This window comes from Diplotaxodon limnothrissa, linkage group LG7, assembly GCF_057381915.1.
Source record: "Diplotaxodon limnothrissa isolate DT_005_m linkage group LG7, D_limnothrissa_male_GT1.1, whole genome shotgun sequence".
Taxonomy (NCBI): Eukaryota; Metazoa; Chordata; class Actinopteri; order Cichliformes; family Cichlidae; genus Diplotaxodon; species Diplotaxodon limnothrissa.
In genome coordinates, this window is record NC_140602.1 from 1,589,069 (window position 1) to 1,658,595 (window position 69,527).

At 44.2% G+C, this 69,527-nt stretch overlaps 5 protein-coding genes across 7 annotated transcripts in view; 3 read left to right on the forward strand and 2 right to left on the reverse strand.

Annotated features, from left to right (window-relative positions):
• The first annotated feature begins 351 nt into the window (after nt 1-351).
• Nucleotides 352-21,846, forward strand: LOC146627524 (uncharacterized). The gene is made up of 37 exons (XM_085358925.1): nt 352-415; nt 1,744-1,822; nt 1,933-1,951; nt 2,045-2,096; nt 2,184-2,289; nt 2,856-2,875; nt 2,952-3,060; nt 3,436-3,460; nt 3,582-3,669; nt 3,862-3,968; nt 4,067-4,130; nt 4,276-4,351; nt 4,435-4,459; nt 5,900-6,239; nt 6,487-6,636; nt 6,744-6,797; nt 9,709-9,764; nt 10,218-10,414; nt 10,595-10,625; nt 12,327-12,510; nt 13,358-13,372; nt 14,529-14,627; nt 14,717-14,871; nt 15,723-15,929; nt 16,379-16,587; nt 16,666-16,716; nt 16,809-16,895; nt 17,058-17,122; nt 17,313-17,435; nt 17,522-17,663; nt 19,133-19,292; nt 19,381-19,478; nt 19,606-19,689; nt 19,807-19,925; nt 20,163-20,309; nt 21,330-21,528; nt 21,613-21,846. Exons 2-37 carry the CDS (start codon nt 1,745-1,747, stop codon nt 21,844-21,846), a joined length of 3,975 nt encoding a protein of 1,324 aa, XP_085215051.1. The 5' UTR covers nt 352-415; nt 1,744.
• Nucleotides 21,847-23,727: 1,881 nt separating this feature from the next.
• fbxl9 (F-box and leucine rich repeat protein 9) lies at nt 23,728-29,141 on the forward strand. The gene is made up of 11 exons (XM_085358981.1): nt 23,728-23,972; nt 24,145-24,246; nt 24,327-24,461; nt 24,975-25,154; nt 25,267-25,572; nt 25,649-25,865; nt 27,528-27,685; nt 27,760-27,975; nt 28,046-28,258; nt 28,335-28,552; nt 28,639-29,141. The coding sequence occupies exons 1-11, from the start codon at nt 23,907-23,909 to the stop codon at nt 28,805-28,807; spliced, it is 1,980 nt and encodes a 659-aa protein (XP_085215107.1). The 5' UTR covers nt 23,728-23,906; the 3' UTR covers nt 28,808-29,141.
• elmo3 (engulfment and cell motility 3) lies at nt 29,095-49,604 on the reverse strand. 3 transcript variants are annotated; one of them, XM_085358980.1, is made up of 21 exons: nt 49,366-49,604; nt 45,234-45,342; nt 42,701-42,741; nt 42,520-42,592; nt 41,314-41,364; nt 40,966-41,135; nt 40,677-40,776; nt 40,451-40,602; nt 40,054-40,132; nt 39,150-39,200; nt 38,932-39,054; nt 38,484-38,606; nt 38,294-38,398; nt 38,018-38,126; nt 37,806-37,942; nt 33,289-33,452; nt 31,847-31,959; nt 31,664-31,768; nt 31,083-31,162; nt 30,654-30,734; nt 29,095-30,561 (listed from the first exon to the last, which is right to left on the reverse strand). In XM_085358980.1, exons 2-21 carry the CDS (start codon nt 45,309-45,311, stop codon nt 30,349-30,351), a joined length of 2,148 nt encoding a protein of 715 aa, XP_085215106.1. In that variant the 5' UTR covers nt 45,312-45,342; nt 49,366-49,604; the 3' UTR covers nt 29,095-30,348. The 3 variants fall into 3 exon arrangements, with proteins under 3 accessions (XP_085215106.1, XP_085215105.1, XP_085215104.1); XM_085358979.1 differs by having other exon boundaries at nt 45,234-45,345; XM_085358978.1 differs by lacking the exon at nt 49,366-49,604 and having other exon boundaries at nt 45,234-47,750.
• A 1,649-nt stretch (nt 49,605-51,253) lies between these two features.
• e2f4 (E2F transcription factor 4) lies at nt 51,254-60,562 on the reverse strand. The gene is made up of 11 exons (XM_085358990.1): nt 60,196-60,562; nt 58,401-58,510; nt 57,522-57,683; nt 53,995-54,038; nt 53,846-53,910; nt 53,576-53,764; nt 53,408-53,477; nt 53,088-53,234; nt 52,948-52,983; nt 52,691-52,735; nt 51,254-52,336 (listed from the first exon to the last, which is right to left on the reverse strand). Exons 1-11 carry the CDS (start codon nt 60,358-60,360, stop codon nt 52,221-52,223), a joined length of 1,149 nt encoding a protein of 382 aa, XP_085215116.1. The 5' UTR covers nt 60,361-60,562; the 3' UTR covers nt 51,254-52,220.
• Nucleotides 60,563-62,320: 1,758 nt separating this feature from the next.
• ferry3 (FERRY endosomal RAB5 effector complex subunit 3) overlaps nt 62,321-69,527 on the forward strand; it is a 13,325-nt gene continuing 6,118 nt past the window's right edge. Inside the window, exons 1-6 of the mRNA XM_085358987.1 lie at nt 62,321-62,373; nt 62,742-62,930; nt 63,140-63,285; nt 67,951-68,132; nt 68,478-68,577; nt 68,740-68,864. Coding sequence (XP_085215113.1) covers nt 62,750-62,930; nt 63,140-63,285; nt 67,951-68,132; nt 68,478-68,577; nt 68,740-68,864 — 734 coding nt within the window. The 5' untranslated portion in view covers nt 62,321-62,373; nt 62,742-62,749. The remainder of the gene's footprint in view (nt 62,374-62,741; nt 62,931-63,139; nt 63,286-67,950; nt 68,133-68,477; nt 68,578-68,739; nt 68,865-69,527) is intronic.

The following is a 69,527-nucleotide window of genomic DNA, read 5'->3' on the forward strand; positions in this document are numbered from 1 at the left end:
ACATTCCTGTGAAAAGCAAAGATGAAAGAAATTTAGTTACTTTAATAATCAAATTGAATTGAATTCATCACTCGTTTATGATTCAGGTGAAGTCTCTGCTGCATGTGCTCACATGTTTAAACGACTGTGATCTGACAGAAAAGGGACCTTTCCCCTTTCTGTTACAAACAATCCACCACCTGCTGGTTGCTCCGTGTTTTCCCGTGACAGCAGTTTATAGGTTATGGAGAAGTTTCCTCGCCGTTAATCTGCGATTGCTCACGGTCTGGGATTGGGCCTTGACCTTCAGGTGCTGCGGGTTAATCCCGTTAGCCCCGCGGGCATCCGCTGTGAAGATCTCAGCAGACCTGCGCCGGCTGTGCCACACTCTAGATCCGTGTACCACCGGCATGCAGAACCACCTGTAGGCACGCAGGTAAGCAACGCAGCTCTGTTATCACGTACACAGTGAAATGTGGAACTTTGTGGGTTACGTAGGTGGTGCTTTAAAACCTGATGGAGCAGACAACCGGTGAAGTTAATGTGGTTTCATTTCCTGTGCTGAGTGAGCGTGTGACCCTCCTTAAAGATTGTTTGAAGCCGGGACTTTAATTTGAACTTTAAAAAATAAAAATCTAAATACAATCAAAGTTAAATTATAATCTTGAACTATTTTCTTTCTTTTTTCTTTCCTTTTTTTTATAAGTGAAGGGACCATTTATAATAAGGATATGAGTTGATCCTAGGCACTGAGGATGACAGTTAGTAGATTACTTGGGGCCAGAGTTGCACTATTTAATGCCACAAATTTGAGAAGAGGCGCCTCTGATCTCTGCTGATGGGGACGACAGCAGCTCACACAGTTTTTCAAAGAAGTCTTCTCCGTGGATCATCCACGAGAGGATTCTTCCTTGAAACGATTCCCACTGCTGAAAACACGACAGCTCCGAGCGCTGTGAAGCCTTTACCAGACCTTTGTTGTGCTGTATTATGTGTCTAGAGCCAACCTGTAGATGCAGCTGAATGAATGAATCTTTAAGACCGGCCCTCGTTAGCTCACCATCACTGATAGCTGCCCCCTCAGCCAGGCTCGAGTGATGCTGACAAAGGAAAATTAAAACGCATGTTTTAAAAGAACAATCTTGTGATTGACATTTAGAAATAATCCCAGCGTTTGTCTCGTGTCCTGGATGGTGAGATCACGGTGCAGGACATCCTCCGGTTTTACTGACGTCTCCCCCCTGCTGATGAGGATTATCTCAGTGGGCTGATGAACTGTCACCGAGGACAATATGGATAACTCGTGCATATATGAGTGAGATCAGTCAGCACAGTGGCTCTCCTGGAGGCTCTGAGACACTCCATCTTCAGTCGTGCGCACAGGCCGCTTCAAATGTTCTCGTTCCCACATTTCTTCCTTTCTGAGCGATCGACCCCCCGCGGAGCCTCTCGCTAAAGCAGCTTATGGTTTGCTGCTGCTGGAACAAAGTCCTGCCTCCTAACGTCCTCTAACTCTTGACTTCTGTGTGGGCTTTGCATGGCATGCATGATCCTGATTTCTGGGTGTCTCTCCTGTGAGCTGACAGTGTGTGAGCAACAATGAAGCAGCTGAACGTCTCTTTCAGGCAGCTGAAGAAGCTGCTTTAATGAAGCCACCAGTAAAGAGTTACTGATTTATTATCATTATCATCAGGACCATCAGCCGTGTTTGATGAGCGGCTCTTTAAGAGGCTGACTGTGTGTTTCTGTGTTTTACTTCAACAGGATGTTTAACTGGGTGGTGAAAGTGGTTCCCCAGCCTCCTGATGCTGGGACAGACGATGCTGCCAAGACCCCTGATGCTGTACGACAGCACACACACACACACACACACACACACACACACACACACACACACACACACACACACACTCATACAGAGTAATTAACAGTCTATGTTTTCTTTCCTTGCAGCCAACCAAAAATAAAGCGGGTGAGGATTATCTGTAACCTTTTATTCTATTTCCACCTTTATCTTTATACGTGCACATGGATCTACAGCAAATGTCTTTAACTTCTCCTGCAGCTGCAGTGAAGACAGCTGCACTGAAAGATGCAGACGAGGTTTCAGAGGAAGGGTAAATGTTTTTGTCCATCAGCATCTTTGTGTCTCGCGGCGTGCACAGTTGCTGACTTCTACCTGTCTGCGTGCGCATCCTTTACAGCCAAGCGCAGACTGGAGTATTGGGCTGGTTTTCTAATGGGTTCGTCAGCGCGCTCCCACAGCCTGCGGGCAGCCCCCGACTCAGCAGAGCCAACTCTGAAGCCAAGGTAAGTCTGCAGATGACTGGAGTGAGTTTCTGTGAAGTCGTAGTCGTAGGAGATGATCTATAAAACACAGAATCTAAGCTGCTCGTCTCCCTTACGATGTGGAAATGTCCTGAGCACAGTTTAATAATATTTTATAAGGTACATCATCATTCAAGGCGTTTCTAACAGAGCACCTTTTTTCCAACACCAAATGTTCACACAGTTTGCCGGGGGCTCGTGTCCTAAGGAGCTGCTGTAAATGAGGCTAATGAACAGCTTTATTCCAGCGACACTAGCATGCATAAACTCACCACTGTGGCTCCTTCTCATGAAGAAATCCTCACGTGAAGCTATTTTATCAGCTGAGTTTGTGCAGCTTGTACAGTTATTAGTTCAAATTACTATAAGAAAGCAGAAGGACCTCCTCATGATCACCTCGCCAACCATGTGACTGATGAACCAACACACACGAGTGTGTCACAATCATTGCATTTGTTTTGTTGGTGTAAAGATGCACTTTTTCTGAGCTGTTTTATTTAAGGTTCATTTTATTTTCTATTCTTCTCTCTTTGTTTCTATATATTCAGTCCGGAGAAGATGGAGACAGGTACAGTATGACTGAACATGTGCTGAGTTTATAATGAACTCGCATGAAATCAAATGAAATCGTGCCTCCCTGTCAGGTCTGGAGTGATCACCTGGGTCACTCAGGGTCTGACCAAAGTGCTGCCTCAGCCTGACGACAAGTACAGAGAGACTGAGAAGGACTCGAAGGACGAGGAGCACACGGAGGTTAGAAAACAAAGCCAGAGAATATTTAACATTTAAAAAGTGTCAGTTTGTCCTATGAGCACATCGTCTCTGTGCAGCATGTTTGTCTTTAGGAAACGACAACACCAACACTAAACTTACTGAGTGTTTAATGGAGTTCAATGAACAGTTAAATCAGCCACACTGTGAAGCAGCGTGATGCTGTCCCACAGGCTTAAAAGACTAATCGCATATAAGGATCAAGGGTATAAAGGAAGTTGGGGGGTATCCTGTTAAACACCTTCACTGCTATCTAAACCAGGGCACCAACACTGATAAACAAAACACCGACATCCTGCACCTGCCATCGTCTCTGTGTTACGGCTTCTTTTAATCTCTTTCTGTCTGCTGTTCCAGGTGTACGACGTAGCCACGATGCCAGGTACGTTCCACAATCATGCAAACACACTGCATGCATGTTTCTAAAATCACCCTTGATGATTATGCAGTGAGTTAATAACAAAATGCATGAATGAAATGTTTGTGGGGGGGTTTAAACTCAGATTTCGATCCACTTCCCCACATCCCTGTGGTGGAGATGGTGTCAGACGACGAGGACACAGAGAGTTTGGCCCCTCACTTTCCTCCCAAGTGAGTGTAAACCACCTCCTGCTCCACGTGCACACATGGCAGCCGTAGCGAGGAATAATCTGCACCGCGTTGTCTGAATTGCTCCCCAAACACTTACAGGCGTCCTAATATTAAATACACACTAATGACACAAATCACCGAGTTAAATATTCTGCAGACGTTCAGGAGGCCCCCTTGCACGCTCTGTTTCAGTGTGGTGACCTGGATAAAGCAGATAGTTCCTCAGCCGGTCATACTGCCCCCTGGTGCTGTGCCCGTGGAACCGTCAACCAAGTCCTCCTGCACCTCTCTGGATAAAAGTAAAGAAAGCCTGAAAATCCCAGTTTAACAGCCAGAAACTGTGACTTTGTTTGAGGATATATTTTTTGTAAAGTGCTTCATGTTGTCTGCTCCACAGTTCTGTCTCCGCCGCCTGAATCGCTCAGTGGAATCTCACTGGATACTGAAAGCAAGGCCTCTGGGTAAGTCTTGAATAACATCCACGTGGATGAAGCGGGACTTGAGAGTGCCTCCTTTTTAGCAAAGCAGCATTTTGGGGGTTGCTCGTGGTAGATGTGTTTGCACAGTGTGCGGCACACTCCTGACACTTGGGTTTCTGCTCCACAGTGTGGTGAACTGGTTTGTGTCAGGGCTGGGTCTGAAGATGCCGCAGCCTATTTCTCCATCCAAGGATGAAGCTACTGTAAGTTGTGGGGAACAAACAACAAAACCCTGACACCTGATTTTTCTTCTGCCATCTACTGATTTATGTGTCCCCTGTTTCAGACGGTACCTGAACTCATTCAGAAAGGTGAGTTTTTCCTGTCAGTACTTTTGGATCCTGAGCGCCACAGTTCACAGTTCAATCAGCTGGATTACTATTCTGTGTTTTCTAATTCTAGAGAAGAGCGTAGAGTTTGTAGAAAAGAACAGAACAGAGTGAACCCGTCTCATCACCAGTAAAAACTCTATTTTGATTTTGAACAGCTCCTCTGCATCAGTGTGACATTTGCAGACTCTTGCATGCATACTTTCTGTTGAAGCAGCTTCTTGTTTTTTCCTTATAGTTAATGAAGAGGTGTTTTGGTCGGACGGTCGGAGCCTAACTCAGTCCCTCTTCTCCTTCTGTTTCAGGGGGGAAGGTGCTGCGAGCCCCTTAAACAGCAGGAGGAGACGACTGGGGGATGCTCTGACCCGCACAGATAGACCAATAGGCTCATTGAACTGTCAGCAGACAATAGGGACTATAGGCAGCTGTGAATGAACACACATGAACATAGTAATATCTTAAACTCACCTTACTGTACTCTGTGCAGTTTAATATGAATGTAAACTAAATATAACACAGAAAATGTGTTTTATCCTGTAATACTCACATTTCCTGTTTCATACCGGAGCTTTTAGAAGTCGCCGTTTGCTTGAAATTACTGTAGGCTGTGCACCCAAAATCATTTCAATGCTTTTTTCTCTTAAATGACTGTAACAGTGATGTCCAGTCATGGTTTGGTGATTACATTTGCAGCTCCAAAAACGGGCTGTGACATTACTGTAACGTTCCCTGCGTCAGGGTGCGTCGTATGTTCGTGTTGCCATTTCACTATAAAAAACAGCAGCAAGAGACACTGTAACAATCCTGACGTACCTACCATAGAGTTACACACCTTTTTATCCTTGATATGATGATTAAATGGCAGCTATGTTCAGTTATTATTGTGTCTCTAAAGGACCTGCGTATTTAATTTTAGTCCTGTTTCTTCAGAATATTTTGTGTTTTTTTGCTTAAAGAAAGTTGAGCTCAGTTTGGTTCTTGGTCATGTTGCTGTATATTTAAAACTTAACATCAAGCAGAGCCTGCACGACTCAGTGTAAGACGAGCTGCAGCGTGAGGCTGGTTTGATCTGCGTATGTATCTGCTGTGTAGCCTTGAACTGTGAAATGTGGCCTGGGGGTGTGTTGTGATTTAAGAGAAGCACGCTTGTCATGCAAATGAATGTAGTAAACACTGTAATGGAAGCATGAAGTGAGAATAATAAAGGATCAGTGTGTGAACTGATTTTGTGGCGCTTTCATCAATAACACCGATAACTGAGAGGTCTTCGAATCCTAACAACAACAACATTTCCTACCACCAATGAAATCGCAGCTGACGATCCTCGCAGCCCAATAGAATTATAACAGGATTATACTAGTTAAGGTTAAATCCCCCAGTTTTACCAACCAAACAGTTCTCATGCTTATCGCCCTCTCACAGCATCAGCCAAACTCAAACCAGACATGGTGCTGGAAGACGTGGAGTCGGACAACGAGGGCCAGCACAAATGTGCAGATGCTCCCAAAGCTCAAGCTCCGTCCGCATCCCTGGTTCCACCATCACCTGCACCCCAGCAGCAACAGGAAGTGACACAACCCTCACAGTCGCTTTCAGTGGAGTCACAGAAATGCAGCGCCGCCCCTCCGGAGCCACAACCGTCAGAGAGTGCCACAAAAGTATCTCTGGAAGATGCAGAGACCCAGACAGGCCGCTGGACGCCGTTTATTGAAAACATCAAGAAGGAGGCCGAAGGGGTGGCGTTGGCTACCATGGAGGAGCGGTAAGGATGGCGGACAAATGAAGAGAAACAGCTGCGTCCCTTATCAGATACTGAATGTTTACATCCATCATTGTAGCACCTGGATGCTTTTTTAAAGATATTCTCTGCTGTCATATTTAACACCTTAAGACAATGAAAACAGCCAACAAAGAGAAATGAACCTGATTTAATGTAAGGCACGAGATTTTCTTTATCATCAAATGATATTTAGCTCACAGCACAAGCATTTTGTCCTGTTTTCCTTCAGTCTGCTTCAGGAGAGGGTGGAGATGACCCGGATGGCTGAAGAGGTTGCCAGGCAGACAGCTGAGATGGCCGTTAGACAGATGGCCAGTGAGGGACAGTCCATCAAGCTCTCGCTGGGGAGTCAAGAGCTCCTGGAGGAGCCTGAAGCCGAGTAAGACGGTGTACCCAGAGCAAAAGTTTGAACATATGCTCAGGTTAGCTTTGGCAGCGAGAGCCTGTTTGTGATTTGACGTGAGGCTCCATGTCCACTCTGACCAGGCTGCCGGTGCCGCTAGAAGAGGAGAGCGAGGTGGAGATCAGCAAAGCCCCAGAGTAAGAATTCAAATAAGAGCTTCCTGGTTGTTAACGTCGTTGTAGGACTTTGTCTGTGTCACCGTGCATATCATAGTAGTCTTGTGCTGTGCATAGCAGATGTGCATAAATGCTGATGTTGTTGCTGCTGTTCCCCCGATTGATCCAGCAGCTTGTTGAAAAATAAGTAGCAATGCAACAATATAATATACAGGTTACTTTAAGCTGCAGTCAGGACTTTATTAGGTTATTTGATAGGAAATAAAGGATGTTCTACTAATAAATACACATAGAATAGTGTGTAACTGCATCTTCCAGCAACGTCATGCATTTTCATAAACTTTATTACTTTCTATACCTTTGGGCAGTTTAATGTGTGGACGTCTGCAGGCCTGTGCTACCATCAGTTTCTAGCAAAGTGAATTTTATGTCCTTTTATTTATCCGCGTAAAAAGTGATCTTGACATTAAAAATGTGGTTTTTAAGGGAGTTTCAGTTTCAGCTTTCTTTGTCATATGCAAGTTAGCACAGGGTCAACATTGCAATGAAATGTGTCAAGCTCAACAACAAATCTCTCAGCAGTATAAAACAGTATAACAGACTATTATACATATAAATGTACACATGTTTAAATAAAGACATTCTGAGCACTAAACTAAACTTTACAGAGAGAAATAGAAAGTGACGGGTATTGAGGTGTGTGTGTGTGTGTGTGTGTGTGTGTGTGTGTGTGTGTGTGTGTCGGGGGGGCACGTAATTGCATGTAAGTGGCAGGAGTGAGCAGCAGTACAAGATGGGCAATAGAAGTAGTAACAAATCTACCATAACAGTTTATTATAACGCAGAACAGAGCGCAGACACGGTGACATGTAGCTCAACTCCTTTGTAAATCTTGTTGACTAAAGTCTGTTTATCAATACAAGCATCGATATTGGACATAAAGAAATAAATAATCACTCTCTGTTACGACACTAGCACGGTCATTTTGTTATCAGCAGGTCCAAATCCCGCGGGTTCTCGTTATGTGATCTTTGCATCACATCACTGTGTCGTAGCAACCACAGCTTCCCTTGGCAACAGCGGACCCTCTTACCTCCGCGCGCCCGCCTCGTTTCCTCCTCTCAGCTGTTGCCCCGGTAACCCCGCGCACCTGCTGCAGCTGCTCCGCGTCCCTGGATTAAAGATGGACGGACATATCGGAACAGAACCTTTTCCTCGTTGTTTTTCTCATATTCCTAAAACCACCTGATGCAGTTTATGCGTCTCAGCAGCCGAATTAACGCGTGTCGATGCTGGTGGACATTTTTCTGTCGGGACTAATAAAGGTAAACACAGCCTATTTAAAAAAACGTGACGGTAAAGCTTACAGAGTTTCTATTTATCATAACTAACGTTTTTCATGTGTAAACAGTAACTCGTGTACAGAGTGAGCTTTTCTGCTACAGGTGGTCACAAAGTCGGTAAATTTGTGCTCAAAGAGAGAAAACAGAAGCTGAAGTTTCTTCATCCACAACAAATATTTCTGATATCCAGTAAAAAGCGTGACGGCTTAAATGACTGTAACCTGGTTTATGTGTGTCACGTTGGAACCTGCTGAAATATAAAAATAAATAGCAGGAACCAACTCTGTCATAATTGAAGTCTATGAAATGTGATTTTGCTGTAATCTCATAACGTTAAAACAGAGGAGAACCTCTCCTAAACTTTACGATTAAATTGACTTTCACAATAAGCAGTTCACACACTCAGTTTACAGCCTATTAGGGTCCAAATCCTCATTTGCAGTATGTGTCCAGCTAACAATAACAGCACTGTAAGAATCTGCCAACACAACCAGCTGTGACCAGTGTTGGTCAAGTTACTTGAAAAAAGTAATCAGTAACTGATTACTGATTACTTCCCCAAAAAAGTAATCCCGTTACTTTACTGAATACTTATTTTCAAAAGTAATTAATTACTTAGTTACTTAGTTACTTTTTAAAAACACGACTTACAACCTGAAGAGGTGATAAAGTGATAGATCTTTCAGCCCAATTCTACTTTTTCTACATAATCCATCATACAAAATGTAATCAGATGGAAAAGTCTCTTTTTAAAACTTGTTTTATTAGTTTTAATCTTTTAACTTTATGCATCAAGCAAACATTAAATTATATGCAACATTCTCTGACTGGAAGAAATTAGTTTAACATTTAAACCTATTTTCTGCACATTCCAGCACATAAAATAAAATATTTTTTGTGTTTACACTCAGTCTTTCAAATAGATGCAAGTAAAACACAGCAGAAAATAAATAAAGTCAAAGACTCAGCGGTCCTGTTGCTCTATTTTCACCTGTAAAGCAGGAGTGGGGTAGGCGGAGGTTTACCCTGGTGCAGGTGTGCCGCGGTCAGTGGAAGAATCCGCGAGTTTCTCTGTGAGTTTCCCATTACGTCGTAGCTACTCGGTGCTTGTTGGAAGTTTAGGGGTTTTTTTCGCTGTAAAAAGAAGTTTTCTTCCCACGCACAGCGGACACTAATGTTTTTGTCACTTTTTATGGAATCAAACTCAAAGTAAGGTCAGTACTTCCACGCTTTAAATGCTGCACGCTCATACTCTCTCTGCACTTGATATATGATCCATTGTTGATCTGCACACAGCTGTTGTCATGAACGTCACACTCGCTTATGTCACTGTCCTGAGACATTCTCGCAAAAAATCAGTTTAGTAACGCAGCGTTCCTACAGGAAAGTAACGGTAATCTACCGTTTTTGCAATAGTAATCCCTTACTTTACTGGTTACTTGAAAAAAGTAATCGGATTACAGTAACGAGTTACAAGTAACGCGTTACTGCCCATCTCTGGCTGTGACTTGGGTCACCATAAGAGGACAGCTGTGTTCCCTGTCGCTCCTGGGCCGCCCAACAACCCGTTCTCTTGTGTTGTTCTGCAGGAAGAACCAGGAGGAGCAGAAAGCTGAGACTGAGGAGCCCACCGTCAACGAGCCAGGTAGATGCAATTCAAATATATGTTAAAAATGTTTTTATCATTAAGAGGAGTTTCTCTCATTCAGCGTGACATCTTTAAGTAACGTCAACACTCTTCTGAACAGTATTTACAAATGCAGGACATTGTGCTGTGTGTATGATCATAGGTGTCAAACTCTGGCCCACGGGCCAAATTTGGCCCGCAGCCTAATTACATTTGCGAAGCCATACCAAATGACTATCAGAGCTGGCCTACTGGTATTATACAGCTAATGTATATATTGTTTAGTATTAAGCTTTGCTTGTTCCATATTCAGTTTTCCAGCAAAACCTGTTTGAGTCCATAAGAAAAGATTCATTCTTATATCTGGAGGAAGTTTTTTTTCATATTAACGTTAGCCCGCGACTTTGTTCCAGTTTTGAATTTTGGCCCACTGTGTATTTGAGTGTGACACCCCTGCTTATTGGATCTTAGAGCCGCAGGAAGAAGCCTCGACCTCACCGCCTCCGAGCAGTGAACCAGTGGAGATTTCTGAGCCTAAGCCAGAACAAGCACTAGAAGCAGAAACCAAGAGCCCAGAAGCTCCTCCAGAAGCTGAGCCCATCACTGAGCAGCCGCAGAAAAACGAAGACGTCGGTCAAACTGCTAACGCTGACAAGGCTCCTGAAAAAGTAACGTTTGACATCCCGGGCCGTATCACTGCGTTACTCTTGACTCTGTCATGCTAAACTGCCCGACTGACTCAGTACAGCTAAAAAGATTTTTTTTTAGTTACTATCAAGAAATCGAATAATAATGTTCATCGGATAACTGGTTACTAGTTCCCAACTGTTGTGCGTGTGTTTTTGTAGGAGGAGGAAGCTACTGGGGATGACTGCGGTGGTATGTACCGTCTTCTTATTGTCTTTCAGGAAAGTCTCAGATTGCTTATCTGACTGTAACGCCAGTTCATCTCTTTGGACTTTAAATAGTCGATTCATTCACTGCTTGAGTGTGACTGCAGAGTTCATCTGGAGACCAGAAGTCTGATATTGTCATTCTTGACTGTCTGATTGCCAGCAGTGCCCTTCTCCTACTGTATCTGCCTGTCGCCCTCTCTCTGTAGCTCCAGTCAGCTGCGATGCATTTAAGAGCTGCCTGATGCGCATTCCCTTCACCTCTGAGTGCCTCGACAACATCAACGCATTCTTCAAAGAGAACGGCATCACTCCTCCCCAAATACCTTCGGTGCCTAAACTACCCACCCGGCTCTCTGACTTTACCAAGTACTTACCCACCCTACCCCCAGAGATACGCCAAGAGCTCTCCCAGATCAGACTCACACAAGTTCCCCGAAATATTGCCCAGACTTTCACCGAGCTTTTGCCCCAAAGCTCGGAAGTCTCAGTGGGCCCTAGTCTGTCCGGTATTTCCCAAAGCCTCCCGAACGTCCCGCAGAAGCTCTCCCGGTTTCCGAGCTTGGCGCAGCAGTATTTCACGAACATTCGGAACCACCTCAACAGCCTTATGCCTCAAGATGCCTAAGAAACAACAACAACAGCAAAAACAGAAACAAGACAACAGTCAGCACGATGTAGAACTGAGCCGGCTCGTGCGACACTCCCCTCTCCCTCCTCCTCATCATCCACAGCTGCGATCCCGATCCCCTTCTCCCTCCTCCCCTAACGGCAGCATCCTCGAGTTGCCCAACGTGCCATCCTATCCACGCCTGCCGCCCATCGTCAGCTCCCCTTCCAAGCAACCCAGACCCCTATCACATCAGCTGTCTGGTCTATCTAACCCAGCATTCTTCATCGAAGATGACTCAGACATCTCAGCAATAAGACCTGCAGGTGAATCCACATCAGTGTAGCGTTCACTGTCCTCTCACTCCCTGTACATCCTGAACTCAGTCATACTGCATGCGAGTAAACGGCCGTCTCGTCATATGTGACAGACTCTAAAATCAACCTGGCAGGTATCTGACACTAAATCAAATACGAACCATCAGTAAAGGATGCTTGAGTTCAGATGTTTAGCTCGAGAGTCTGTGCAGGGTAAAAAAGTAGCTCTTTGTGTTGTTGAAGTACATTTTTGTGTCTTTTTGTGTTGCTTTGTCGTTCCTCGAATAAGCTCACCTCTGACCCCGAGTTTGCTCAGATCATAGACGGGTAAGGTAAAGAGCCGCACGGAGCTAAGGTGTTCCAAAGGACTGAAATATACTGATGCCATCTATTTTCTTCATCACTTTGATGAAGTCTGTCAAATGACTGTTGACAGAAGTGTGCCAGTGAATCATGAGCCAGATTAACCAGATTGTTTGGCTTGCAAGATTAGTAAACTAGTCCTTCACTACCAGGGCGTCTATACATGGCCTAGTTCACGCGTGAATCCTCTTCATTAGCCCGCTGTAGGTCGCGACCTTTCTCCCAGCCTGCCCTGCTCCTGCTTATACTCGTGACCTGCTTTGTCTTTTGCTTTACTTGTTTTGTGTTTTGCAGTACTTTCAGTAGTTCGTGACGCTCACGTTGCAGCATCAGTTTTGCCTGTTTGCAGTGATGCGGTTGGCCTTGACTAAATGAAAATAAATGTCTGTTTCTCCAGAGAGCTCCAACATCAGCCTTCGCCCAGCTGTTAATGTAGAGGATGTTGACTCTGATCATGAGAGGGCAGGAGGAGCAAAAGGAGGAGGAGGAGGAGGGGAAGAACAAATCCCCCAAATCCTCACCCCACAGGACCCAAAGCTTACAACCCTCACTGTTCCTGTGACCCCTTCAGGTCGTCAAAGGTGAGCTAACAGGGGATTTATACTTTAAATCTATCCCATAGGTGCAAAGCCTACGGATGTAACTGCACGTCGCGTTGACGCAGTGAGCAGCTGGAGGGAGGTGTTTCCTTACAGCTATTACAATTGTTTCGGCAAAGCCGAAAAGCTTGAGGGACAATTTAATTTACCTAAAAAACTCTGAAACATTTCACGGCCACAACAACGAGTGACGAGCTGGGAAACTAAAGGGGCAACATTTTCCATTTTTCCATTATGGATGGCTCCGCATGTGAAACGCTGACCTCATAAACACCACCATCCACTGACATGGTTTACACGATTAACACTGCTCTACAAATTCACAGCAGAAGACTGAATCAGCAGTAAAACTGCATAAACATCCATATTTTTAATATGATCACTAACTAAAATAATTATGCTCTTAACTGACTGGCTTCTATAAAACTCGCTGTAAGATTTAATTAAACACTAAATATTTAACGATACGTTGTTAGATGTTATTTTTGTAAGATACACTAAACGATGAAGATAAGAAGCTGTCCTGCTGTCTTTCCCGTGTTGGGAAATCGTGGATGCCGCGTCCTCCTAAAGAGGAGAGCAGCTGTGCAGCTTGTAATCAGATGGTACGGGGGCAGATTAGTGCCCATAGCACGTCTGTGAGGGCACCGTTCATGCTGAACAATATCAATATTGTTGTTTTCTCTGTCTGTAAATGCAGCTTTGGTTGTATGTTATCAACAGACTAGTGTGTGTTACGTTTAACATTTTGCACTCACGTTTTGATCTCAGTTCATCTCAACTAAATATTTTTAACCCTTTTCTCTCTCCTTACGCTTTGCATCTACAGTAAAGGAGATAAAGAGTAAGGATCCTGTTTGAATTGTCTCCTGGGGCTTTTGTGCACGCTCTTCCAACAGTGACCACTTCCACCATGACACTATAGATGTATTTGTGTAGCATATATGCAATCCTGCCATTATATCTCATAACACAGAAATAAGAAGTAGACTCACTGGGATACATGATCTGGGTGCGAGCTTCTCTTTGTCATGTGAAGCATTTTCATCCAAATATTTGTAGCAGCAAAAACAGAAATGCAGTTGTTTCATCATAAAAGGCGTTTGCTGTCAGAATTGTCACATATGTCTTTCATTGTTACATTTTCCATTTTGGAGTGAAATGCTTCACACTTCCTACAGTCTGTTATGCTTTCTGTGATTCATCCTACTGCCCCCTACTGTCCATCTTATTGCTCTGCAGTCTTTCCAGAGTCACTGCTGCTGCTTTTGTCTGTATTTTAGTGTCCTGCAGAACAATGTGTGTGCACTCAGAAACATATCCTATCCTTTCTGCACGTAAAAACTCTGAAAGCTGCCAAAAAGATTACGCACACAAGGAAACGGGCACGTACAGTTTATGCAGAACACAGAAAACAGTTTGTTTTATGAGTGGTTTGGAAAGAGCGCTTCCTGTTTTGTGTTGCTGTGTCTTGTGATGTTCTGTTGTAAACTGTGATGGCACTGTTTCTACTTTTGCACGGCTTTGTGCTTTTGGTTGTTTTCATAACGTAGCAAAAGTCAATAAACAAATGCATCACAATCCTGCTTCATCACTGTGTCACCTGCTGGTCACATTACTGTGAGTGATTTAGACTTCCTTATCTGTGTCCTGGATTAACTCCGTGTTTTTCCCTGCTTGAAACGCCGTTCTTCTGTTTGACAGTAGTGGAAGGAATCGCAGGAGCGTCTGGACAAAGATGTAAGATATCCGATCCTTACTGGTGTCCTGCTGCTTTTTCATCCACTTTCTAATATTTTATCCGTGCACTTTCCCATCTGAGTCCTTGCTCACTTATTTATTCAGTCATCATTTCTATTTTCACAGTCATTGACATGGATAGCTGCATGTAGCTTTTCCATAATCTGCAGTGATGTTAGGCTTTCCTGTGTGAAATAAAGAGAATAATGTGACTAAGGCAGCACAGTCTCAAAGTTGCCCCGTCTGCCTGACTTTGACAGCAGGAGGCTTCATTCTGAAAGCGAGGATGACGATGAAGAGGCAAGCATCCCCGTCAGAGCCTGGCCCAGCCAGTCCAGCCTGCACAGCACAGATGACGTGTGAGCGTGCACACACCAAGATAAATAAGTGACATTTACAATAAGAAAAATCGGCATCATCTAAATAAATTGATGTCTCCATGTCCAAGTCTGAAAGAACGTCCAGCATCTTCTGCCAGTCAGACCAGCACGGTGGTCAACGAGAGGCTTCAGGAGCTCGTCAGGATGTTTAAGGAGAGAACGGAGAAGGCCAAGGAGAAACTCATCGACCCAGACAGCTCGGATGAAGACAGCATTATCACCTGTGAGTCTCGCACACAAACTGAACTGACACACGTTCGAGAAACAAAAGAAGTCAAAAAGATTTGCCGGTACATTTCAGTGTATGTGGATAGTAGCATGTGTGTGTGGATGTCACGGTGCACTTCACTTCCAGGTACGAAGATCTCGAGCCTTGCACAGCCATGAAAGCTGCCACTCAAACACAAGACTGATAAAATTACATAAAACTGCCCAGTGACTGTCACACACAGGTGAGCAGCTTCTGCCACCCACTCCTCAGCCACCCACAGAGTTTTACCCACAGTGTCCCTCATTCATCCCACTATGTAGTTAAGCCCTTCCCAAAGTAGCTTCCTGTAGGTCACAGTCTTAAAGACAAACAGATAAATCAGTGCTTTGTTTTTAGCGAGGGGGTTTGTTTTACAGAGAAATGTCAGTGTATAAAGATTTGTGACCCCAGGAAGCTGCTAAAATGTTGCAGCCAATGGGATCCTAATAAAACCAAACTAAGGTCTGTGTGCACACGTGTGCCACAAACACCTCTGACAACAGGCTGATCGCATTTTTCTCTTTTGTTGTCACGACAGCTTCTAGTTACATTTAGCATCTGTTATTGTAGCACCCAGTGAGAAGCTGGTCAGAGCTAACCCTTTGTGTCACTTTTACCTGTGCTAAAGTCCAACATGTCATCTGTGGCACCCTGTAAACAGCTGTAGAGTCCTGTGGTCTGCTTACAGGTGGATAAACCTTTAACACTTTATTTGTTCCAGTATTTATATAAATGTCTACCAAATGCTAAGAAGGTAATAAAGCTTTGCTGAATCCTGTCTTGAAGGCACTGTTTTCTTTCTTTTTGGCTCTTCCTTCCTCCAGCTCCTCCTCAGCCTCCAGCTCCTCAGCCTGCTCCTGGAGCTCAGCCGCCAGATGAGAACGAGACGCAAGCAGGTCCGTCAGGAGGAGGAGGAGTAGAGAGCGGAACGGAGGAGGAGCAGCCTGGCCGTTGCTGCAAGGTGAAAACACCTCGGTGGATACGAGCCTGTGTGCGATTCCGCTTCCCCGCCAGCATCGACCCTTTCACCAGTGAGAACCCAGCGAATGCGTCACCCTCTACCGCCTTCAGTGTTGTGCTGGACAGTTACTGGAATCATACCTCACACACACCCACAGGCTAAGCCACACAAATCGGACCAGATATTTCTGAGAAACAACCCCACACGCATTTATCAAGTGCTTTGATTCTTATCTTTAAAGGAAAAGAACACGAGAAACATGACATCATGTGAGGTTTGGGAAAAGGTCAAACGACTGCATTGTCCTGTTTTTACAGAAACCCGTGTTCCAATCATTTACTTTTCTTTGTGAGACTTTATCTTTTCTTATTCTTTTGCATGTTTTCTTTAATAGCACTTGGATCTTGCATGGTGGTAGCTGATGCTTTCTTAGTTACCGATCCAGTCTCTCCTGGTCTACACTCTGCACCTCTGTGAACTGTCCACTCACTTAATTCCCTGATTTCTTCCTCTTGTCAGACCTGATGTACGTGCTCTGGATGTTTTTGGTGTCTCTGGCCTGGAACTGGAACGTGTGGTTCATCCCGGTGCGCTGGGCCTTCCCCTACCAAACCCCGGACAACATTCACTACTGGCTGTTAACCGACTACCTGTGTGACCTCATTTACATCCTGGACATCGCTGTTTTTCAGCCGCGCCTGCAGTTTGTGCGTGGAGGGGACATAGTGGTGAGTGGGTCAAAGGAGTAATGTGGACACTTGTTGTAGTTTAAGAGTATAATTGTGCACATTTTGCTTTTGTTACAGTGTGACCAAAAGGAGATGAGAAAGAATTACATGAAAACCAAACGTTTTAAGGTAAAACATTAAGAAAGTGAGGTACATGTCAAAGGTTGTGTTTTCTGGGTAGAATCAGTCATTAAAGTGAGATCCTGTCGTCTCACTTTCAGTTTGATGTGGCCAGCCTTGTTCCCCTTGAGCTCTTCTATTTTAAAACTGGCATCAACCCTCTGCTCCGCTTACCACGGCTGCTGAAGGTGAAACCCTGACACCACACACCGAACGTCTCCTCCAACAATCTCACTGCTCGCTCATTTCCTGGGCTCCACATCACCTTTAGTTTTAGGAATCAGTCATTTACAGTTTCGTCACAGTTTCAAATACTAAGCTCTACAAATATGTTCCTTCCATATCTGCAGATCAAGTCCTTCTTTGAGTTCAATGATCGTCTAGAGGCCATCTTGACCAAAGCCTATATCTACAGGTCAGCGTCACACTGCATTGGTCGTGTCCTGATATGTTAGCACTCGAGTGGCAGGAAAAATTGTGACTGCATTGTCCTCATTTCCTTTTTGAAATAAAGTTTTAAGAGACATACAAAGCTACCGAGTCACAGAACCAATCTGCTGTTAGATATGCATTTCATGTATTTTCCTGTGTTTTCCGTCTCTTAGGGTGATTCGTACCACCACCTATCTTCTTTACTGTCTGCACTTTAATGCCTGTCTCTACTACTGGATCTCTGACTTCATAGGACTGGGACTGACTGAGTGGGTGTACAATGGCGAGGGTAACAGGTTGGTGGGCTGTTTTTAGTAGCGGCCATGTGTCTTTTAACCAAATGACTGCTTTGAAGATAAGAACAGAGTGTTTCTCTTCTCAGTTACATTCGCTGTTACTACTTCGCAGTGAAGACCCTGATTACCATTGGGGGTCTGCCAGATCCCACCACCCTGTCTGAGATCATCTTCCAACTCATCAACTACTTTATCGGAGTCTTTGCTTTCTCAATCATGATTGGACAGGTAGGCGCACACGTGCGCCTCATGTACAGTGCCATGAAAAAGTCTTTGCCCACCTTCCTGATTTCTTTTTCAAATATTTTTCTCACACTTAAATGTTTCAGGTCATCAAACAGATTTTAATTTTACACAACGATAACCTGAGTAAGTATAAAATAGTTTTTAAATGATGAAAACAAAGCCAACATCTACCTGCACCTGTGTGAAAAAGTATTTGACCCTTGGTTAAATGATGAATTAACTGCGACTGACAGTTGAGTTCAGTTTCACTAACCGCACCCAGGCCGACACTGGAACGTGTCTGACAAAGCGAAGTCCGCTAACAGAAAGCAGCTCATCACTGCACGATGTAAACAAACATGAAGAAAGTCATCGGCACCTGTCAGTCTGGAAAGAGTTACAGTGCATTTCTAAGGCTTTGGGACTCCAGCGTTAAAGAGCCTGGAACTATGGTGTGTTATGGCCCTGGCCATATTTTGGATCACGTTGGCTGGATTTTGTTCTGTGTGTCCTGTGCCTTTAAGAGTCTCTGCAGGTCCTTCCTGATTGGAGAGCTGGCAGCTGCTGATTGGTTCCATCATCAAGTGGCTGTTTTAAAAACTCTCTCCAGCAGTTGTTCCCCCTGACAGCAGCAGAGCTGTCCTCCGCCTCCAAACCTTTATCTGTGATAAACTTCTGTGTGTGACTTCAGAGAATTGCTAAGTTTTGTATACAGTGTGTAGATGCTTTCACTTATAAAGAGGCTCTGAAGCAGAAGGCGTGGACTGCCTTCCTTCTCTTGTTTATTCAGTTAGGGAGTTAGCAGTAGCGCTTGCCTTGTGTTTGCTAGCACCTCCGTTTTTGGAATAGCTTGTTCTGTTTGTTATTTTGGCCTTTGTTCACCCCGGAGTTAAAGCTTTTGGTTTTTGGTAGCAATAAAACCACCTTAACTTGTAAATTGGCTTCTGGATATGGCTTTGGTATGGAAGCCCGTTTCCGCCACTAAATAAAAACAAAAAAGCTAGTATCCATAACTCGAAATTTCGAGAAAGTAACTCAAAATTAAGAGAAAATAACTCGAAATTTTGAGTTATGGATCCTTTTTTTTTTTTTTTTTAGTGGCGGAAACGGGCTTCCATACTTTGGGGACCGGGCCGGGGTCACTCTCCTTTTAACCCTTATGTTGCGCTCCTGTACTCCTAGACCAGGACGTAACGGGTGAAGCTTCCAAAGGAGTGAAAAAAAGTCTGGATGATTGTCAAGACTTTGGGGAAATATTGTGTGGACGGGTGTAAGACTAACACAGAGCATCATACAAACGGTCCACAGTGGTGGTGGTAGCGTGATGGTCTGGGCTGCTCTCATGATCTGAAACATTTAAATGTGACAAATATCGAAATAGAAATCAGAAAGGGGGCAAACGTGTGTAACATTAAAAGCTTGTGATTGTTTCGGGACACTAATAATCCTCATTTTGCTCATTTGTCTGTCAGATGCGCGATGTTGTCGGTGCAGCTACAGCAAGTCAAACCTACTACCGCAGCTGCATGGACAGCACTATTAAATACATGTCCTCCTACCGCATCCCGAGAGACGTCCAGAACCGGGTCAAAACCTGGTATAACTATACCTGGCAATCACAAGGCATGCTGGGTGAGGAGGACGTGATATATTTGCATTCATCTTACGCATGCAATGTTTCAGTCACACCTGACCCTTTGCTTCTTCCTTTACCGTCCAGACGAGCAGGAGCTGCTGAATCAGCTGCCAGATAAAATGCGTCTGGACATAGCGATAGATGTCAGCTACTCCATTGTGAGCAAAGTCCCTCTTTTTCAGGTAGGAATTAGAAATACAAAATGTAGAACATACTGGTAGGCTTCACTTAATCTCCCTTTTTAAAATACTTTTATGCATCTGGAGAAGTGACGCCAGGTTGTTTTATTTTGGCTCTCCCTCCTGACAGGGTTGTGACAGACAGATGATTTTCGACATGCTAAAAAGCCTGCGCTCTGTCGTCTACCTCCCGGGGGATTATGTCTGCAAAAAGGTACATGTGCTTATTTCTCCATGTTCTGGTGTATGAATCATGTCAAATATTTTCAGTTTGATGTTTTTTGCTTGATCTCTGTCTAATCACCTGGCTCGGGTATTTCACTTGTCTAAGGGCGAGGTGGGTCGGGAGATGTATATCATAAAGGCTGGAGAGGTGCAGGTGGTTGGAGGCCCAGATGGGAAGACTGTATTTGTCACTCTTAGAGCAGGATCAGTCTTTGGAGAAATCAGGTAAAGACGTGGCGCACAATTAAGAGTAAAAGTTTTCAAACAGAGTTACAGTGTTTTCACACATGCAGACAAGCACAGAGCCAAAAACTGTGATGGTCACACTCCAAGGTCCCAGAACCATTTTATACATCAAATCAAACAGTTACACTTATAGAGAAATTCCTCTTTCCTAAATGTAAAAATGCACCTTTCTTTTAAATAATGCTGTTTTTAACCACAGTGCTCTTTGTTTGGTAGCTTGCTTGCAGTCGGCGGTGGTAACAGGCGCACAGCCAATGTGATTGCTCATGGCTTTGCCAATCTATTCATCCTGGACAAAAAAGACCTGAATGAGATCCTGGTCCACTATCCAGAGTCCAAGAAACTGCTGCGCAAGAAAGCCAGGTTGAATATGAATAGAAATAATATTTGTCCTGTATCTGTACTGTATGATTTCCCCTCACTGCCAGCTCATCAAACGCTCCGGTGCTGTCGGCCACCCATCATCAGTTCAAGTAGCTATCAATCCAAAAGCACTTTAAAACACCCAGCACAGGACCAAAGTGCTGTACAGAAAATCAGTTAAAAACAAAAGAATAACAGAAAACAGCAAAAATTAATAAATATATACAACACATAATACATAAAAATTAAAACAGCCCTATATTAAAAGAAAACAAGCAAGAAAACAACATCTTAGCTCAGAGAGATAAGATGGGGCAAGGCCATGGAGAGGTTTAAAAGAATTTTATTACAGTAATCCAGCCGACCGCTAACAGAGGCGTGGATCACTGTCTCAAAGTGCTGCTGTGAAAGAACTGGCTTTATGTTAGCCAGCTGCCTCAGCTGAAAGAAGCTAGATTTTACCACTGCCTTAATCTGACTGTCAGACTTCAGATCACAGTCCACTTTGACCCCCAGGTTTGTGACAGCTGGTTTAACACACTGGGCTGTGTGGAATCTGCCTTTTTTCTTTAGAGGGACATAGATCTGACAGTCATCAGCATACAAGTGGAAAGCAATGCTGTGCTTTCTCAGTACAGAACCAAGAGGAAACAGATATAAAGAAAAGAGGAGGGGGCCTAGAACTGAGCCCTGTGGGACACCACACAAGAGGGGAGGACGACACAGAAAGTTCACCACTCCAGTGCTGTGCCCCTAATGCCCACCCAGTGCTCCAAAGGAGAGAGTAAAAGGATCCACTGTATCAAACGCAGCACAGTCCCAGCATCGGTAGCTAAAAATATGTCATTGAAAACCTTTAAAAGGGCTGATTCAGTGTTATGAAAGGGTTTAAAACCAGATTGGAAAACCGCTAAAACATTTTGCTTTCCCAAGAAGGTATGACTATGCAGGGCAGCTCGAGTTCCCCCTTTTTTCTGCTTACAGTTGTCGTTAGCCGGATTATCCTTGTCTCAAACACAGGAAGATGCTTAACAAAGGAAAGAAACCTGAACCTAAAGAAGAGGCTAAGGAACCCCCTCTGGTACCAGCAGCTCCTGTCAGGGCAGAGACGCCCAAACTGTTGAAAGCAGCTCTTGAGATGACGGAGAGATCGTCGGGACTTAAAGGCGCTTTGGCAAAAGTCAAAGAGAAGACGAACAAGTCCAGCATCTCCTTACAGGTAAACATGCTCAAACCCTGAGCTAACCCAGCAAATCATCTACTTTGAATAGAAGATTTATTTACTCTCCTCTTCCCTTCCCAGCCGTCCATCTCCTCCCCCCTCCCACCTCCATCCCCCGCCTCCAGCTTGGAACCTGACAGGGAAGTGGACACGCCATCACCCATGTCTGCCGGCTCTCCGACATTTCGCTCTGCTTCCCGGTGTCGGTACTCTGCGATGCCTCAGTCACCCTCTGAGTGCCACAGCGACACAGTCACGAAGGAGCCAATCAGTGATGATGAAGGAAACGGGAAGAGGAAAGAAAAAAAGTCGTGATTACTTTCTATTTATTTAAATGTATTTTCAATTGTATAGCGCCAAATCCCAATAGCTGCTGCCTCAAGGCGCTTTAGGGGAAAGACTCGATGATATTAGAGAGAAAACCTCAGTAATCAGATTCCCCCCCTATGAGCAAGAACTTGGCGACAGTGGGAAGGAAAAACTCCCCTTTAACAGGAAGAAACTCAGGGAGGGTCTCAATAGTTTGAATGATCGTTAAATAATAATATCTATAATTATAGCCTAATGCATTTAACACATTGTACTAGTTAAGTTTTATAGCTCATGTAATGTAACAGGAAACTGTCAGTCCCACGATTTCTGGCCCATTTTCATCGTCTGCACTGAGTTTATGTGAGTAAATTCATTGTAGCTACGATGAGTAAATTCTGCAGGATTGAACTTGTTGTCTTTCTGTGAAACAGGAAAGGAGAAAATGTTTTTGCTGTTGTTGTTTGCTGAATGTTTACGGATTCTTTTTGTAAACTTGAAAGATGCCTTACATGTCTGACTCTGTTGTGTTGGTGTAAGTTTTGTTTTGAACAAAGATACTGGGTAAGGTTGTAGCAACATCTCCTAACTTCAGCATATTTTACACATTGATACATGATACATGTGTAATTGTAAAGCAAACAGTTTATTACTATGTACTAAGAACCAGCCTACTGATGGAATTAACCTCACTACGGTCGATCTTTTTATGTTTTCTTTTGTTTTGTACAATAATGTAAATATATCTGTTTTTGTATTTATTTAGCTCTCACAGTTTAATTTTAAGTCACTGTGCTGGTTGTGTTGTCACAAGACTGCAATAACTGTAGAAATGCAAAATGCTTCACTTGTGCTGTAAATGCTTAATATAATCGCACAGCAGTACTTTTGTATAGATGTGCTAACTGTAGCCACAAGCCAGCGATCCGTACTGCCAGACCATAGAAAGGAATCATCGACAAAGGCCTGTTTTTTCGAGTAAATTTTATTGAAATAAATGAGTTTTCGTCATATTTTAGCATCTGTTCTTGTCTTTGACTTGTCATAAAGGTAAAAAGAAAAAAAGACCGAAACTAAACAGGAAACAACAGGACGTGAAACCAGTTAGTTCTGGTGGTTGAAACACTAACCACAGACCAGGATCTGGTTCTTGGTTCAAATCAAGAACAAATTTGACATTTTTACTTGCTGGTGTTTGTTCCAACATATTTTAACTTTACTGATATTAAACTGGAGGTTTGTAGTATTTGTTGGGGGGAAAGGGGCTTGAATGATAAATCTAGTTAATATCTTTGTTTTTATTTTATTTTCTGCAGGTCAATACGTGGGTTAATTAATTCTTAACAGCCAATCCCCACAGTAAAGTTGCGGTCTTCTCTCATACAGGGGACATTTTTCTGCATGAAGTCATTTTAAATGTTTTTGCAAGATTTTCCAAACGTTAACTTTCACTGCGGATGTTTAGTATTTTTACGGCGTGTTATTGACCCACAGTCATATCTGTTCCATTTTTGCACAGATCATCACCTGCATTCATGTATATATCGATCCGCTTTGCACTTTTAAGTTTTATTTTTGTTTATTTAAGTGTATCTTACTTATGTTTTGCACTAAGTACCGAAGCAATGCTGTTGTAAACCTGCTCACCATTTGGCAACAAAAGCCTTTCTGATTCGGCTCTAACAGCTAACCGCTTCTTCTGGGCCGCACCATCGTCTGTGTGGGGTAAACAGAACACTTTCCACACATTTAGGTCAAAGCGTCAAAAACAAATCAGATCAAAGCTCGTCGGTACCAAGCGTGCTGGAAAAAACACAGCGCCCCGCCCCCTGACGTCATCAGCGCCTCCTCTGCGGTCAGCTGATCGCACCTGAAGGGACTGAGCGTGCACAGAGCCTAACGTAAAGGAGCTTTCAGGGGAACGACAGCAGGTAACGCAGCTTGTAATGAAAGGAAAGCTGTAATTATTAGTTCACGGGCGACACCGTTTCTCTGTGCTGTGGACGCATTAGCTTAAAGGCTAAACTTAGTTCACGATAGCTACTGTTTGGCTAGCTGAGTCACAGATGGTCTGGACGATGGGAGACAGCGATGGGGAGGACGCAGTGGACACTCCTGCGCTGCCCGTGGAGGTGAGTGCAATACAAACGCAGTGCTCGTGAGCTACAGTAACAGTGTTCTAATGGCAGTCAGCTACTGCGCATGACCTGCTGTACCTGTCGAGTGTGCTCTCGCTGGAGCTGGTTCGGATCGAGCTCTTCGCGGATGTTTAATCTAATCCAGCATTTCTGTCTCAATCTGCAGGTCGTAGTTTACATCCTGAGTTTTCTCCACGCTTCAGACAGGAAGGAAGCCTCGCTGGTCTGCCGTAGCTGGTACAGTGCCAGCCAGGACCCCCGCTTCCAGGTCACTCTCCCCAGACCACAACAGAGACGATGAATTGAAAGGTGGCTGCACATTTTAACTGTGTTTTTTTCAAATTGCAGAGGAACATCACCTTCCGCTTCCCGGCTTCGGCCTCGTCCCTGGAGCTCATCAGGGGTCTGGGCCGAAAGCCACGCTGCAGCCTGATAATCAGCCAGCTCGATGGCTTCAGCATCTCCAGATCGCTGCTGCTGGAGGTGCAGTACTCTGACGAATTAAACAGCTCCTGTCTGACACATATTAGGGGTACAGGTGGTTTTTTGTTGTGTTTAGTACCTAAAAATGTCTCAGCATCCATTGCTCCTTCTGTGAAACTATATTCCTGACGTCATGTGATGACAAACCCACAAACAAGCAGTCATACGCTTCCTGGTAGGCTCACATAATTCACACACCTCCGGGCAATGGAAACTTTTTTTACAGTGGATTTGTCTGGACTCTAGTCATCTTAGAAAAACACTAGCATTGTTTTAACATTTTTATATATATCTCAATCACAGCCTTATTATTTTAATTTCCTGTCACAAGGATAAACACGTGACAGGCCATAAATGAACGCCAAAGTTCAGAGCAGCTGTGGTCATTACTTAATAATTCATGCTTATCACAATCATGTGCGTCTGTGTGTGTGAACGTGTAAGCACCGAGTTTCCCACTAAACACACACACACCTTTGCTAACCTTCCTGTTTTGTGTTGCTTCCTCCTCAGGTGGGCCTTTGCCTGGGCCCTAAACTGGAGAGCCTGGCCCTGCCTGGAAGCAGCATAACAGAGGCTTCCCTGCTGGCCCTGCTCCCTCGGCTTTCCTCCCTCCGCAGGTTGGACCTCAGAGGTCTGGACAGCCTCTTCATGTCTGGAGCATTCCTCTCCAGGGAGGAGCACAGACAGCAGGTGGGTGGAGACGGGCAATAAACAATCTGAACAATTCAAACAAGAAATTTAAAAAAAATCTTTATTTTTTTATGGTGTCATAAAAATGTGAGCAATCATAATCTGCTTCCAGGTGCGGTCAGCACTGTGTGGTCTGGAAGAGCTGGACCTGTCTGACCTCCGTTACCTGTCTGACCTCACCTTCAACCGGCTGACCGGATGCACGCCGCGTCTCCGTCGGCTCTCGCTGGCTGGCTGCCATATTGCTTTTGAGTTTGACCCGTATCGAGGGTGCCCGGTGGGGGCCGTCGAGGACTCTTCAGCTCTGCTGTCGCTTAGGAACTTGAGGAGGTTGTTGATGGAGCAGAAATCCACCCTCGTAGCTCTGGACCTCAGCAGGACATCCATCACCCCTGAGTCGCTGCGCACTGTTGCACAGGTCGGGATGCTGGCACAGCACAAGTTTCAGCATCACTAAGAATACTTCCACTGAGAGCTGTAATTCTGTGTTGCAGGTTCAGGGTTTGTTTTTAGAGGAGCTGATCCTGCACGGCTGTAAGGAGCTGACCAACTACTCGGTGGAAGTTCTGGTGACGCACCAGCCAAGCCTCCTCAAACTGGACATCAGCGGCTGCACGGAGCTGACCAGCAGGTCTGTGGAGGCCATAGCGCGAGGTCTGAGGTCACTGACACACCTCTCATTGTCGCAGGACTGGAGGATCACAGAAAAAGGTTCCCCCCGTGCACATTCTTGTGTATTTAAGGCAAGGCAAGGCAAGTTTATTTGTATAGCACAATTCAACAACAAGGTGATTCAAAGTGCTTTACAGAGACATTAGAAACAAGAACAAATAAAAAGCATGATTTAAAATTGAATAAAACAAGCAAATAAACTAACTAATTAACAAACAAACAAACAAACAACAGTATATAAAATCAAAACAGATAAAATCAGAACAGTAGATAAAATCAGTAGTTAAATGTAAGTTTTGAAATTTAAGCTTAAAAGTGTGGATTTGGTGCTTTATTCAAATGCAGCTGAGAACAGGTGAGTCTTCAACCTGGATTTAAATAAACTGAGTGTTTCAGCTGATCTGAGGCTTTCTGGGAGTTTGTTCCAGATATAAGGAGCATAAAAGCTGAATGCAGCTTCTCCGTGTCTGGTTCTGACTCTGGGAACTGATAAAAGACCGGATCCAGATGACCTGAGGGATCTGGAAGGTTCATACTGGGTCAGGAGGTCACTGATGTATTTTGGTCCTAAACCATTCAGAGCTTTATAGACCAGCATCAGAACTTTAAAGTCTATCCTCTGACGGACAGGCAGCCAGTGTAAGGACCTCAGAGCTGGACTGATGTGGTCCACTTTTTTGGTCTTAGTGAGGACTCGAGCAGCAGAGTTCTGAATGAGCTGTAGTTGTCTGACTGATTTTTTAGGTAGACCTGTAAAGATGCTGTTACAGTAATCAAGCCTACTAAAGATGAATGCATGGACTAGTTTTTCCAGGTCCTGTTGAGACATCAGATCTTTTATCCTTGATATATTCTTGAGGTGATAGTAAGCTGACTTTGTTATTGTCTTAATGTGTTTTTCTAAGTTTAGGTCTGCATCCATCACTACACCCAAATTTCTCGCCTGGTTTGTGGTTTTTAGATGTATAGATTGAAGTTCTCTGGTGACCTGTAATCGTTTTTCTTTGGCGCCAAAGACTATTACCTCAGTTTTGTTTTTGTTTAGCTGGAGAAAATTGTGGCACAACCAGTCATTGATTTCCTCGATGCATTTACCAAGAGCCTGTACAGGGCCTCGGTCTCCTGGTGACATTGTGATATATATTTGTGTGTCATCTGCATAGCTGTGATAGTTTATTTTGTTGTTCTTTATAATCTGTGCCAGTGGGAGCATGTAGATGTTAAACAGAAGGGGTCCCAAGATGGAACCTTGGGGAACTCCACATGTGATACTTGTCTGCTCAGATGTGAAGTTACCTATTGATACAAAGTATTTCCTGTTTTCTACGTATGTTTTGAACCAGTTTAGTACAGTTCCTGAAAGACCTGCCCAGTTCTCCAGTCGTTTGAGTAATATGTTGTGGTCAACTGTATCAAATGCTGCACTGAGATCCAGTAAAACTAGGACTGACATTTTTCCACTGTTTTCCATTTAACTGAAATTGTCACCCAGTGTGATCATTTTTATATTTGATATTATCTTTGGAGTGACCGTAATCACGATGATGGAATAAACTAAAAGCAGCTTTAAGGGGAAAACAAACGAAATAATCAGCATTTTTCTATTTGAATAGAACTGCAAGTTTATGATGCTCGGTTATTAGTTTCACGCTCGCAGCTCATCGCACTGCCTCCATGTGATTAACATCGTGTTACCAACAGGCCTGTCGGACCTGCTGTTGTTGCCCTCCCTGCGCTCTCTGGACCTGTCAGAGTGTCTGCACATCAATGGAACAGAGATGGTGAAAGGCTTGAAGGGATCCGATGCTGCCAGACGACAGCTAGAGAGGCTCAACCTCAGGAGCTGCACCTACATCAGGGTCGGTCATTGTCTGCGTCGCTTCGTTCGGTTTAAACCAGACGGAAAAATCTTAGCTTCCTGCCTTTCTTTTAGGATCCTGCAGTTTTCTTTCTCGCCCAGCTGCTCGGGGACACTCTCTGCGAGCTTGACCTGACTTCCTGCAGTAATGTGACTGACCTGTCCGTGTGCGCAGTCGCCACCTACCTGCAGAAGCTGGTGGTGCTGCGGCTCGGCTGGTGTAAAGAAGTGACAGACTGGGGTCTGCTGGGAATGGTGCAAAGAGCCAAATGTGAGCCTGACGAGGAGACGGTGAGAATCACAGCTTTGTGTCTGTTTTGCTCTAAGCACGTGTGGTTGTTATAATAATTCGCTCTAACAGGGAGACAAGGGGCCCAGGTTCACCCGGACTTTTGGCAACATGGGCTTCTTCAAGCCTCCTCGCTTGCCTTTCGAGGAGCGACCCAAGCTAGTGACTCCGAATGACCTGGAGCAGCTCAGACAGCAGGCTGGAGCTTCTCTTTTAGCTCTCAGCAGGCTGCAGGAACTGGACCTCTCTGCCTGCTCCAAACTGACGGACAGCAGCATCACTCAGGTAGGAGGAGGACGGGCAGCAGAAGGTTCCAGTCTGGAATGCAAAATATTTGAAAAGCTCTGTTCTCCTCTCTCAGGTGATGCGTTTCCCAGATCTCCACCATCTGTCTCTCTCCATGCTGCCGGAGATCACAGACGACAGCTTAGTGTCGACGGCGCGTCACTGCCGCAGTCTCACTAGTCTCGTGCTCAGCCACTGCCCAGGTATCAGCGACCGCGGCGTGGCGCATGCTGCGCCCTACCTCCCCAGACTGCAACATCTCTACCTCTCCTGCTGTAATAACATCACCGATAGGTGATTAGCACACACGCCTCGCAAGTAGCTGCAGCTCATCGGAAAGCCATCAAATTCTTACGCTGTTTGCACTCTAAACCCCGCAGATCCCTGCTCCTCCTGGTGCAGCACTGCAAACGTCTGAGGACGCTCGACATCTCCAGGTGCAACAACATCTCCGTAGCAGCAGTGGACTTCCTCCAGACACAGCTGCCCTTCCTGGAGAATCTCCACTACAAGTTCATAGGTGGGGCTGATCTTAGCCTAAGCCTCTGACAGGCTGAGTGAACATCCCGAGAGGCTGCTGGGACTTGAAAAAGAAGAAAACCTGCTGACTATAGTCTGCTCTCAGCTGAGCTTTTGGCACATGTCAATATTTTGTGCGAGAGAGGAAAAATACTTTAAAGTTTACAGCAGGACCTAATTATGTCATCTCTCGAGTAAATATCTGCTCCTGTGTGGAGTAGGAATCACCAGTTTGGACCAAAGGTTATTTTTAAAGATTTCAAAGGAAGGCGAAGACGGCAACACACGAGCACCACAGGAGGAAGAAAGTAGTCAGCATTTCATGTATTTACTGTTCGGAAAATTTTATATTTAAATTCTTTGAGGTGCTTTTAAATGAATTACTGCTGTCACAGACGTAGATTGTTGTAGACCGATGCCAGCGACGCTCCATTTCCTTTATTGTTTTAATGCTGGCAGTCGTTGTTAAAAGCAGGATGTAGGATGGGACACTTTGATGCTGCTAAAGCTGTGGAGTGAAAACGTTTCCCCAACTTCATCTTTTAGATTAAAACAAAGTAAATCAGGGTTTTAATCACTAATTGCTTTTCAAAAATGATAGAGTGTCAGATGTTCTTGGAAAGGGAGCATCATGCCAAAACTAGCGAGTTTCATTTCCACTCCAGCCCACTGTGGACGCTGTTGTAGCACTGAGACAGAGGGAGTACTCATCATGGACCAAAGTGTGCAAAGGTGTCTTTTATAAATAAACCAAAGTTTGGCTTTTTGCTGTATAAATCAAATGTTTTTATTCATGTGAATTAAATCAAAGCACATGATTCAACGTGGACATTATCCCAGAGGTCAGTGTGTCAGTGTGGAGCAGCTGTGCTGAAACGAAATCAGTCAGTTCCCCAGTAGCTCCTCCAGGTGGCGCCACTGAGTGCTCACATTACAAAACCAGCCGTGGACAAAAAGCATCAGTTTTAAAGTTACAATGAAATTTGATCCAAAAAGCCAAAAGTCATCCAACGCATGTGGTACCGTGTGATTGTGACAGAGGGACGTGTGCCTGTTTGCAACAACGATTCAAAATCATTTAATGCATCTCTGCTCCAGAGCTGCTGAGATCCACATGAAGACGAGTGCCTGCAGGTGCATGAAGCTGCGTAACACTGAACACCTGCTGTATGTCTGATGTGCTGGAGAATAAACGACGTACCGTGTTGTAGTTAATGCCCTCTTTAAAAAACGCAGTATTCCTCACACACATTTAGAGAATTCAAAAATATAAAATGATTGTAAAACAAGTGTAAAGTACCATTACTTGAGTGGTTATATTAAAAAGGATTGAATTACATTTTGCTCGGTACCTGTGTGAAGGTTTGAGTGCAGGGAGGAGCAGACGTGCGTCACACAAACACTGACGGCGTCTCAACCTTGTTCCTGCTTCACTTGTTTCACTTGGATGTTTAAAATAAGAAAACTCAAGCGTCAAAGTTATAAATCTGCGATTAAGATGACAAGCGCGTGCACGCGCAGCTCCGCCCACACCAACGTCTCGTTTCACACATATTTACACAGTCACGCGCTCATTGTTCCGTCTGGCTGAAGTCGTAGCAGAAGTTGAAGTTGCTCGGAGGTTTGGGAACGACCGGAGCGTTGTCGGGTATGGGAACGTTCTCCAGATCTAGGAGGCGGAGCTTGATCTCCATAGACAGGAGGATCTCCAGCTCACTCCGCATCGATTCGCTGCTCATCTCCCGGCCGAGGAGCACGCTCAGTCCGTCCGTCCACAGGCAGAACTGAAGACGTAGTGGAAGCTGGTTAGATTTAGTTTCTTCACCGTATATCACAAAGAAACTGAAGGAGGTAACGGAGCAGCGTTTAGACTCACGTCGGTTCTGGACGGGGCGATGAAGTTCAGGCTGTACTCCTCTACGTCGTACGTGATGCTGAATGCCAGATCAAGGACCTCCTACAGAGAAAGCTCAGTGAGACATTCCCCCGTCCACACTTATTATCAATCATCACCAGTAACAAGAATCATTGTTAAACAGAAAGAAGCTCGAGAGCATCAGAGACATCCCAGTGTGCTTGGGTGAGGACTTCACGCTGGAGAGACCACATCTCTCACCTGGCCTGGGAACGCCTCAGCGTGAACCCAGATACCCTGAGTGAGGGAGGTCCTTCTGTGCCCATCGATGGACCTGCATCTTATTTCCTCAAGCCATGTTTAGTTTCTCTCCATATTTCTCCCTTGACTGTCCACACCACCTACAGCAGGAGGTGATCACCATGGTACTGAGAAGGTGAAACAGCTGACCTTATTCTGTTTGCCTTTGTTCTCCTTCATGTGAGGACAGTCTTTACCCGTCAGCAAGCCTTTGATATCTGCGACTGGAACTGAAGAGGAAGCGTCAAAACACACATATGGTTAATATACTTCAGACAATAAAAACCATCTGTGGGAGTCATATTAGTTCCTTCTTCTGTTTTGAATAACAAAGAGTCGTCAGTGCCAAGCGGTAGCTGCAGGTGGCCCCGCCCCTCCCTGAGGAGTCTTCCTGTTAAAAGGAAGTTTTTCCTTCCCACTGTCACCAAAAAAGACTGTTGGGTTTTCCTCTGTATGCATTACTGTGGGGTCTACCTTACAATATAAAGCGCCTCGAGGCGACTGTTGCTGTGTAAATAAAACTGAATTGATCAGCGGCTCAACACACCTGCACTGTTCTGCACTTTGTATCAGGGTTTGTTGGGCACTGATGCTTGATGATTATTAAGATTAATCAATGAGCATAATAAACTGGAATTCCACACATGACAGTTTCTCACAATTTAATTTTAATGGATAAACCTAAGCATGAATATGGCTCGAGCCATTTGGTGTAGAAAAACTGAACTCACTCTTCTCCTGCAGTGTTTCTATTGGTGGATTTTCCGTGTCTTCCTCCACATCGCCGTAGTGAAGCATTTTGTGATTGGGCGACAAGCGACAGTACCACAGTTTATCTGAAGAGACAAAGACGCGGGTTAGCCTGACACGCCCAGTCTGCCGTTCGCTGCACGCGAGCCTGTGAGCGCTCTCACCCTGTCTGCGTCGGCTGCTGATCTTCCTGAACATCGTGCCCTGACACAGCCTGTTGAGTCTCTGCTGCCGGATCAACTCGAGCAGCTCCGGCTTCAGCCGCTCTTTGAGTTCACTGGAAAGAAAAGCAGCAAAGAGCTATAAAATTATTCTGAAAACGTCACAAGCAGTTTTCTCGTTGTTCTAAGACATAAACCGTCACTATTGCCCAGATGACATTTATTCAAATCTAATCAAAAATCAAGCAGCAGAACTGTCACACTGAGTGTTTAGTGACAAACACCAGTGTGACCTGCTGGTTGCTCCATACGGGTGGAAACTATTTGGAGTCGTCAGCAGAACAGCTGATCGGACAGTTTAACAAACCACAAACTCCGTTTTTATTGAATCGTTTCCAGAATGTGGGGTCAACACACGGGACGCTCAGCCGAACTGTGTGTGGATCACAAACACACTGAACCTGAGCTCGTTTATTTCAAGCTTCTGTTCTGTTACAAATCTAATCTTTGCATGACTGAATCATTACAGACGGCGTGTAAATGACCTTTAAATTTGGTAAATATTTTTACGTTTGTTTGAAAGGTACTTCGGTTTTATTTTGAAATCCAGGCTTTTATTTTGAAACAGGAAACTGGCGCAAAACCGTTAAAGGGCTTGTTAGTAAGGTTTCTTTTAGGATATGGTAAATAGTGTGCCTTAAAGTGAAAAATATGTACGTTTCCTTTGCCAATTAGTACCTGGCTGACAGTGGAACAAGGTTTGTTAATGTTTCCTTTAACGGAATAAGTTACGTGCAACCAACATGTCGTTTAATAGAGTTTGTGTTGTTAACCTTGACCTTTATGTGTAGCTGTAAGTTAGTGAGGTGATATAATGAATTGAATGATGTAAATTTGATGTATATGCTATATGTGAGCAGGGGAAATGTGTTTCCTTTAATGTTATGGTATTAATATTGCTGGCTTTGTTTTGCTCCTAGCTCTTACGGTGTCTTCACTGAATGTTTCAATAAAAACATTTCCAATAAAACCTCTGAAGCATCAGTATAAGAGACCATCATTCGGCCAGGGATGCTACACGGCGGGAACTGCAGACCTCGACATTTCTCTGACATGCAGAAAGTAAATGAGTTCAACTGTAAAAGGCAAGAAGTCAATCTGGGAAGCAGTGGGCGCTCATCTGATCCGATGAATGCTGGCAGCTTTTAAACAACCTATCCGTTTATCACACCGCGGTGGGCCTCGGCTCGCCTGCAGTACAGATGGATTTACCATGTGTGCCCACTCGAACGTGACTGTACAACACACTCATCCATAACCAGTAGACCTGGCTCCTGCCTACAGATAGACAAACATCTGTTTATACAGACTATAGGACAGTTGGTGCACATGGCAACTCCTTTAACACAGACCGGTACGCAGCACGTAAACCTGCTGATGCTCACAGCACAGGCGGAGCCAGAGTCTCTTCCTGGTGCAGTCGTTCCGTCTGCCGCAGTTTGAGGATCTCGCTGTAGTTCAGAGCGTTAACTTTGTTCTTGAAGAGCTCCAAGGAGGTCGGCTTACTCGACAGAGTCCTGGTGATCTGCTCCCTCACCACCTGCATCACCTGAGGACAGATATGGGAGCACAGACATGCTGTTGGTGTGATAGGGATTGGTGTTTCACGGCTTGGCTTTGACATAACCAGGGCATGTCAGCCTGCCTATTTAACACGTTTGTGCACAATGGTTGAACATTATTCCTTCATGTGGGCAAAAGAAGACTCAGAGCCGCTCAGTCATCAGTGCGATATCCTCTCCACGCACGCGCTCACACGATGGCCTTGCTTGCATTTGTCAAACGGTGCCATCATAACGTCCTTGACCTTAATGTGACTAAGACTAAGGAGTTAATCACTGGTTACAGGAAAGATGGCGGTAAACCGAAGGCCAGAATCACACACAGTGAGACTCCAAGTTGTGTAAATATTTGGGAACGCTCGACTCGCAGCTTAAATCTGATATAAACACGAGAAACTGCGGTTAAACGAGGACAACAAAGAATTTATTTTTGCAGAAGCTGAAAGTTTTCAGTGTTTCTAAGAATATTTGATAGAATTTTTATCATTCTGTTATTGCAACACGTTCTGTATGCGCTGCTTTGATGAGCAGGATGTGAGTAACAGGGACAGCGTTAGCAGTATTCTCGAGCTCGAGTCTCGCGCACCCTCGAGACAAAAACTGCTCCTCAAATTCTTTCACGTTCTTCTATTAAGCTGCTGAATGTTAAACGTGAAGAATAATAGTTTGTTCTTGTCCCGTCTCTTATTGTCCACAGCTCACCTGTCGGTCGTGTGGGGTTCAGGGGGTTGAGGTTAGGAGCAAACCCCCTCGAGCTCTCGGTTTCTGCTTACAGAATAAAAGTTCATGCATCAGGAGTTAGTGAGGGCGGTCTCCACCCAGCAGCTGTCTTGATACATACACTGGTAAGGTCGTCGTCTTTGTGTGGGAAACGGTTCGTGCTGCTCGATGACAGACTGACTGGTTTCTATCGTTACCTGTAAAGTGTTTCTTTAGTTCAATTTTTACTTTATTCTTTGTTTTTATTGAGATGGTGGTCAGACTGAATTGCCCAGCGTTTTCTGAAGCTCCGTGCTTCAGTCTGTGTTTCTACTCGTTAAAGTGACGCTCACACAGAGACGGGAGGTGACCCTCAGCGCTCAGGGCAGTGACATACGTGTTAAATCTATGGTTCCCTCAGTCGTAAAAGTGGAAAATCGATATAAAAATCAATAGTGTTAAAAGACCGAGCCAACTCTGCGCTGCTGCGGTCACACCCCCTCACCCACACATGTACGCAGCTGACCTAGATCATTCCTGTTCACGCCCAATTTGATTGACTGCAAACAATCAGCGTCTAAAGTGTCGATAAGCCTCGACTCATTCTCAAAGCTCAGAGTAATCGCTCGGTCTCACAAATGTCCTCCAAGAATGTGAAGCGTGACCAAAGTGTTTGTGACTGCAGACGACAGCGAAGTCGTTTTTGTCCCGCAGCAGTGGAAACACAATCTGTGAAATCCAGACCGTCGTACAGAACACGAAACGAGCGTCTACGGTTTCACAGCGCGGCTCCCCGCTCACGTCCTCAGAGCCAAAATAAACTCATCGTCCAGCAGCAATCACATGACACGGTCTGCGCTCCCACCACTGTACATCTGTTTACGTACAGATGAGTGGTAACTGTTCCCACCTTCTATTCTGCCCTTATCTGTATGCAATCTGCTCCTATTGCTCTTCTGATTGATGCAAACTGCATTTCATTGCCGTGTGTTTATACACGTGTAACGACAATAAATCTAATCAACACATTGTAACGATTTATTAACAGCTTCTAGTGTCACACATTGAAAACAAACAAAAAACCTTTTAGCCTTTGATGTATGAATCACTTCTGTACTAGAATACTTCATATTGGCCTCTGTGTTACCAGTTAGTTAAAAACTACTATCTTACCTCCATTCTTCCTCCTCAACAGACAATTATTTTAAAACCCTGGCTTCAATTTTCACCCTCGGTCAGTCGCAGAAACGTGACGGGGATGACGCGGAGTCAAAGTGAGATCACCTATGACAGCAGAGGCCTTTGAGTGTTTGGTAAACAGACACCCCGGTGCTCACATGCACACGCCCAGCCGGGTCCGGCCCCTCTGTCGTTTAGCTCAGCGGGCCAATAGGAGCGACGGCAGCTGTCTCTCTGTTTGGCAGCGTGTTCACGGACGCTAAGTGTGCGTATGTGTGTTAGCGGAGGACGGCTGTTCAGATCATAACACAGCTGGACTGAGGAGATTTCTTAATGTTGGAGGCGCACATGCAACTAAAACCTAAATAAGCTTTCCTTCTTCTTTGCTGCTCCCTGTCGAACCTTTTCCTTCTCTCCCTCTCACATCGTTTCCAGAGGTTTTACGTTCCCCTCTGTTGTCGTGTCATTACTGCCGATGCCCTGGGCGCTTTGTTTTCCTCGTTTCCTTCTCCCTCCGTTTCTGCCGTTCGCCGCGGTTCTCTTTGTCCACCTAATGCTGCTTTGTCCTTGCCTCAAAGCACCCTGGGAGGTTGGACACGAGCAGAAACAAAAGGCCAGTCTGCTGGTCTGGCACACAGGACACTGGCGTGCACCGGAGAGGTCAAAAGGTCACAGAGTTCTATGAGCACTGTGTGGATGAAGGATTGTTGAGTTCTCAGTATTTCTCCCAGATGACAGCGCTCTGCCGCCAGCTCGGCTTAAACCACAAAGCTAACTGTGCGTGTGGGGGCGGGTCGGGGAAGGAGAACCAATCCAACCCACCAAAATACAAACTTAGACAAATGTACATTTAAAATTGAATTTAAAGCATTCTGCTTTTAAATTTCAGTCTCTCTGTGCTTCATTTTTACTATATCAGCATTTTTATTTACTTGTGTCACAGTTCATTAAGATAACTGAGTGGAAACACCCTGTGAGGTGTGATCAAAACAGTCCACCAGTGGGCCTTAATGGATTCAAGGTCTCCCATTCAACCCATGCAAGGTCACCCACATGACCACAGGGATTAAAGTGCAGCTATTCTCAGATCATTCCCTGGAAGTCCAGTTCTGAGCACCTGCACTCTGCGGCTTCTCCACGGACCTTAAATTACATTTTACTGCACACTGGCCTCAATTTTAATTTGGCGGGTCATCTCTAGCTTTGTCCACAATTTTCTGCAGCGGTTCGAATAAGAAACATCAACTGAGGGGCAAGATGAAGAAGTGTTGGCTTCCCCGCCCTCTGAATTAGCATTTTTCCACAGCATGTCTTTATCCTGTCTTCCTTCTCTCACCCCAACCAATCACAGCAGATGGCCCCGCCCCTCCCTGAGCCTGGTTCTGCTGGAGGTTTCTTCCTGTTAAAAGGGAGTTTTTCCTTCCCACTGTCGCCAAAGTGCTGCTCATAGGGGCTCATATGATTGTTGGGTTTGTCGGTCTGTGAAAATATTGTCTGACATTAAACCGTCCGTGGCACAAAAAAGGTCGGGGGTCTACGATGCAAAGCGCCTTGAGGAGACTGTTGCTGTATAAATAAAATTGGATTGAAATTTTGAACTCTGATTTCAACTCCCGTTTATTCAGAGTGTAACTGATTTGTATTGTTCGGCAGAAATGGGATTAACTGTGGAGCAGTCTATTCACCACATTTGTTCTACTTCCTGAACAAAAGCTCACCAGAAGAGATCCAGCATAGCTTGCACAAATACCCGCGGTGGGGGGGACTACTTTGGGACTACTGACCTCTGTCTGCCTGACTATATTTAAATAAGGTAACGTTCTTTGATTCTTGAACTTTCTGATGACACCTTGTACTACCCTTGAACTTCCTGAGCCAGCGGTTCCCTCTCTGACTCCTCCGGTCTGCACGATGAAGCATCCTTGGGTTGGACACTGAACCACAGTTTCCTCCGATGCATCCACGAGTGCACGATTGCTAAACACATCACTCGTATGCATGTATGACTGTGTGCTATGAATATAATAAAGTGTTTTGTTCCCGACCACACACATGCATCTAACGTATATAACATGAAGAGCTGTGTTTTCGTTCCAACTCATGGTGCTATTGTGTAAAACGACGAATGTCGCATAGAAGAATTTACAAAAAGCCACCGTTCACTTCAGTTTGGTCACCGGCTCGATTCCACTCATTGTTTTCTGATTTATGGAAGCGTTTTTGTGGTTGGGTGTACCGCAAATGACTCCAAGTACTCCGTGGGAAAGTGAGACTGACTGTCACTGCATTTAGCAAAGATCCCACATGTGGTCGTGGACGGTTTGGATCTGACGTACCCCACGTCACCGGTTCACACACTGCCACAGCCAACGACCAGAGCAAACTCTCCCGTCTATGTGAGAACTGCCCGGTGTACAAGGACTGAGTTCCTTCTAGCAAAGCGAGCGCCTCTGCTGCTGTACCTTGTCAAAGTCTTCCTGTGTGGCTCTCATCTCTTTCCAGGTCTTGTTGAGCAGCTGAATGCAGACGCAGAAAAGCTCCTCCATCAGCCGGTCCTGACTGAAGAAGATGGGGTGGTAGCCGGACCCCGTCTCCGAGGCTGTGAACAGACAAAATAAATTAGAGCTCGAACAAGAGCGAGCAGAGATCGCAGCGCGTAAGAGATCAGACTGACGTGGCTCTCCGATCCGAAGGATTTCACACAGGATGAGCGTGAGCTGGATGCTGCTCCTGGCAAAGGGACACTCGTGTTTGTCCTCTCGACTGCTGTTCTCCAAGACAAACTGACGACAGAGACAGAACGGAAACTAAGCTGAGCGTTTATTATGCAGTCACCTGATTTTTGAGCTCATGTAACAAACAAGCCGCTTGTACTCGATCATTTTTTCATTTAACATGCACCAGCAGAGGTTTTCTATGTCTAACTAAACTGCAGATAAGTCATGCTCACCCTGCTGTAGGCGTCGGGATAACGTGTGGCAAAGTAATACATGGTGTCCAAAGCTAAGAGACCAGGAGGCGTTCGTGACAAGTCCTGACCGGGGTTGCTATTATTCTGAAAGGAAGGAAGACAAAGTGTCACATATAAACGAGAGAAAAGCTGGCAGACAAACAGTTACCGTGTATGATCTCACGCTTACAGAAAAGCCCAGCTTCCTGAACTCTTTAGCACAGAGCGAACGCCGTCGTTCGTGACTCAGACTGTTCTCGCTTTCTGTCTCGAACGCTGCCTGCCTCAGACCGTGAAGGATGTCTCTTTGTTCCTGAGGTGAAAGCAGGCAGACACACAGTGGGCTGTTAGAATCTTTACGTTTCTGAGCGCGACAGAACATTAGAAACGGTATTTTATTCATAAGATTTCAGGATTATAAATGTAAAAACATAAATGTGCAGCCGACCGGGCGTGGCTTTAACATGTCTGTGAAGGTCATCGTAGTCTAAGGAGCTCGGAAAGAAAGGCGTCTGGAAGTGGGCCTTACTCTTACACCTGAAGAAGCTTCTCGGATGAAACGTCTTCAAGGAAACTTAAAGTCCGGACGCGTTTCTTTCCGAGCTCCCTGAAACCTGACCCGCTGTGTTGCGGCTCACCTGGCTGCAACAGTCCAGAGGTGTCCTCATGCGGGGCTCCTGGAGATTCAAGGTAACCGACTGTAGGACATAGAGGTAGTGGGCCATCTCGTCTTGGACTGAACCAGAACTGTGGATTATATTCTGCCAGAGACACACATTTGACATGAATACATTTTATATTTCATCATTATTAAAAGAATTTGTGAAACGTGATCGTACACGTGAAGATGATTCACCTTATATATGTACTGGCGGACATTCTTCTTAGTCAGGAAATCAAACATATCCTGTAAAACAAGAAGAGCGCGTGTGTCACTGGACTGCAGAGACCTGCTTCTACCACCGGGTGGCGATACAGTGTCGACAGGCAGCGTAAGGCAGGAGGATCAGCCTGAGGGACTTTGACCTCTGTGACGAAATCGCTGCTTGCTGGTACGTGCATCTCTGACTCAACCGCGTTTTTGTTCGCAACTATTTTGCTGATAAGAAGGGTGGGTTTGTTGACCTGATGTAAAAGTGAGGAAGTAACAAAGAGAGCCTGAGAGAAAAGAGCCGAATGAAGGAACCGTTTGTGCACATGGAGAGAGGAGCAGAGGCGCAGAAAGACTCGACTGTCTGCAGACGGTGCCTGTGGGATTCTGACACGCATGAACAGCAACTGTCCTTCACCCCGAGGCACATGTGCAGCTACAGTCTCCTCAGATTATGAGACAAAAACAAAGAGAATGAAATTATTCCAGGAACAAGTGCAGCTCCGTTCTGCTGTGGCCCAGAACTACAGCCACCTTTTACCTGAGGGACGCCTACATCAGCTACACTAACACATACTTTCAGCCCACAGATTCACAAGGTCACATATTCACACAAAGCATCAAGTTTAAATGTTTTTGATCCTTAAAAGCTGTCACTAGGACACATGTATGAGTATCAGTGAAGAAGCACCTGAATCTGACATCCTGCGATAGAAAAGCCAAACTTTTAAGGTTACTGCTGATGAACAGTGTGCACGGTGCTGCCTGGAGGCAGACACCGAGGACGAACTGCGAGCCAAACTAAAACACCTGATCATCTGCAAGCTTTGAAGTTTTACTAGTGTGGAAAAGAGGAAGTGCATGAAAGGTTTGAAAGTAGCAGAGGCACCTTTCGGTCCGAGTCTCCGGCTGTTTGCAGCAGGGCCATGAGTAAGGCCATGGCTTTGGTTTGTATCTGCTGATTTGTCCTGAAAAAGGTTAGAGACACACAAAAACATTATTTTTACAGCTTTGCAGCCACATGGAAATGCGTGCATGCTCCTTTGACAGATTTCAGTTCTCGTATCGCTGCACTCGTGCAGTAAAAACTGGACAGTTTACATATTTAAAACTTCCTGTTACAGAAACAATGCTGTGACCTCGTTGCATTACTCGAACGCGTTTCACGTGACACTATATCTTTGTGCCAGATTAAGCGAAAGCAAATGATGCTGATTAATGATTTTGAACTTTAAGATGCAACAGACACCAAGCGAGTGTGACTTGTTGCGTGATAAACTACTTACACCTGCAGGTGAGCAATGAGCCTCTCCATGGTGATTTCCTGTTTGACCTGCAGGAAAAGGCTGTGGCTGCTGAGCACCATGCTCTCCAGGATGTCCAAGCACACCTGCTGTATCGAGGCGTCCGTCGACTTGGCGTTCACAAAGCCGGCGATCTGAGGGAGAAACGTGAGCTTCAGAAAATCAAACTCGGAAAACGTGCGAGAGGCGTGCGGAGAGCAGCGGGGACCTTTTTGATGAAGACAGAAGAGAGGTTCTCCCATGAAACGATCCCATGATCCATCAGCTCCATGAACCCCGTCAGCGTGTGCGTCATGATCACATTACTCCTGAATGACACAGTAAAAAGAGGCAAGCATGAGACATTCACACGGACACGATCAGTGATGCCGTTGGTGCTTTAAAGTCAGTAACAGTAAAGCGTTGCATCGCTGAGAGCTCAGCCAATCGTGTTGCTGCTACCATCACAGAAAAGAGCTTCAATGAATCAGTCGGTGATATGTGACGAGGATACTAACTCATTAGAGTCTTCTACAATCTTGACCAATAAGAGGTGTCCGTCTCGGCTGATGAACTCCTGAGCAAAGGTCACGTCTGTTGAAACGCTCGCCAGTTCCTTCAGTGAATCGCAGCGCACGCCTGCGTCTGAGCTCTGGATACCCTTGAACAAATCCTCCGCGCAGCGGCCCTGAGTTCATCCACGCCAATGAAACACACACAGAGAAACACACCGGCTCAGAAAAGTCATCCATCGAGCTCTGATGCGACAGTTTAGACTTCTGGAGCTCTAGTTGGTCAGCACGTAGCAGAACGTAGCCTCTCGCTGTGTTAGAGGGAGAAGAAGGTGAAACAGGCTGCAGACTCACCGGTGCCTTGGTCAGACGCAGGATGCAGCCGTTCTTAATGTCCAGACGATTCTACGACACACAAACAAGCAGGCAGACACGGAGAAAAGGTTTAAGAAGAACACCAAACATAATCTGTGTCTATCAGAGGACTGCACATCCAGGCACAGAGGCTCAAGACGTCAACGAGAAGCTCATTCCTCACATTATCAAAGAATGACTCATCCTGCATATGTACTGTTTATTTACCAAAGGCCAAACAGACCAACGTTAAAACGGGGTTAGCGGGCCGTCTGGGGCTCGGGCTGCTGTTTGCACCGTGACCCTGTTTGGCTTTTAAGTCTAGAGCAGAACATTAAGACTGAATGCACGTGATCACAGATGTGACAAAATATTTCAGCCCAAATTTACACCTCATCTCCAATAAAGCGTCTCAGTCCCTGTTCGTCGTGCCACTTACAAATGAGCCGTGCAGCTTTGCTGCAGCCAAGAGCTTCTGCTGTTCTTCTTCTTAACATTTATTAAGCACAAAGTAAAATCTTTGCAATCGAGTCTGTGTTTTGTGAGGCTGCCCCTGGCCTGTGCAGACAGGATGAACCCAGCACGTTAGCGGTTTTTGGTGGTCGGAGAAACAGCTCAGAGAAAACCAACGGGCCCTGCCTGGGCTCCAACCCACCGACCACCTGACTGCTGATAATATTAACATGCACATTTCTGAAGTCTGCCACTAAAAGCAGGAAATAATCAGCACCATTATTAGACCGCCTCTGTTCCACAGACTCCTCAAGAAGCCAACCTTAAACTGAAACATGTGTGTTTAACTACGTGATCACTGCAAAAGCCTGAAGCTTACCATCCCTACGCTAACTGTAAAGGAGCTGCAGAAGCCTCGTCTGCATTTTTCCTGATGGGATGATAGTCTTATCTCAGAGAGCAGGAAAGCTTCAGCAGCAACCTTTCGAGAGGAATCTGAGTGAAGCTGCTTCTCGCTTTAGCTTCTGTTTTTCCTGTTTCACGCTCGTCTTTGATGACTGAGCTCCAGGGAGACGCTCGTAAACGCAGGCGAAGTGCTGACAAAGCAGTGATTCACTGATCTAGTGGCAGAGATAGATGCTTATCTCGTAACCATGGAAACATCTGGAAGGCTGACTCGGGTCTGGTACTTGACGTTTTTGCAGAAACCTGAGCCAACGACAGACGTTTTTGTGTTGACTGTTGCCGACTGACCGATTCGGTGATGTACATCTGCACTCCGTCAGCATACTGCAGGGCGTAGTTCTCGGACCCGGGGAGATTCCATCTACACACACACACACACACACACACACACACACACACACACACACACTTCAGTGTGACCAATGAAGCACGATGATGTCAAGCAAAACAACCTCCATCGCAGACTTACCCGTCGCACACCTCCTTTATCACAGCAGACAGAGGTTTTTTCTGCAGAGACACAACAAAACAGCACTTAGTCACACATGCATGCAGACGCAGCATAAAAGACACACACCTGCTGCACAACTACTATGTTTCTCTGTCGGGGAGCCGAATTCATGCTTCAGTAATGACATGCTGTTATGGGATCGCGGTTCCACAACTATTCCCGCTGGCTGGAAACCTTGTTTGCTGGGCAGAGGAAAGCTCGCCGACACTCTGTGAACAATGTTGCCCTCGGTGCCCAGAGTCCTCTCTGTACGGAAATAAAAGCCAGACTACTTCCATGTCTGCCTCTCAGCTATCCTGCTATTAGTGGTCAGCCCTGTGGTTACCCTGTCAAAATGTCTTCAGGTTCTGTGGTTGACCCGGTGGACAGTCTGTCATTAGTGGCAGCAAAGAGGGTCAACGAATCAGATGCGTCTGCTGGAAACGCTCGGGCCAATGGGAAGTTTTCCTGGCGAGGTAGAATTGGTCGCGATTTAAAACGAAACTATTTTGTGTCAAGAAAGGCCCAAAGTAACACTCCTGAATAACTTATTGTGACGGTTCCTCTAAGAATAATCCCGATGAGATTATCAGCTGTTCAAATAGTGGGTGAAAGGCGCTGGCTGGGAACCTGGTTAAGCCTACGCTAGTGTGCAACTCAGAGACCTCACAGCCGGCCCTGCTGTACACTCTAGACTTAACTGTCTTGCGCAAGGAAACAACTTCCCCCAAGTTTCTGGGAAACATATGGAAAACTTCCCCACAATCACAGAAAGCCATCACTGCTATGAAACACTTTTTACTTTAGTCACAAAGCTTTCACACTTTATGGCTCATATCAACACAAACCCCAGAACGAGTAACAAGTGTATTAATAACAACACGTTCACGTGAAAGAGTCACTCCCGAGGCACGAGCAAGCAAGAGACAGACCGCAGAGTCCGGTCATGTGAGTCGCCAACAAGAGCGACTGAAAGGAAGCTGAAAACTCACATCGGTGCATGTTCACTGTGCAAATTTGAAGTGAAGGCAGACGCAGGGAGAAAGTGGAGAAAGTGAGCTGCAGCTCTTTCCACAGCATCACTGAGAAACGCATGAAAGCGGCGTGACTTCTGTGACATTATATCAACATGTGCTTCATGAAGTTTATGTAGGATGCAGCAGGAAGTGGGAACATTTGAGTTTAACTGTTAGTCTTACATCACGTTTACAGTCGGGAGCTGAAGTGTTATTCTGACAGCTAGTTTAAACATGTCATGTTATAGCAGCTGTTTCAAACCACAGCGGTAAGGAAGTGGGGATCATCACCATCGACACACACACACACGCACACACACACACGCACACACACACACGCACACACACACACACGCGCACACACACACACACACACACACACACACACACGCGCACACACACACACACACACGCGCGCACACGCACACACACACCTAAAAGTGCCAGTATTATTAGTGTCTTTCAGTTTCTAGAGTCATAATTAACTCCCCTTTTAAAACCTTTTGCCAAAGCGCTCTCTCCCCCTCTCTCTCTCTCTCCCCCTCTCTCTCTCCCTCTGAACTGATACAAGCAGGAGTGGGCGGAGCCTTCACAGACGCACGGGCCAATATGGTGACACCTTTTTATTCCCCCCCAGCAAGAAAATGCCCAACATAGTTCAGATGAATGCACGTCTCTGTGGTCTGGCGTTGACTCATTAGCGTGAGTGCTGCTATGAACGTGCCAGAAAGTCTCAGCACTACTGGACTAAAACCAACCTGGGCAGAATTAATCGACCAAATTACCTGATGCAGCCTGACTGAAATATGTCACAACCTGGAGTCCAATCAGAGCCTTCGCATTTTGACCAACTCTCTGATGAAATGTGTTCATAACGGCTGCAGAACAAAGTGGTTCAGGTTCCCCTGTTTGATTCCACCGAGCAGGTTTATATTCACCACGATGCTGACGGTGCAACAAACTCAGAGGTGTAAAATGTGAGCTGAGGGTCACAGCTCTGCCAGGTCCTCATGCGCCATCATTCCTGCACCATCTCATCTTTTCTCACACAAAAACTCCCAAAATGCCAGAAACATAAGATCAGGACACTCTTCTAAGTTGTCCCGTAGCATCGAGAGAGCGACGACGTCACTACGAGCCGACTGGTTACAGTGACGAGCTCGTTGAACCTGTCTCACACAGAAACAGTCAGATCACACGCATTAAAGAAAGCTTAGTTCAGTCCTGCTGCATCAGACGTTTGCACGATCGCAGGGCATTGTTCACGGCTGCGGTGCACGTGTGAAAACGGCTTTCAACTCTACCAAGACAAGTAAATTGGGTAAGATGCTCCGCAGAGGGAAACAAAGTCCTCTTGTGGTTTAGAGGTAGATCAAACGTGACATCAGAGAAGCACATCAGACACTCAGTGTGACAGACTGCGTTATTTTAACCAACCAGAGCGCGACGGACGTTATCAGTTAAAAGTGTGCACGTTGTATAAATGTGTGCATTACCTGGTCCAGTTGTATGAGCTGGGGGTAGGCCCCGGGCATCTGGATGGCTATCTTCACTATGTCCTTCTGCTGCGGCATGATGGCACCTCTTGGTTACACCGCTATTCAGCTGCTAACGGGAAAACAGAGTTATTGGGCACCTGTGGGATTTATATGAAATACATTGAGTCCCATTTAAGAACATATATAAAAACCATGTGACCAAAATGGACTCGAGTTTGCACAAAAAACGAGTCTCCGTCATTTCGACAACAGAAAGGTGGAATAAGAAAACGAGAGCTGACAGTCTGTAAATCTGATGGCTGCCTCGCGTTGATCCAACAACCGTTTTACACGTGAAGCTGCAGAACACGGCGGTTCCTCTTTCACGGTTTATTTATGGAGTGCTGAGTAAAGCTGAAACAGGTGACCTCCTGCCCGTACAGGCACCTCCAGTCCTTCCATCGTTCTTCTCACTTCCTCCTCGGCTCCGATAGACTTTTCCCAGAGGATAAAGAAGAAGCTGCTGTTGCGCTTCAAACCCTTCCTCGTCCTCCTCCTCAGTCTGTCGACACATGGACAAGACATACAGTCTGATGTTGAGTCTTCTGTGCGCTCACTGGCTCGGTGTGATTAACAGCCCAGCCTGTGCTCGATCTCTTGGATGCTTTTTGCATTCTGTCACTTCCAGCCTCAAAAAGAAAGCTCGCAGTTTTTAACAAAGCAACACTCCCACTGCTGTCACAACAACCGCATGCTTCGAGGCCTCCTCGCCTCCCTGAGGCGCCGTCTGAGAAAAAAGGGCTGTTTTAAGTGACGATAAGAATGCAGCCGATACCTGGATGTCACCTCTCAAACATCCATCTTTGTTTGGGGGTAATTGACATGGACTAGATGGAAGGAGAAGTCTGAAGGGCCAAACCTGTTTGGGTATGTTGGATCTGGTGTGGTGCCAAAGGTCAACTTCCCTTTGAAAATAAAGTATTAATCTTAATAGAGATTTATAGAAACTGAGGCCTACTCAGCTTCTGAGTGACCGAATTCAAAGGCCAACCTGTCACGCTACGGTTTTTATTAACAATAACTGAGAGTACCTGCGGTTTTTGAGCTGTCCAAGCTGCTTAATGAAGAATGTGAAACTGAGCCCATGTAGGCTACTTGCTGTGGTTACTGCTTTGGCTCAAAGAACTAACCAAACAAGTACACGAGTTGCGTCATATAGTACAGCTTTGACTACACCAGTTTCCTAATCAGCCTGCAAGTGGAAACTGAACTTAATTTCAGGTCTGGGTGTAAAATCCAACATTTCAATAAAAAAATGACGAGTACATCAGTCAAAGAAAGCGCTGTAAAAGTGAAACTTGGCACAAAGAGTCTTTCAACCCCTGAAGAAGTTCCCTTTTTCCTAGTAAGCACAATCATCAGGTCAACACTGACTAGCGTCGTGATTTACAATAATAGCAGGATAACGATGTTGTGATGATAAATACAGAGAGGATGGCACTCACAGTAAACACGCTACCTGCTTGGCATCATTTACGTCATCAAATATAATTGGGTCACTTCCTCTCAAATCAGCCAGTTTTTAGCTGATTTCTGCTCAAGCGTCTCCACTTGGCATAAACAAAGAGACAAAGAGCAGAAGTTCTCTGGGAGGAAATGCATGGCTGATGCCAGAGCTCAGGGATAATGGCCAATGCTTCCAGCTGACAGAAAGGCAACAGTAACTCAAACAACCACGTCACAATCAAGGTAAGCAGAAGAGAGTTTGTGAACGCACAACACGTCGGACCTTGAAGCAGATGACGTGGCGCTCCTGTCAGGTAAGAACAGGAAACTGAGGCTGCGGCTCGCACAGGCTCACCAAAGCTCGACAACAGCAGATTGGAAAAATGCTGCACGGTCTGATGAGTCTCAATGTGGGCGATATTTTCGGTAGCATCGTCTAAACGCCGCAGCAAGTACTGTAGCAGACCACGTCCAGCTCTTTATGACCACAGCGTACAGGTCCTGTGATGATCGCTTGCAGCAGGACATTGTGTCATGTGTCAAATCATTGCAAGCTGCTTTCTTGAACATGCGAGTTCAGGGCACCCAAAGAGCCCTCACAGTCACCAGATCTCAGTCCAAGCACAGCGTCGTGGAGATGTAGTCGAAGGCGACACTCGCATCATGGATCTGCAGCTGGACCAAAACCTCAGGAGTGTTTCCAGCTCCTTGATGAATCTTTGCAGGCAGTTCTGAAGGCACAAGGGGCTTCAACCCAGTACTACTCATCTGACACTGTGGCACTGTACAAGGATAATCTGTAGACCAGAGCATTCAGAGCTCACAGCTTTGCGATGCTGCTGTCGCATCTATAAGCAAACTATACGATCTATCAGAAAGAAGGAAATGAGGTTGTAGACAAATGTGGCCCGGCGACAGGAATAGAACACCACAGTACAGTTCGTCTAGATCAGAAGCTTGAACATTGATATAATCTGAGCAGACTAGAGCTCACCGTGGCCTGACCAGGGCGGAGATCAGCCTGCATTCCTGTCGTCCAAGAAGAATCAACTTAAGCTAATCCTTTAAGCATTTCCTACAAAGTATTTTTAAAGTGTCTGAATTGATTTTATACAGCTTTACACTTAATGCATTAGTGGTCAGGAACACGACGGCAGAAATACAAATTTGAATAAATTAAAACCTCTCATTAATAGAAGTTACCATTTCTTTAGGGGAACTAACGTCCCCAGACAAGGAAAGATGAACTAAAAGATGTTTTTTGCATTTTTAACTAAACCCAACTTGCTTGTATCGAAAGTTAAAAAGCTGCTGATCAGCAAAACTGTGTAAGCTGCTTCATTTACTCAGGAACTCAGGAAAAGAGGGAAGCTTTCATGTGAGGCTCCAGAGGTTAACCACCAGTGCGTGCTTGCCTCAGTCTGTACCTGTCTGTGCCTGTTCGTGATGCCCCCCAGAATTAACCAAGTGGAAGCTGAAACCACACCCACTGTCTGGCTTAAAACAGAAGAGAAGTTGAGGTTTAACTTTAGTACTCTAAATGTAATGATCCCAGTTAACAAAAATCCTTTAATAACCTGAACAACTGGTCAAATAAGAGATTAGCCAATCTTTCAAAGACACAAAAAAGCCGAAGCCTCAGCAGTGTAATACATATGGATCATAGCTGCTTCCATCTGACAGCCAAAGACAAGACATGGTTCATTTTACAGGCCAGCAGTTACTCAAACCCAATTATGTGTAAATCAAAGAAGAAGGAGAAGAAAAATCAGCCTTGCTGGGTTCAATCAGATACAATTTTCTGCTTTTCTGAACGGAAGTTGTTAGAAATGCAACAACAAACAGGTCGTTATAATATGGGAAGTTCTAGCTGCTACAATAGACGAGAACTCAAAGAGTACATCTCTGTGCACTCGCTCACTGTGCAGCTGAAACAGGTGGAGTTTGAGCTGCGCACCATTAAAAGCATAAATGCATTTAAAGGAGATGATGTCAGACAGATTAGAGTCCCACCACATTCAGCTGTCACCGTCTATATTCAGTGAGCAGTTTGCTTAGTTAGGCTTAAAACCACAAGCAGGCTCAGAGCTTTTGTTAGCCTGCAGATCCTGTGTGTGTGTGTGTGTGTGTGTGTGTGTGTGTGTGTGTGTGTGTGTGTGTGTGTCTGTCTGTCTGTCTGAGACCCCCTGGACTGGCAGACCCCCCCCTACCCACTGTGGAAGTGTGTATGTAGGGAGGGAAGAGCTCAGCTGCCTGAAATTCCTGACATGACAGAGTCGCACATACACTCGGTAAATCTCAAATGCTACAGGTTTCCAAGAAAAGGGATTTATATGGTAGAGAAAACTGGAAGCTGCCTTTCTAAAATAAAAATAAAACACAGAAACACTTATATTCGGAGTTTTTCTTATAATAATTATGAATAAGACAATTGTGCTTTACATATAGCACATGTCAGTTAAGTAAAGTCATGCATCAAGTTAGCAGCTAAACAATGTTTTAGTTAAAGTAAACCACTCAGTGCAACAAGTTAAAAGTGCAGCTAATCTGATATGAGCGCAGCCACAGCGTGTTGGAAACAGTCAACACAACAGTCGTGAAAGAAATGTGAGCACAGCTTTCTTTTTCCCTGAATGCCTCCTACCTGGTATGAGAAGACGAGTCAAGAGCTACTATCCTGCAGGAACCGCCGCAGTCGGACCGAGAAACATTTGCAGCTCCTTTTTTACTCTTCAGGAGGAACCGAGTCGGTCCGCGGAGGTGTGTTCCCCTACAAAAACATCCGACCGCTGACAAAATCTGTACCAGCGTCTCTGCAGAAAGTTTTAACTGTGATAAGTTGACCTAAAAGTTCCGGGTCGGCTGGAGTCTCTTGGTCGAGCGTTTTTTTCTGGGTTTTTTTTTTTTTTTTTTTTTTTGGAGTCAATCGTCTCTGATTAACAGAGCAGTTTCCGATTTGGATTTTCACAATAATACCCCTCCCGCGTTTCACATTAATTGAACGTTTAAATTGAAAATAAAACTAGAGATAAGGAAGAGAAAAATTAAAATGGGAACAATAACCAACGCCATATTTTATTTTATATTTTGCTACTTTATTGTCCATGCAGGAAACCTTTGACCGTCACATTTTTTTTTCTTTCGAGCGATACAGTGCTTTTACTTTGAAACACAAACGACATACATACCGGAGGTGTCGTTGCTGCTTATGGTGACTTCTATCATATTTCTTTCACATTTCTTCACTAGCACATAAAATTGAATTCAAAGTTCCGGTGGCGTACAGCTGGTTGCAGCCGCCCCCTGCTGTCGCCTCATTGTCCAGCAGAAAGACTTCTGTATGTATCAGGATTAATGTCAGAAAAAAGGGAAGCAGAAAGACCTTCCTGTCCTGATAAAGTGCTATCAAGATATTGATTATGTTCCCCTTATATGCGAAATACTTTCTCCACAGATTTTCTGCCTTTGTTTACAGATGGCAGTAAAATTGACACGAAATGCGAGGAGGAAGATAAGCGGGAGTGAGAGCCAACAGGAAGCTCATAAAATGGGATGTATGTTTATCAAATGGCTGCTATGACTCAGTTTCTCTACTTTCATCACAATGTGCAGAAGCTTTAAAGGCCATATGGCAGATACATAATAGAAGGATACTCTACGCAGATGGTCCACTATGTGTTGACCAGTAGTCTAAGAGCCTAATCCCAGAATCCCATTACTTTTATCCTTCAACAGTTCCTCATAATCAGGTTACCAGTTACAGTTGGAATAAATCAAGTGTGTACTGTAAGAAACAACCAGTAAGTAACAAGCCACTCAAAAACATGCAAATAATATTTAAGTGTTTATTGTGTTCCATTTGATGCAACTACAGCTTAGCAATTGTGATCCTGTTAAAAACTGACTGCATACTCGAGTCTTACATGGATACAATTTGTTCAGCGACCACTGCTGGAACCCCGGCAGCTCACGACACTGTCCAAAACACGAAAACTGGATATCGACCGAAGAGAGGATGAGTAGCAACCAGTCTGTCCACAGTGACGTCAAAAGTGCAACGACGGGAAAGGATGCTTTGCTGAAGCAGGTTTTGTCGATAAATTTCTTGAGTAGCTCAGAATCAGTGGCAAGAATCCTGTAATAATATATCTAGCTGGTATAAAAAATAAATGCTATTCTATACAAGCAGTAGAGGGAGATATACACAGCACATACTGTACAAACACACGTCTTCCAGGGTAAAACAGGATGTTACACATTGAAATGATTTTACAGAAGAAAGCACTTACGTGTCCTTTGCGCAGAGAGAATAAACTAAGGTGAAAGGTGTAATTTAGAGTGATGGGCAGATTTTCTGCTTACAACAAAAACCATTAAAACTACAGAAAAAGGGATCTGTGCCACATATACACTTAAAAAAAAAACAAGGATAATTCAAGAAATACACGTTTCACTGCAGCAATAAAAAAGTACATCAAAAATGCCTTTTACATACAAATGATGCCATTGATATACATACGTTATGAGTGAAAGAAGTCATTTTGGAAGGAGAGGGGAGTTTGTCCTCTGACAAACAGGAGTTAATGACTAAAGTGAGCCCGATTTTCTTAAAAAAGGAGAAAATTGCAAGTTTAGAAGCACTAGTACCAGCTTGAAGTCAGTTATACAGCGAAGTTTGCAGAAGATTTTTGATTTTAGCAAGCACCAAGTTTTACCGTTTAATTAAATGATGTTTTTTGGTCCATGATTCCTTGTATCACAAATTTAAATAGGCTTAGTTTTGCATTAAGATCATGAAACTGGTACAAAAAACACTCAAACTCTGAAGGATTTGAAAATGTCCCATTATGCTAAAGAAAGCAGTTCATATAAGATTACATGGTATGATTAACTGAGTGTGGCGACTTGGTTTACCTGCAAATGATTTCTCTGTGAAGTTCTAATGCGCTGGTAATACAAAATATATATTCTCTATGTACATGAGGACAGTGCATTTTAATCAGCTCTGTTTGGACTCAGTGACGTCATGCATGAACTTAGCGTGCCATGACTTTTAACCTGATAGTAAAAGGTTTCTCTTAAATCCCGGAGACTTCTGACTTAAGAGATCGGTCTATACAAAAACACACTCACAGACACACAAGCTCGCTCGCATCAAGTGTGCCCACGCAGCCGATACACAAACGTAACCCCTTATGATACATAAAAATCCCCCAAAAATATAATTCCGACTCTTTTTTCCTTGGAAAATCGGTAAGTAAAACGTTTTGTTCTCGCCTGCGTTTCTTCAGGAGGCGGCACATGGAGCTGCTATCAGAGCTCAGCTGGAGCTCATCGTGTCAGTGCAGAGGTGCCCCTAAATGCTCCTCAGGTGGGGATGGCTGTCCTGCACCTTCTCCCGCCTTCACCGTCACGGAGAGGGAGGGGCAAAACTCGGATAAAATGAGGGTCGATTATATTTGGGCCAACTGTTTCCTGCTCTGACGACAATCTCGGAGGTCAGAGGTTGAGAATGGGGACGTCAAACAGGTCACACAGACCTTCTGTCTCGTCCAGGTTGTATATGTAGTCGTGGTCACTGGGTGGAGGTGACAGGCGAAGGAGAGGAGAGAACACTGGGGGTGAAAGAGAGAAATACATGAGACCTATTATAGAGAACTGAGATCAGGCACCTTACAGCGTGGTATAAATTAGAAATACACAAGCAAATCATTTTTTCCAAAAATCCTTCACTGCAATTTCCTTCTTCTCCAACAGCTCGACATTCAATTCCAAACAGAACGCAGATATTTGTAGAGTCATCTCAGCAGTTGAGCTCTACTGGTTCTCGAGGGATAAATGATGCTTTCGTCCAAATGAGCCCAAACACGTTCGGGCTAAGATTTTCCTGCACAAACGCTCCACTTTGGAATCTTTCTGGGAATATCTGAGAAATACAAATATCCCAGCTCGTCTGTAAGCAAACATACCTTCTGATGACATCAAGTCCTCCAGCAGGTCACCACTCATGATCTCTGTCAGAGGAACAATAAAATCAAGAGACATTTTTAAAGCACCAAGTCTGCAGGAGAATGAAGACAAGTGGCCTGCATCAGCAGAAACGTTCCTAAGGAAACGTCAACTTCTGCAAGAAGCCAGAACGTCAGGATCTGGTAAATATTTCCAATGCACTCGTTCAATGTACAGCAACCAATAATGTAGCTACGTAAGCTCAGGAGAAGTTTACCTTTTGTTGGGTCAAACATTTCAGAGAAGTCCAGCACTACAGAGAAAAGACAAAAACAACCAAAAAAATAAATAATAATAATAAAACAGTGTCGCAGGCAACTGTAACCAAACCTTTATTAGAACAGGGGTAACACTCACACTCAGATGGACCCGACTTCATTGGTTCGAATCCTGCAGAGGCAGAAGACGACGCGGGACCGTCCAGAGAGGCGGACGACTGCAGCTGCTGAGTAACTGCAGCGGGCGTTTCGGTTGTTGGGCTGAGCGCTGTGGTGGCTGTCACCTCTGAGATAAAGGCAAGAATCACACAACAAAAACATAGTTTGACATAATGTTGGACAAAATGTGAACCACGATAGGAAACGGTGTGGGTGTTGAGAGGAAACGTTCCAGGCGCCATTTGTTACAACCAATTTTCCCCGTGTGGGACAATTAAAAGATTACTCGATTCTCCTTACCCGTTGCTGTCTGGATGGCCGATGTGATAGGAGCTGTTTTTGTGGGAGGAGCAACAGCTGTTTTAGGGACCTGCAGAGGAAACAAACAAAGGTGGTCCAGTACTCTAGTATAAGATCACTGTTCTTATTATTGGCACTTCAGACTCACTAAACAAAGAGAAAATGGACCTGTGTGGTGGCAGTGGGCAACTGGGAGGTAGGTGTTGGAGCTGGGAGGTTCTGTAGGACGTCATCTGGAGGAGGAACGGGCAAAACAACGGGAGAGGCACTGGAGGGGTCTTTATTGACCAATAAAACTTCAATGGGACCAGATGTACTTTTAAGACGGATCTGGTATTTTCGCTGTCCGTTGAGAACCTGCACACACGCACAGTCGGAGACGTGAGCGAAACAACAACCGGACCCGAGAGAGGAAAATCCACCACAGACGTCACTTACAGATTCTGGTATGGGCACCTCTAGCTGTGTGCCTATTGGAGCACGGATGGCGAGGAGAGTGTCACCTGTGGAAGGAGGTGGCAAGTGAGAACAGTTGCTTTGAGTGAAAGAGCGAAATGCCTGCAAATCCAAGCGTGCGAAACAATTACCTTTAAATGCTCCACAGAGATCTTCGTGCTTTACATAGGCCATAGTATGAATGTGTTAAGTGCAGCAGCAACCACATCTGGCACACAAACTCAAGTGTTCTCAACAGCACACCTTTGTACACAAACACTAACAATGACTGACAGACATTTAATGAGTATTTGAAAGAGTTCAAGTTTAAGCTTGAAAGAAGAAACCTTTACATCTGTAACTAAACTGCATATTTATTAGACGCCCTCAGAAAGTCCCCGAACACCTTGTGACATCATTAGGAGAATTTCCTCAGACATTAAAAGTCACGGAAGAAATGCTTCACCTGTAGTTCATACTCTCTGAAGACCTTTGAACACTAATATAGAGGGTTATGGTTGTCTTTCATTATGCTGCAGCTCACTGTGCAATGCAGACACGAGTCCGACTGTAGTCCAACCTACCAGTCAAAGGTTTGGACACGCCTGTTCAGTTCATGGTTTTTCTTTATTTTTACTACATTTTATATAAATACTGAAGACATCAAATATATGAAGCAAGACTTATGGAATTATGTAGCAAAGAAAAAGCTGATAAATAACTCTAAATGTGTCTTATATTTTAGATTCCTGTAAGCAGCCGCCCTTTGCTTTGTTGACAGCGCTGCAAACACTCGGCCTTCTCTCAACGAGCTTCATGATGTCGTCACCTGAGATGGTTTCACTCCACAGGTGTGCCTGTCAGCGATCATTTGTGGAATTTGTTGCCTTGTTAATGGGGTTGGGACCATCAGGTGTGTTGTGCACAGCTGACAGCCCTATTTGACAACTGTTAGGATTCATATTATGACAAGACCCAATCAGCTAAGTAAAGAGAAACAATAGCCCATCATTACTTTAAGAACTGAAGGTCAGTCAGTCCAGGAAACACTAAAACTCTGAATGTGTCCCCCAAAACCATCAAGACTACGATCAAACTGTCTGACATGAGGACGCCCAGGAAAGGAAGACCAAGAGTCACATCTGCTGCTGAGGATACGTTCATCCGAGTCACCAGCCTCAGAAATCATTAACAGCAGCTCAGATTAGAGCCCAGATAGATGCCGCACAGAGCTCCAGTAGCAGACACATCTCTACATGTTCAGAGCAGACTGTGGGAATCAGGCCTTTATGGTCAAATAGCTGCTGAGAAACCACGACTGAGGAAAAGCAACAAGCGGAAGAGATTTGTTTGGTCTGAGAAACAAGGAGTGGACGTTAGACCATCTGTGGTTTGGTCTGATGAGTCCAAATTTGAGATCTTTGGTTCCACCTGCCGTGTTTTTGTGCAAAGGTGAAGCATGGAGGAGGTGTGATGGTGTGGGGGGCTTTGCTGGTGACACTCTTGGGGATTTATTCAAAACTGAAGGCACGCTGAGCCAGCACGGCTACCACAGCATCCTGCAGCAACATGCCATCCCATCATTTATGTTTAACAGAGCAATGACCCCAAACACACCTGCAGGCTGTGTCTGGGCTATTTGACTAAGAAGGAGAGAGATGCAGTGATGTGTCAGATGGCCTGGCCTCCACAGTCACCTGAACCCAGTGGAGATGGTTTGGGATGAGATGGAGCGCAGAGTGAAGGCAAAGGGCCAACAAGTGCTCAGCATCTCTGTGAACTCCTTCAGGACTGTTGGAAACCATTTCAGGTGACGACCTGATGAAGCTCACGGAGAGAAGGCCAAGAGTGAGCAAAGCAGGAATCAAAGCAAAGGGCTGTTAGGAAGGATCTGAAATATAAAACATGTTCTGAGTTAGTTCACACTTCTTTCCTTTACTACTTAATTCCAAGGTGTTCATTCATAGTTTTGATGCTTTCAGTCAGAATCTACAATGTAAATAAAAATAAAGAAAAACCATTAATGATAAGCTGTGCCCAAACTTTTGACTGGCAGTGTATGCCAATACCCACAGCTGAATCACGTCAGATCTTTGGCATTGCTCAGAGTAACATTTATGAACCTGCAGCATTATAAAGAACAACAAAATAAACTATCACAGCTATGCAGATGACACACAAATATATATCACAATGTCACCAGGAGACCGAGGCCCTGTACAGGCTCTTGGTAAATGCATTGAGGAAATTAATGACTGGTTGTGCCACAATTTTCTCCAGCTAAACAAAAACAAAACTGAGGTAATAGTCTTTGGCGCCAAAGAAAAACGATTACAGGTCACCAGAGAACTTCAATCTATACATCTAAAAACCACAAACCAGGCGAGAAATTTGGGTGTAGTGATGGATGCAGACCTAAACTTAGAAAAACACATTAAGACAATAACAAAGTCAGCTTACTATCACCTCAAGAATATTTCAAGGATAAAAGATCTGATGTCTCAACAGGACCTGGAAAAACTAGTCCATGCATTCATCTTTAGTAGGCTTGATTACTGTAACAGCATCTTTACAGGTCTACCTAAAAAATCAGTCAGACAACTACAGCTCATTCAGAACTCTGCTGCTCGAGTCCTCACTAAGACCAAAAAAGTGGACCACATCAGTCCAGCTCTGAGGTCTTTACACTGGCTGCCTGTCCGTCAGAGGATAGACTTTAAAGTTCTGATGCTGGTCTATAAAGCTCTGAATGGTTTAGGACCAAAATACATCAATGACCTCCTGACCCAGTATGAACCTTCCAGATCCCTCAGGTCATCTGGATCCGGTCTTTTATCAGTTCCCAGAGTCAGAACCAGACACGGAGAAGCTGCATTCAGCTTTTATGCTCCTTATATCTGGAACAAACTCCCAGAAAGCCTCAGATCAGCTGAAACACTCAGTTTATTTAAATCCAGGTTGAAGACTCACCTGTTCTCAGCTGCATTTGAATAAAGCACCAAATCCACACTTTAAGCTTAAATTTCAAAACTTACATTTAACTACTGATTTTATCGACTGTTTTTTTTAATCAATTTTAAATCCTGCTTTTTTTTGTTTTTGTTTTCAATGTCTCTGTAAAGCACTTTGAATCACCTTGTTGCTGAATTGTGCTCTATAAATAAACCTGCCTTGCAGTACCCACTAGTTTATAACTCTCACACAGGTATGCACTAGATCTGACACTGCTCTAATTAAATACTAGAAAACACAAAATGTACAGCTGCTGTTATTTTGTGTGTGTGTGTGTGTGTGTATATATATATATATATATATATTTCTTCATACATTCTTATATAGTTCTATACTGTGTATTGTGTATTTTGTTGTACAGTTATTTTATTTTTTAACTTTAATTTTTATATTTTATTTTATTCCTTCCTAGTTAAATTTACCCTTTTTAATTTTCATATTTATTTCCTATCTTATTCATAGCCTTTTCATTTTTTTTCTTTAGGTCACGAGCAGTCGTCCAAGCATTTCACTACATATCGTACTGTGTATGACTGTGTACGTGACAAATAAAATTTGAATGTACAATCTAACAAGCAGCTTCAATAAAGCCATCGTGTTAAAGCATCCCTGACCACAGGACAGACCACTTCCAGCTAAAACCCACAGACTGTGCAGTGAAGGATATGGGCTGTTGTTGGAGTCATCTGTCACGTTCTTGATGCTTTGCTGGACCCAGACTCTCTGCTGGTCCAGCTCGTGTTCCCGAAGGGCCAGGTCATCGAGCTCCGCCTTCAGATCAATCAGCTTATCGGCTATCTCTCTGGTGTTGCACCCTGGACCAACACCCCTAAAACACAACGGTAATAGCACGTTTCTGTACAGAGAGGAGATAAAGACGCCTTCATGCACACACAAAACTCTTGGCCACTGATCATCTGTTTTTTATTAGAGCCTGGACTCTCAGAGTCACATTAATTTGCCCGAACCTGAAAGATTTGAAAATTTCAGAAAGTTTACTTATGCGTAATTAAAGCTTTGATATTCTTTTCTCTCCTGAGTAAACTGAAATGTTAATGTATATTATTATAATATATTATTATAATATATCCTAGAAGTTGCAGCTACGGTAGACGGGGTCTTTCTATTTTTCATGCGGTGTTATTGTAACTCAGGTGGCATTTATAGTGCATATGGTCTGTGGTCAGTCCTACAGCCCTCATGATTTATGCAAACTGAAAGTCTGAATGTGCACTTTTCAGTTCATTAGTCATTTCTGTCCCGTTACCACGAAGCTAACGCCATGAGAGCATCTTCCATGAAACGCAAACATGCAAAGAATAACACCAACAGGCACCACAGTCCTCAGGTTCTCACCTACTGCCCGCCTCTCTCTGCATCTGTAGCACATGCCTCTTGTACAGAGTGGAAGGTTTGGGAGTGATGCAAGTTCTTGCAAAACATTTATGGTTTCAAATAGCTTGTACCATCATTACCTAAGCACATCATCCTTCTGTCATGAAAGCCCTGTCAATCACTTGAAGAACAAAATGAAATGTGGACTTACTTCCATTGAATACTATTTTTGGACTTCTTCTCTATCAGCCCAATACCTTCCAGCACGTTAGTGATGTCATAGATACGCCGTTTCTGACGCACAGCCAAGGTGTCTGCCGCCTGAAAGACAAGAAAAATTCATTTAAAACACAGACGACAGCACTTATGTAGCTAACGCATAGACAGGGACTGTGGTATCTAGGCCAACAGGTGCCCTGCAACAAAAAACTTTTAAAGTCACACCAAAAATGGTGGCATAATTTTAACTTCCTTCCTTTCTAGCCCAAATCATCTGATGTGCAACATGCTAACATTAACCATATGGCAAGTGCTGATACTGTAAGCCCACGCGTTATCGTCAGGGCCTGTGGCTAAAGTGGACTCATGGAAGTTCCTTAATGACAGCTCTATTTGAAAATTCACGTAACATAAATTCATATACATTCCCAACATAAAATGCTTCACCCTGCAGCACGCAAATGGCCTTTCAGTTATTTTATTTATTTATTTATTTTCAGCCTAAAAATCAGGGGAGAAAATTGTTTTTTGGCACCAAACTAATTTCTGTCAGTTTTTTCGTAATGGCTCCATATCTCAATAACAGGATCCCTGGAAAAATGAAAAAAAGTCCTTTGTTGTGTGAAAGTTACAGAGTATAACTACACAACTACAGAATGAATCAGTAAATTTGTTTCATTATCATAGCATTTTTGCACTACCTCCAAGCACTTTGCTCTCCATTGTGTGCCTTTCTATTGTTTTATTTATAGACTGTATACATCTCTTCTGTTTGCCATTTATTCCTGATGTCTTTACTAACCTATACATAATTTTGTTGTAAATGTACAATGACAATAAAAGGGCTATTTTATTCCATTCTATTCTAATAAACTGCTGAAAATTAAAGTTGAGGAGACAGGGAGGGGAAAAAGAGGGTTGGCACTTTATCAGCATTGCACAGTGCAGCTGCGAGTGTCAAAAGCTATGAAGCCAATCTATCTGCTAAGACCCAGCAGCCACTGTGATACAGTCCAAGTAATGCTTGGCTGGTCAGGCTGCCTTCTGGTTCACTGGTTTAAGAAAACATGAATGGCAGTTTGTGAAAGGCTTCTATTTATAACACGAGCTGAGAAGTTTGGTAAAGTCTGGTTTTCACTTTAAAAACACGTTTTAAACTTTACGACTTTGAAGCCAAATAGTATAAATAGTACAATATTAGACTTTTCAGACTGTAGTTCTATTTATAAGTGTAGAAGAGCACAATTATCAAGTACCCAGTTACTTATGGTTAATCTAAAAGCAGCTCATTGTGTAATATCAGAAGCGCTTATAACAAGGACGGTGACTGAATGCACTGTCCTTTAGGACACATGCTCTCCGAGTAGCTGCGGGGAAACTAACACAGTGAATGCATGTCGTTAAGTGACAAAGACGTTATCAATCAGAGAAAATTTGTTCATGTGTGAAGATGCAGCAGGGTCGAGTCAAAAGAAAGCGACAAAAGCTGACCCACTTTTTAAACTTTGAATCTGCAGGGGGCAGAGTCTGAAAAGTTGACCGGTGTTCTCAAAGTTCACTTGTTGTCTTTGCTCAGTTCTCTAGCTAAAAACTTGAAAACAACATTTAAGTTGCGTTTGAAAGTAACCCGGGTGTATTGAAACTGCAGTGCCACGAAAGAAAACCGTTCGAATTAGCCTGTCATACAGCTAGGCTAGGCTAACAAGCTAGCGAAAGTGTAACGACAGCGGGCAGGCTCCAAATGACATGTGCTAGCTAACAACAAAGACCCCGGGTTGCATGCTCACAGCTTTTAGGTCCAGCACCCCGTCCTTCGCCTCCTGTAGTAAAGTCACAAACTTGGTCGTGAGCAGCCCCAGGCTCTTTTCGTGCCTGCTCGGGGTCTGCGGCTGCAGCGAGTCCCCCACAGCTACCAGGTCGCCTCTGTTACTGGCCGACTCCAGCTCCATCATCACTCGGGACCAGCTCCGTACTTCCCCCTGCCTCCCCGACCAAAACCAGCCAGCGAGCCCAGGAAAGCACGCCCAGTCAGATAAGCAGAAGGCCGGGATAGCGCGACGGCTTTCAAATGTGCTGGTGTAACCCGCGTTTCTCCAATTTATTGCCCCAAATCAAGCCGAACAGGCTGAACACGGTAATTCAATGAGCGAACAGTCGGCGGAGAGCCGTTGGCCACGCGAGGTATGACGGGACGGTTCAATCATTCAAGGGAGTGTCTGCGAAAACTCCATCGTCAAAGATTGTGGAATAAAGCGACAGCGCCAAGACTTGTACAGTCATTACATTGTTTCTAGTGCGCCGTTCTATTGTTCGCAATTAAAGGTTAATTTGCAAATTCTTTTCGCTGTTATTTTCGTTTATAGCAACAACACTGAGTTTTTCCGGATTAATGTAGTAGTGCTAGTTTCAGACGCACCCTTACTGACTCAAACTTGAAGAAAACACACGCACGCGTCAAAGCACGTACACGCCTACGCTAGCTTGCGTGCGCGCGGGCAATTACTTTCTAGGATAGTAGAGTATAGAGTATTTAGAATTATTTAGAATTAAGAAGTCCTTTAAAACTACACACACACAAATATCTTCATATACGTTATATAAATAAATAGTATAAGTTGCCCCACAGACTGCACGACATATTTTTAGTCTGTATATTAAATGTACAATCTTGTGTTTTTTATATATTAAACGCGCTTGTACACGTATCAGTGATTCATATTCTAGTATTTATCATTTGACTCTTCATGGCACCTGACCAAATTCAAATGTTTATCTGCGAAAAAAGATCATGCGGTTGAAAACATTAGGGAAAGGCGTGGTGTACTTCTCCTTTTTTGTCGGCATGCTAGTTTTGTACACTGCAGATTGTTCATTTGAATGTTTTGGTTTACCACCAACTTAGACAAGCATCTTACACAAAGTCCAAGCTGACGTTTATAGTCGTGTGAAAAAATTTTTAATCCCTTCCTGATTTCTTAGTAGTAAATTCAACAAAATCAGTGTTTGAATGATTAATATTTTATTAAGGAGTAAAAAAAAAAGCTATCCACGTCCCTCTGTATATAAAATAAAATAAAATAAATAAAAAATCATTCTCTAATTCCCTTGGCTAATGAGAGTCATTATCTACAAATGGAGAAAACTTGGAATAGTGGTGAAATGCAGGCCCTAGTTAAGATCGGTGACCACCCGTTGCTGATCAAAAGTAAAACAAGAGTCATCTCACCACATTTGGAGAAAAAAAGACTGATGAGACAAAAGTTGAACTTTTTGGAAGGTTTGGATCATAAAAGAGATCATCATACCACCCATTAAGCGTGGTGGTGGTAGTCTGTTGGTCTGAAGCTGCTTTGCTGCTTCGGGACCTGAATTACTTGCTGTAAGTGATGGAACAATAAATTCTCTCCCTAACAGAAAATACCGAGGAAAAGTGTTTGCCCGTCGGTTCATGTTATGAAGCTCAAGCGCAGTTGGAATTCGCAGGGGAACAATGATCTGAAACACACCAGTCAGTCCACCTCTGAATAGCTCAATAAATATTAATATACTGAATATTATATAAATAATTATTCTTCTTGGAATTATTGTTAAGAGAAATAATAGATTCCTTTTGGCAGCTGATATATAACCACGCCATCCAGCCGACACTATTTTAAACCAGCAGGGGGAGCTAGTGCCCAAGGGAAAAAATCCCAATAAGTTAAATCTTTCAAGTCAGCAGATTCGTGACGGTTTTTAAAAAGTCCAACACTAAAAAATATACAAAAATTAAATTTTATCAGAGCTGCATACAAATGTGTTATCAGTGGTGACCCAGAGTTGAAATATAAAAAATTATAAAAATAACCCCCGAGCTTCTGCGCCGCGAATCTGCTTCTGCTGTCACATGCAGTCAGCTGACTGCGAGCTCAACGATAAACAGGAAGGCTACAGGAAATACCATTATTACATTCATCCAGACGCAGGTAATTTTGAGTTTTAGAAAGGTTTTATGTTCATCACATGATATTGAAAAAATAATACTGTGGCCGTCTTGTCAGATTTGTGTTTTGTTATTTTTATTCTGTTTATTTATTTATTGTTAGATATGTGGTACTTTAAGTTGTTAGCCGCACTGCTAGCCAACGTTGAGATTCACGTTAACAAACTGAGCAGCTATTTAGCAGGGATTAAGTTACAAATATTTACGGCCTTTGTTGTAGCTCGTGAATACCGTGTTTTTGTGCGCAAACATCGGTTGTGTCACAGATTTGATGCGACAGTGTAAAAGTGGCGCAGCACCGGAGGCTTGAATTCATTCATGGTTTTCTGCTATCTTGTTTTGTTTTTTCAGCTGTGACCATGAAGAAGAACAAAGCCAAGGCAAGCAGCAATACTGAGAAGGAGTTTGTGTTCGAGTTCAGGGCAGGTAAACACAACTGTGTCCTTAAAGTGCCCCTGCAGCTTCCTGTGCAGGAGAACATCAGTGACCTTCACGGACGCCTGATGCTGCTGCACAAAATACCCTGCTACTTAGAAAGTGGTGAGATTGTTATTCTTTCCCCTTCCCTGAGTATAACCACGGCCCTAACTGTAACATAAGACAGCTAGAAGCTGCACTAAAGCATTCGATTACAGGAGCTTGTTACATTTCTTGTACAAAGCTACAGAGTTGCACTTTCCACTTTGCTTGCACAGACCTGAAAGACTTTCTTTTTTTAAATATCTACTTTGTGTCCTTTGTTGCTCTAGAACTGAAAAACTCACTTTCCAGTTTCGTTGAGAAGGAGACGATTCTGGATTATGACAGAGAGGCAGAGCTGGCACTGCAAAGACTCACGACAGGAGACGTAGATGTAAACAAGCTCACCAGTGCATGGACCAGGTCTTACGTGGAGGTAATAACGCATTTCATTGTGCTTTTATCGTGTTAAACACAGCACTGTGTGAACTAGGGCCTGGGTTCGAATCCATCAGCCACCTGGGGCCTTTCTGTGTGTTTGCTTGGGGCCCAAAGTCCAAAGACGTGCACGTCAGGAAAAGTAGGTGTGAATGTGAGTGTGGAGTGGGTGTCTGTCTCTGTGCGTCCACCCTGTGATGAACTGGTGACCTGTCCAGACGCCTGGTACCACACAGCAGGAATTCGCTGTATCCATGCACCTTAACGGTGAACCCTGAGTTTTCAGAATTAAGGAGGTGGTTCACTTCTTACCAGTGGGGCAACGCTTGAAAACCTAACATGCTCTGGAGCAGGTTATGCTATAGATTAGAGATCAGCAGGTACACGATCACCTCTTACTGACTAATCGGTTCTCCAGAAATTTCTGAAAGATCCCTTTGGATGGAGAGTGGGAGTGTCTTAAAGTTTTTGCCTTTCTCTGATTGGCATCAGTAAGAATCATAGATTCTTAGATGTAACTTCCTTGATTAATTCTTTTAAATATGAATGTTATTAGGGGTGCAACGATACACAAAATTCACGGTTCGGTTCGGTTCGATACTTTGGTGTCACGGTTCGATATTTTTTCGATACAAAAAAATGTTCATGCATTTTTTATTTGTCATTTATTAAAATTATAAATATATATTTTAACTCAAAAGTACAGTTTTTAAATTTAACCCTAACCCTTGTGCGTGTTTTTTATTTTGACAGCGAATGCGCACCTGCGGACCACTTATGTGCAGCCCTGGTTATTTAGCTCGTCATATTGCAGCCACAGAAATTCTTTTGTCCATGAAACCATAAAGCTGCACTTTCTTTTTGCCTTATAGTCTGATTTGTCATAACTTCTCCGTTTTGTGGTAAGCTTTTCTTTGGCTGTCACTTCTTCACCCTGACCTGTCTTATTTGGCTCAGCAGAACTAAAATATATATCCTGCTGCTTTTACACACGCACTCACATAAGCTCAGCGATTCTCTGCGCGATCAACCTCTCACATGTTTAAGCTGCGGGAGATTTCACTTGTCATGTTTGCATAGTAAGCTAACGATTAATAAGACGATGTCAGAGGAATTGGTGCACAAATTATCATCACTCACAGATCAGTGCTGTCGCTCTCTATACACAGTTCGCACGATTGCAAAGTGAAAGCAAAAAAACAAGCGCAAATTCAAACGCGACTTCAATATGTCACATATTGACAGTGGCTCACCGATGCCAATGACATAATTACCCAGCTACATTTCTGAAAGAATGCAAAAGCATTGACATATATTTTTCCTACAATAGCCCGACGGGCAGGGAAGAGATAGATTTTGGTAGCCCGACTGGAAAAATCGCTAGCTCCAGGACGTCGGGCTAGCGATCTTGCGAGCCCTGTATCTGATTGAGGAATCACTCATCTTTGGAAAAGAGAGTTTATTACAGAGAAATGGCTCTTTCCAAAATAAAAGCTATACTATCCGCTTCTTCTGGGCTATATTCTCAGCAGCATAAGGAGAATCATGTGCTAACAGCTGTCTAAATGACTCGGCTAAAGTTAGTAGCATGCTTGCTTTTTTTGTCTGCTTCCACTTGTCTTTGCACTAGGATGATGTCGGCGTAAATGTGCAGTCATATTCGTTGTGTTCCCACTAGTGCTTTCAGGTTAATCTCGTTGAAATGACCTTAACGCCACAACACGGCAAATCTCCGTTAACGAGCTACCGCCGATCGCTCCGTGCATGGGGCTAGACGGCCAACACGTTAACGAGCTAACTGCGCTAACACACTAGTTCACACCAATGTAATTAAGCATTGCATGGCACATCCAACATACTGTTTTACTTTAGTCCATGACTCGCTTACCTTCAGGGTCATACGTCACATGAAAACCAAAATAGTTCCAAAGGCCAGATCTGAATGAGGGTGGGGGAGGTTCAGTTTGCCATGTTGCAAGGAGAGCTTAGCTTCTGTCTCGCTAGCTTGCCCTGCGCTCTTCCTTCTGACTATGCTGTCTGTGTTGAGCGCTCAGTGGATCTGCGCTCGACAGTGCAGCCTAGGCGGAGTAGTTGAACACAGATTCACTGAGCGCTCAACACAGACAGCATCGTCAGAAGGAAAGTTGATAAAATAAATTACAAATGTTGTATTGTTCATACATATGCGTACCGAACCGAAAGCACTGTATCGAACGGTTCAATATCGATACGAATATCGTTGCACCCCTAAATGTTATATTTAGTCTGTATTATGTGTTTAACCTTTTCATAGTTTTCTAATGTTATAGTTTTATCTTCCTTAGCAAACTTGAATATGTTTGTAATCGATCAGATGCTGTCAGTGTCGCCCTTTCTGTGTTAATGCAATCGTAGCTAGGTTGATAAATCCTTGGTTAACTTATTGAGTAGATAACCCGCTTTATGTGACCGCTTAGCCTGATTGCTGTTGTTAGACTATCTGAAACAAGATAACTGAAAGATCCTTTGGATATGCTGAAGTACAGCGCCCAGCATGCACCCCTCCGCTTACTCTGTGACAGCCAAGATATTTTGGATAAGTGGTTAAGAGAATGGATAGTTCAGAGGTCAACCTTTCTGAAAATCACCTTTCAAATATAAACCATAGGTGGCTCTTCTAGGAGGCTGAGGCTGGATTATAAGTTTTACTGCCTTAGTTGTTTGTACAACCTTACAGCAAGTTTCTGTTTCTAATGTTATCTATTTTAGGCTGAAGGATGTATAATTTTAATGAAAAACATTTAACTTCACACACGATATTTTATTAACAGTTACAAATCATTTGTCTTAAAGTAAAGTCTTGTTTGGTGCCTAACTATAACTAACCATAACTAAGGCTACGTTCACACTGCAGGCGAAAGCGCATCAAAGCCGACTTTTCTGACCCTCTGCGACCATCTGTCCGATCATGGTGTGACAGTGTGAACGGCACAAATCCGATATTTTCAAAGCCGATCTGGGTCACTTTGGTATGTGGTCCTGAATCCGATACATATCTGATGTTTCAGAAAGCGACTGCTGTTTGATGGTCATGTCGCATTAAATCCGTCTTTTACGTCACTGACACAAGACAGACGCCATTATCAGCGCCGGAGAAGACATCGCGAACGCTTCCTGACCATCCGGTGTAGATGTCAGTGAAACTGTTGGGAAGACAACGTGAACATTTTATTTGTTCTGTATACTCTGCAGAGTCTGACAGAAATCTGCAGCTAGAAGCAGCGCTCCTCTAACACAGCAATCAGGGTCATTATTAGGCCAAATGTAAATAACAAAATAACTTTATAACTTAAAGCAAAAGTGGGAAACGTAGAGTACGAAACAAGTCTTTATATTAAGGCCATCAGTCAAACAATACTGTTGCTCTGGGTCTAAACAGAGCGCGTCGTGTGTGACGTCTTCTTTTGCGCACGCGGCCGCTTTGAGCGTTCACACTGGAGCACGTTTGCTGTCGCATTTTATTTGTCGTGTGAACAAGCAGACAAAAAAATCTGATTTGATCAGAAAATTGGAGTTGAGCATTAAGACCTGCAGAGTGAACGTAGCCTTAGTTACAGAAAACATCTTCCATAAGCGTCGCTATTGTTATATAACACTGTGTGTTTAAACTGTAACTTCAAAATGCCATGTGGCCGTTAGAATAAGGAATCGTGCTGCAACTGTCTCATTCAGTGACACAGGAAACAGATTAGATTCAATACAGAAATTTGTAAAACTGTGTGGACAAATGTTTCTGTTAAAAATATCTGTTAATATTATGGACGGTGCTTTTTAAGCTTGGCAGGTATTCCAAAAATACATTTCATGCGCTGGCTGCCTAACAGACCCTGATAAATACAGCTCCATGTTTCTGCAGCAGCACAGCAGCGTCCTTGAACACTCTCACTAACTTTGGAGCGGTCATGGATCATTAAAGTCATTTAAACAGAACTGGAGCAGTAATTGATTATTCATGAGTTCTGGACCCCTCGAAGAAAAACCCCCAAACAAACAAACAAAAAAAATCTCATTACATGAGCCCTCACGCTGTGTTTAATGTCTCTCGCAAGCATTTTACTTGGTTACTTTGATGCATTTCCCACCAGAGATGGGATATATTCACATGCCCGAGAATTGAGTCATTACTTTTGTGCTGTGGATAAATACAAACAAACACAATTGTGAGAAGCAGACTTTGTGGTTTCCTAATGAAATCGTGTATGGTGTGTTCACTGAGACATTTATTTAAACCCAAATGCCTCGCTTCATGTTTAAGGAAGGCCGCTGAGATCAGCTCCCGCTGCACTCGCACATTTAGCAGTTTGCCTGCAGTCCCGCTTGCACGGAGTTTGTTGCCTAAACATTCTCGAGCCTGTGTAAATGAGGGGTGTTCACACTGAAGAGTGCTGTTATTTTGCATTTACTGGGTCAACTGGCCTCGTATGTTTTGCAGGTCATAACACAGAAACTGCGACTCTGTATTTTGCCTTCTTTGTTTGGCTACTTGTGCTGAAAATAAGCTGCTTGCTTACTGTTCTTGTTCACAGTCTGATCATGGTTAAGCACTGTACCTCCACCCTTCTTTAACTGCTTACAACTGTCGTTTCACAAGAAGATGTTTTGCTTCCTGCCGTCACTGTTGTAGACGACGCTGGAACATGCGCGGCCTGAAGAGCCCAGCTGGGATGAGGACTTTGCCAATGTGTACCATGAACTGATCCACTCCCCCGCCTCAGATACGCTGCTCAACCTGGAGCACAACTACTTTGTTAGCATCTCTGAGCTCATCAGTGAGAGAGACATGGAGATTAAGAAGCTTCAGGAGAGGTTGGTGTTAGGCAGCATTTGATTGGGATCTTTGGATTTCCTGAACATGTTTTTCTGTCTTATTTCTAAATATTTATTGCCAACAGTTTTGCCTTTAGTTTGTTGGCCAATGTTAGTTCTCAGCCCTCCCCTCTTACACAACTATTATCAAATAGATCATCATCTCAAATTTCTTCCATGGACTAAAATTAGGTCAGATCTTTTTTTTTCCCTTTAAGCAACCACACTTAAGATGATTTAATATCTGTTTCCTACCACAGAGATAATTTTTATCATGTTTTATGAATGTTTATGTACTTTCCCAACAATCTGTTAAAAATCAATAAATGCTTTCCTGTTTTGTAGGCAAGCGGCAGAAATGGACAAAGTCATGCATGAGCTGGGAAACACACTCAGTGACCAGGATGTGAACGCAGTAGCTTCTCAACACTTTGATGCACAACAGGTGAAAGGAAGCTTGAAAGGAAGTTTGTCTCAGTGTTAATAGAAGTGTTGGTTAAAAAAAGATGATTTCACCTGTGACATTTCAGGAGATACAGGTGGTTTGTTTTTCAAGTAAGCTTTTTGTTTAAAGCCCTGAATGTTTGACATTGTCATCGATGAACAGGTACTCGAAAACAAGTGGGCAAGCGAGCTTAAACAAGTGACGGGCATTCAGAAGCATGAATACCAAGACTGGGTGGTCAAACTGCACCAGGACCTGCAGAAATCCAACAACAGCAGCAAAATAAAGTGAGTTCTTCTCTGTGTATCTGTGTGTGCACACTGCAGTGCAGCCTGTCTTTGTGTTTGTTCTTTGATATATGAAACCTCACTTTCTGCTCGCATTTACCCGAGCTAGCCTTTTCAGGTGTGTGACAATACTCTCATGGATTTCGAGGTACAACAAAATCGTGGCTCAAGAGTTGGGGGTTTGCCTTGTAATCGGAAGGGTCCTTGGGCAAGACACTTCACCCGTTGCCTACTGGTGGTGGTCAGAGGGCCCGGTGGCGCCAGTGTCCGGCAGCCTCGCCTCTGTCAGTGCGCCCCAGGGTGGCTGTGGCTACAACGTAGCTGCCATCACCAGTGTGTGGATGACTGGATGTGTAAAGCGCTTTGAGGTCCTTAGTAAAGCGCTATACAAATACAGGCCATTTACCAAAAACAGTCGATTCGAGATGATAAACACCAGAGTCAGCTGCTGAGTCTTACTCTTTCCTTTAAAGGAGAAAACCTGCAGTGAGTGCAGCATCATTATCTGATATGTGCTGTGATAATAACACTGGTTAAACAGGCTGATTTCCTGGGTTTAATGCTGGTTTATGAAATTTTACACCGGACACTGGTGAGAATAGTTAATGCAATGCACGTGTCACTCGTGGGTCTGTTTCTAGAATATATTTCTTAAACTTGATA

Bases quoted from the DNA above. Each gene is read 5' to 3' on its own strand.
- LOC146627524 (XM_085358925.1), top strand. From the start codon at position 1,745: ATGTTTAACTGGGTGGTGAAAGTGGTTCCCCAGCCTCCTGATGCTGGG. The intron at 3,461-3,581 runs GTACGTTCCACA...GTTTAAACTCAG, and splicing joins CGACGTAGCCACGATGCCAG to ATTTCGATCCACTTCCCCAC. The intron at 6,240-6,486 runs GTAAGGATGGCG...GTTTTCCTTCAG, and splicing joins TTGGCTACCATGGAGGAGCG to TCTGCTTCAGGAGAGGGTGG.
- fbxl9 (XM_085358981.1), top strand. From the start codon at position 23,907: ATGGTCTGGACGATGGGAGACAGCGATGGGGAGGACGCAGTGGACACT. The intron at 24,462-24,974 runs GTGCAGTACTCT...CTTCCTCCTCAG, and splicing joins CCAGATCGCTGCTGCTGGAG to GTGGGCCTTTGCCTGGGCCC. The intron at 25,866-27,527 runs GTTCCCCCCGTG...TGTTACCAACAG, and splicing joins CTGGAGGATCACAGAAAAAG to GCCTGTCGGACCTGCTGTTG.
- elmo3 (XM_085358980.1), bottom strand. From the start codon at position 45,311: ATGCCGCAGCAGAAGGACATAGTGAAGATAGCCATCCAGATGCCCGGG. The intron at 42,742-45,233 runs GTAATGCACACA...GTGTCTCTGCAG, and splicing joins AGCTCATACAACTGGACCAG to AAAAAACCTCTGTCTGCTGT. The intron at 39,055-39,149 runs GTGAATCATCTT...TGTCTCTGGCAG, and splicing joins TCCGCCAGTACATATATAAG to AATATAATCCACAGTTCTGG.
- e2f4 (XM_085358990.1), bottom strand. From the start codon at position 60,360: ATGATGGAGCTGGAGTCGGCCAGTAACAGAGGCGACCTGGTAGCTGTG. The intron at 57,684-58,400 runs GTAAGTCCACAT...GTTGTGTTTTAG, and splicing joins AAAAATAGTATTCAATGGAA to GGGTGTTGGTCCAGGGTGCA. The intron at 53,911-53,994 runs GTAATTGTTTCG...CTCCTTCCACAG, and splicing joins TCTCTGTGGAGCATTTAAAG to GTGACACTCTCCTCGCCATC.